Source organism: Sorghum bicolor, chromosome 8 (assembly GCF_000003195.3).
Source record: "Sorghum bicolor cultivar BTx623 chromosome 8, Sorghum_bicolor_NCBIv3, whole genome shotgun sequence".
NCBI lineage: Eukaryota > Viridiplantae > Streptophyta > Magnoliopsida > Poales > Poaceae > Sorghum > Sorghum bicolor.
Genome location: NC_012877.2, coordinates 46,239,446 through 46,304,770, shown reverse-complemented (window position 1 = coordinate 46,304,770; position 65,325 = coordinate 46,239,446). Strand labels below are relative to the sequence as shown.

Sequence of the window (65,325 nt, the reverse complement as noted above, 5' to 3'; positions counted from 1 at the left end):
ATATATATACATATGCGTGCGTGTGAGCGACTCAAAATAACAGTGTGTGTTTGAGCTAAAAATGATGGGAACATCACAAGCAAAAAAACAACATGAAAAAGACAAGAAAGGCTGAAGTTAGTCACCTCCAAGCACGAAGAGACGATGACGGAGTCGAAGAAGATCAACGATGAGCATCGGAGATGAAGAACAAATGAAGAACAAACAAGAAGAAGCTCTAAGAACAACAATGATGCTCTCGGTTTCAAATGGGCAGAGGGGAGGAGGTAACCAGCCTATAAACCGGACGTTTAGCACCGGTTCAGAACACAAACCGGTGCTAAAGGGCCTCTTTAGCACCGGTTTGTGTTAAAAACCGCTGCTAAAGGCTTTGCCTCGGCCCGTGGCACTGGTCGGTGCTAAAGGGGACCCTTTAGCACGGTTGGTAACACGAACCGGTGCTAAAGGGTCTCTGCCCCGACAGCACCTGTCAGTAGCCGTTGGGCAGGACCCTTTAACACCGGTTCGTGTTACGAACTGGTGTTAAAGGGGCCTTTAGCCTCGGGCCGCAAAAAGGCCGAGGTTTTTGGCGATTTTGGGCATCGACCAATGCCTCATTCTGTAGTAGTGTGGAATCTCTCGGCTCCAGAGACGAGGGAAAAGAATTTTGGTTTTTGCTATTCTTAGTGTCTGGTTGGGGCTGTTCTATTTCACTTTTTTCAGTTCTACTTCACCAATTTTAATATGCGGCATCTTGGTCTGGAACAAATGGACCTGTTCGGCGTACAATCTAGCTCCAACTCTAGCTCCTAGAAATGGTATATTTTTCCTAGGAAGCTCTATCACACCCTTATTACATAATGTTTGGTGCATGTTTTGATGTTTATAGCATACATGAGTGACTGCTTTTTTTTTCTAATTGAAATATGATGTAAAATAGTATAATTCCAAGGAATGGAGGTTTTGTGGTAGGCTAGGGATGCTTGGTTGATCATTAGTTGGATGTTGGGCCTTTCATACATGTCGAGTCAAAAATACATTATTCCGTGGGTTTTTGGTCTTAATTTTGGACCATTATGACTATTTGGGAAGTCATCATGCAAGTATTTAGTTAGTACTCTCTCTATTTTTAATTGTTAGTCATTTTGGCTTTTCTAAAAGATTGTATAATTAGATATAACGATGCATAACAAAAGCTATATGTACTACAAAAAAACTTATAATTACAAATTTTGGTATTCTTAAACACAAGGGAAAGAATGCACAACTTTGTACCCCATGGTATGAATAAGCAAAGCAGTTATTTACTTCATTTTTGATGGCTATATAATGTTAAGCTATTGTAACAATGGGAGGACGACTGATCCCCTTGGCTAAGCTACAAGGAATGAAACCAGATATTTGTTCCTTTATATAAAAAAGCCAATAGGCAAAATATTATCTATAATCACCAAGGATATGCTTCTGGTACATTACCGATTTTCCCCACCAAGCAAAAGATGAGCCACTATGCATTTAGGCTATGTTTCACTACTATAAAAGTGAACTTTAGATACAATAGAAAAATAATTTTAGAGGCAACAACAGTGTTCCACCACTCTTCAAAGGTCTATGAAAATCATGAAACCACACATCGATCTGTCACGACTTGTAAATGTAAGCTATTTTCAGGTGCGGTCAGTAACAACCACCCTCCCTAGAAACTAACTTGTAGGGGCCTTTTGTGTTACCACCCTCATCTACAGTAACTTAAAACAAAGAATAAAAGCCCCTCTCTCTTCAAGAAAACTGCAGGCGCCAAAGAGAAAAAAAGGGGAGCTTCTATAGCAAACCCTGAAATAGCATATCTAAAAGGGAATGTTTTACTTTTGAATTTTTGGAGGAGTTTGACTATAGATGGTAAGATATGCCAATCCAATGTTTTTTTAAGTTCACTAGTACACAGAACTACTATACATGCGGTTCCTAACCCCTTTCCACAGGCGGATTAGAGAACCGCCTGCGCTGGGTGCCTGTGGAAATCAAGAGTTTCCACAGGTGGGTAACCTAAAACCGCCTGTAGAAATCCATTTCTACAAGCGGTTCAATTATGCCACCCGTCTGTAGAAATGTATTTTCTACAGGCGGTTCAGTAATGCCACCCGCCTATAGAAATGTATTTTCTACAGGCGGTTCTCATTACATAACCGCCTGTGTTAAAATTTTTAAATCTCCCACCAATTTTCAAAATTTTCCACCAGACCCTATTTTTCATTTTATATTTTAATATGTACATACAACTATAACACCCTAAAATTTGCTCATTTTGAAATAGATGTAAATTGATTTAATTATGAATTTTGTGCTAAAAAACACATGAAAATAATATTTTTCATAAAATTAAAATTTATCAAAGGAATTTAGCAACATGATTGTGCATTCATGCTGGGGCATTTGTTTCTTTGTATTGAGTGATTTTGGATCAAAATTGAAACCAACCTAGATTTACTTTTGAAATCGGCTTTAAAAAACAGAATTAAGAGAAAAGTTCGTTTCATTTAAACCTTGTACTCGGCCTTTGAGCAGGTCTCATCGTCCTAACTTTGGCTGATTCCGTGCCATACTCACGAGTCTTGGGGTCAACGCCTGTTAAGGCCTTGTTATGGAAAAAGTTTTTAGATTTTGACACTTTAGTATTTTCGTTTTTATTTGACAAATATTATTTAATTATAGAGTAAATAGGCTTAAAAGATTCGTCTCATGATTTACAGGTAAACTGTGCAATTAGTTATTCTTTTTATCTATATTTAATACTTCATGCATGTGCCACAAGATTTGATGTGATGGAGAATCTTGTAAAGTTTTAGGTTTTTGGGTGTATCTAAACAAGACCTAACTCGTCCAGACCGAACTTAACCGTCTACCTCGGGACTCAAACATCCAACCAGGTCACCACGGATCGTTTACATGGATTTAGGCCTTGTTTAGATACATCCAAAAACCCAAAACTTTACAAGATTCCCCATCACATCGAATCTTGTGGCACATATATGGAACATTAAATATAGATAAAAAAGATAACTAATTGCACAGTTTATCTATAAATCACGAGACGAATCTTTTAAGCCTAGTTACTCTATAATTGGACAATGTTTGTCAAGTAAAAACGAAAGTGCTACAGTGTCAAAATCCAAAAAAATTTTGGATCTAAACAAGGCCTTAGCACGTTGGAGCCTAAAGAAATTCATTTGTTGATATTATTAGTAATAATATTATTATTTCCATATAAAATACGTACTGCAACGTCGATCCCTCCATATATATTTATACGCTCATGTTGATCGATGCCTAGGGCAGTGCCTTGCCGCCGCCGTCGCACTTCATCGTTGGAGGCAGTGCGGTACCTTGACTCCGCACGTCATCAAGCCACAGGTTATCCTAACGTGGTTGACATCTTCATCTTCTGATCTCCCACCTTACGGTAGAACATATCTGCTATGCCTTGTCCATTGAGTCAACATGCTAATAAATCTAATTACGTACTGAACAAGGGCGCTTTCCCACAATTCATCTCCACGCAGTTCAGAAGGCCATGGCAGTTCAACCACCGCTGCGGACGCTTTATGCTACTTCGCTGTCATGCCGGGACCATTGCTAAGTTCCGCATCTAGGTGAGCTCTCCAGCGCCTCCTCTACTACCGAGTGTTTGTACGAACGAGCTCCTCATTGCCATCCATGGCAACCACCTTACCAGAGAATTTTGTGTCGACGGTGTGGCATACGTGCTCTATGCTATTTTAATTAGCTTGATGACATCATCATGGTGTCGAGCCAGCATTATTGCCGTTTTTCTTTAAATCTAGGAATACAAAAAAAATACACTGGTTTGTTTAGGCCATATCTTCTCTGTTTTAACTCCGTTTTGACCTATTCAAATTGCGTTGGATTCGTATTAATGAGCTCTACATGTTAGTAAAATTGTTTACTTAGTTTGAAACTTTTTAATTTCGTGACTTTAATTAATTAATTACTTTTCTATATAAAATCTTAGAAAATTCATAAATTCTCCGTTTTTGCTCCGATTTTAGTGATATTTACGTCTATGAAATCGTAGCGATGCGTAAAATTATTTTATAAACTTTTTATATGATTGGTGTACTGTTCTAATTGTACCTTTGTTTGCTTCGTGTATGTTTGTTTCCGTTTGTTTGTGTGATCGATGATCGAGTTTAGACGGAAAGCTGTTTTTGGTGATCAAGATCAAAGCTTTCGCATCAAGTAAGACCAGCAGGACTAAAAGGATCAACAAGAGCATTTGGATTAAGGCAAATATAGCATTTGGGGTTTATATTCTGTGACCATGATCCTGTGACTAGATTAATGTTAAGTAATAAATGATAAAAATGACTTTTTAGCAACTTGATGATTTGTCTGTAAGTGATAACCGGGACAACAGTGCAACCATGAGGGCTATAATGGCTCTGGCTTTAGCTCAGTATGAAGACCTTTTCTAGCTTGTTAGAGGTTTCCCGAAAGGGCGCTAGAGGGGCTGAACCGTTTTGGGTATAGTGCGAGCCGCTGTCCTTATGTGTATAGGCTGTGCGTCATTGTGCCATTTGGATGGGAGGCATCTATATCTACGCGTGAAGGAAACCTTGCGGCCCTAACATGTTAGACGAACTTTTGAAAGGTTTCATAGTAATCCCTGCCGACCTTCCTTGGTAGTGGGTTAAGAGGTCGACGGGCCTCGGGCGAAAGGGTAAATCATGACTCATGGGTAAAGATGTACAACCTCTGCAGAGTGTTAAAAACTGGTATACTAGCCGTGCTCACGGTCAAGAGCGGCATTGGGGATTCTTGCATCAACGGTGATGATTCTTGTGTGTTAAATATGCCCATTATTTATTATTTAATGCTCTACATTATTTATGTCACATTGATCGTGAGATTGTGGGAGCTATACAATCTAGTTGTGTTGATGCAAAACTGATCTGCAAACACAAAGGGCTAATACCCGATTCAAACGTTAAGGCGTGCCAGCCGATTTGACCTTACAATCGACAAAGGTGGTAACTCGACCACTTTGGTCCCGACAACAGCGATGCGCCCGGATGTCACGGCCAAGAGGTGATCACGCGGAACTTGAGAACGCGCCGAGTTTGACTCGACGAATTCCTAAGAACTCGTAGTAAAAGGAAAATATGACGAAGTCGTCGAAAAAGTAGATGCTGGAATATGAGTAAAAACTTGTGTTTGATTGATTGATAGATTATCTCATTACATTGCCCTAGGGTTTACATTTATACCCTGTCCGAAGAGCTACAACCAGACACGACTAGGACTCGAATTCCAAACTAAACAGAACCCGTACACAAAACGAATTCTAATAACTAAGGAAAACATAAAACTACCCCCTTGTAGCCGACCCGGGCACCGCCACAGATCAATCGGCAACCTCCACGCTTTTCTTCAGAGCCATCGGCAGACCTCCTATTGTGGCCATCGGCAAACATTGATACTGGTCATCGGCACGAACACGTCACCACCTTTGGACTTAGTCACATTCAGTTGTTTCCTCATCGGCAACCACCTTCATCGGCAACTTCCCTGTAGACTAGTTACCGTTGCTTCATCTGCCGATCTATACTTTACTATCCCCAGGTACGCGTCAAAAGATACGTGTCCAAAAACGGTGTCAACACATGCCCCCCCAATTTTGGAGTATAAAATCATTAATGCTCTGAAATTCTCTACAGTAATGTTGCCTTTCCGCAATTAATTCTCCCAATTTGGTAATCAGCCGTTAAATCCGAGCAACCTTGGCCCGATTCTCCTGCAGATCCCTCGAATTCCTCAACCTTCCGAACCGAATCTCTCCACTTTATGCGCCCATCGGTAATATTACCGTTAGAAGGAACGACCGATGGACCGACCAGGAGATCTTGTACAGTGAAATATCTTCAAAATCATGACCGCTTGCTGTCAAATCACCTGCGCAATCCCTTGATTACCGTGCGAACAGTTACCATATCCACCTGAATACCCTCGGATTTCACGGATGCGGCAAAGAGATAAGTCAGATTTGCCCCTACCCGATTTGTCCTATAAATACTTCCTCCTCCGGTACTCCTTCTCCATCTCATCATTCTACAGCCCAAAATCTACTTTCCTGGCGGCGGCACCACCCGAGGATTCCAATAACTTCAACAAAGGCCTCCTTCACTAATCCCCCAAGTCTTCGATCTTCTTCCTTGCGAGGAAATGGCCATCAACTTCGTCGTTCCTGAGGTCAGTTTACCACCCTTCTTTTTCCGCACTCTTGCTGTACTCCTGTTCATCCGCAATTTCTTTTACTGAATACTCCTTTTTCTTTTTGTTCTTTCTTTTATCCTCAAAAACTTTTAGGATTTGGCCGATAAGATCGTAATTCCTACCGATCAACCTCACCTCCAATGTCTTGGCCCGCTAGGAAATCTAGATCCCACCGATCTAATAAACGCAGAAACAAACAAAATCCCCTTTAGAGCCGAAAACTTCTCCATAGATCTATGGAAAGATGCCTCCCGTTCCTGGCCTAGTCCTACCAAGGGATGGAAGGATTGGTTCCTGAGAGAGTCAGCCATTCAAATGATGTTCAATGGGGCGAGCGGAAGTTAGACCAGTGCATTAGATTGTCTCTTGCCGATATGGAGAGGAATGAGTCACTGCTAATTGCTGCTTCGTACTTTGGTCAGACACGCTCAATGCTTTAGTGTTTGGCCATGGGCCTGCTTCTCCTACACTTGCCGATGTACTCATGCTCACCGGCTTAGATATATCCACTGCCGATAATAGCCATCTATTTGACACCAAACCCAGTTCTAAGGTAGAAACTCACGCTATCAGCGGTTGGTCTGGGTACATTCAGAAGTACCGAAAAACAGGACCTGTCAGTGCAAAGGAACAGACCACTTTCCTGAATATGTGGCTGGATAAGTTCGTATTCTGTGGCCGATCAGCAGAACCAACCTCTGTTTACTTATCGGCAGCAGAAAGATTAGCCAATGGTGGCTGATTTCCTCTTGGCTGATACCTGCTCGGCTCTGCTTATCACCTCCTCCACCAGGTAGCCAAGAAACTTCTGCTAGGTCAATCCATCGGCAACTTAGGGGGTCATTGGTGGTTTATCAACATGTGGCTTAGTCTCCACATGCACAAGCGCCTTGAATTCGACCTCTTTGCACAGCGCTTCCCCAAGGACATAGCCGAGGATTATGAATTGGATGAAGAAGAATCGACAAGTTGTTCCCCCTTGAACTTTGGCGAAGCTGCCATAGTCTTACCTGGCACTGGTGGTAATGAAGACCAGGTTAGCCGATTCTTTCAGACTCTCTATGAAGGTCTGGCCAGAGAACAGCGGGCATGGATGCCCTATGAAGATCCAGACACCAGATTTTCCCTGACTTTCCATCCCTTCAATGATGCTCTCAACAAGGACCGTGATGTGATGATGGCAATTATCACTCCAAGGGCCATACCAGTGAACTTCTTTGGTAGTGGGAAAGCCTCCAATCTGACCTATGAGTTTTACAACCCATCAGCACTAGCTCGCCAACTGGCTTTCGGTCAATTGCCGATTGCACTTTGCTACGCCGATGTGGTAAAGCCGAGGGAGACCATCACCAGTAATCTTGAGTGGATCAGAATAGCTCAACTTCCGCCAAACGCCGATACAGATGTTGATCTATCGGCTTGGATCCCAGCTCTCTTCATTACTCAGGCATACAAACAGTGGTGGGAGGAGTGGAAAGAGCATTTGTTCTGCAGATCGGCCCTCACATACCGTGGCATGATCGACCCCAAATACAAAGTCCATGATAATACTGTAAGCATTTTGACTGATGCTTCAATCCTTCACTTTCATTTTCTATCGGCAACTTACTTTCTTTGTTTTATACAGGTCGATGATACGCCACCATCAGTTAGCAGAAGTGGCAGGCCGATCGAACTCCTTCCATCGGGCCCGATCTCTTTGATCGGCAATAACGCTCCGAGCTTGGCGGCTTTAATGCACCAGGGTGTGCATTTCAAGAAAATCACCACCAGGTAAGCGAAAACATCCCCGTCGGTAGCTGCCACTACTTTGGCACAAGCTTTCAAGGTAAATTTTTGAATTCTTCAACTTATACCGATTCCATTCTTACATTTACACAATTTTTCAGGACACATCGGCTAGCATGGGAACTTCATCGGTAACTTTTACTATTTCAACCAGAACCTCATCAATACACTATTACACTTGTACTTATAAAACTTTTATTGTTATATCAGCAAACTGGCAAATCAGCAAAGACCAGAAGTACCAAAACGACTGCCGATGCCCGCCAGTCCAGCCAAGCAAAGAGAAAGGGTCCCAAGAGTACCAAGTCACAAGCGAAGCGTCAGAGAACAGCAACTGAAAGCCCTAGTTTGGTTTTGGATAATTGATGAAACCCTAATACTAACCTCTATGCTAAGTGTGTGTAGACTTAATGAGGTTGGTACATGCCAAGTGATGGAGCAAGTGATGATCATGGTGATGATGGTGATGACCACAAGATGATCAAGTGCTCAACTTGGAAAAGAAGAAAGAGAAAAACAAAACCCTATGGAGATCAAGGCAAAGGTATTGCTTAGGGTTGTGGTTTTGGTGATCAATACACCATAGAGGGTGTGATCACATTTAGGATAGATAGCCATACTATAAAGAGGGGAATTCTTTGGCTAAGCGGTTATCAAGTGCCACTAGGTGTCATTGTTCATGTGCATGCATTTAGAACCTAGTGAGCTAACTTAACTCCTTCGAAGAAAATGATTGTGAAAATGCTAACACACGTGCACATGTTGGTTTACACATTGTGGTGTTGGCACACTTTGAGAAGGAGGTGGAGTTTGAAGGGTAGAGAGAGGATGGGTTCAGAGGCACCGGACGCTGTGTCTGAGCGTCCGGTGTACAGGCTGCCTGGCTCAGTTAGGGTTAGGCACCGGACGATAGGCACCGGACGTAGCTTGGAGCATCCGGTGGTGTGCGTCCGGTGTGAGGAGGCTTTGCAAACCTCTCTGCGCATGAGTCCGGTGAGCACCGGACGCTCAGGGTGCGTCCGGTGGCTCGCGTCCGGTGACCCTGCGAGTTTGCGGAGCTCTCTGCGCATGAGTCCGGTGTGCACCGGACGCGTCCGGTGCCAACCTACTCAGCGTCCGGTGCTCTGCAGGTTACCATTAGATTCTGACACACGGCTGACGTTGGAGCACCGGACGCAGGTGTTGAGCGTCTGGTGCCCCTTTAAGAGCGTCCGGTGACCCCGTTTTTCGCCCAGTGAAAGAGCCAACGGCTCTATTTGCTTGAGGGGCTATAAATACGTGTTTGGCCGGCTTGGGGCTCACACACTTGGCACTCTAACATACTTGACATCCTTGTGAGCCTAAGCAAACACTCCTACTCATCTCCTTCATAGATAAAACATCTTTGTGAGATTGGGAGTGATTCCAAGTGCATTTGCTTGAGTGATTGCATCTAGTGGCACTTGGGGATCGATTTGGCTGCGGTTTTCTTGTTTCTCTTGGTGGTTGCCGCCACCTAGACGGCTTGGAGCAGCGGAGGAGCTTTGGCATGAGTTGGTGATTGTTCGTGGCCATCTCCCGGTGATTGTGAGAGGTCTTGTACCTTCCCCGGCGGAGAGCCGAAAGGTAACTCTAGTGGATTGCTCGTGTCATTGAGTTACCTCACTTGTGGGTAGGTTCTTGTGGTGTCCTAGTGAGGACGAGGTTCGTGCTACACCTCTTAGCCACCGAACCACCAAGTGTTGGTCGACACAACGGGGACGTAGCGTGCCGGCAAGCACGTGAACCTCGGGAGAAAAATTGTGTGTCTCTATTGTGATTGTTCATTGGATTTCTCCCGGTGATTGGACTTCCTATTATTGATTGGTTCATCCCCTCTACGCGGCGGTATAAAGTTCAAACCATCTCTTTTACATTCCCGCAAACTAGAGTAGCTTACTTACTTGTATAGAAACTTTAGGTAGCTTTCTAGTGTAAGTAGTGACATAGCTCTTGTGTGCCTAGTGATTATATCAACTAGAATTGTTGGATAGGTGGCTTGCCAACACCCTATTAGAGCTAAAGCAAAAAGCTTCGCTTAGTTTTTTACTAACCTCTTGCTCTAGTGAGTTTGTAGAATTTTTAAATAGGCTATTCACCCCTCCTCTAGCCATATTAAGACCTTTCAGCAACGCATCCTCCTCCAAGGTCACCGATCCCTGTAGAATCGTTCCCCTCTTCTCCAGAAGCTCAGACACAGCAAGTACCGTCTCCCCCTCAACCACAAGAAGAACCTCAGCCAGAGGGAACATCGGCCGATGTACACGAGCAAACCGCTGACCCAGTGGGCTCAATCATAGCATCGGTAGTTTCCTCAATTCAGACAAGTACTGCACCCCCTCAAGGTAACGTATTCTCTATGAAATTATTGCCGATGAACCTACCTTTCCATCTTATAATTACCCCTGTTAATTTTTTAGCTGACATTGTTCCATCGGCTATTCCAGCCGATCAACCCATAGTACCATCGACCTCAGCTAGCCAGAGGCGAGAAATCGCCCTGAAACAAGTAAGTTACCCGATCTCTATTTCTATCGTCACCAGTACTTGATCATCAAATAACTTATTTTATCTTCTTTTTCAGGAACAGGACTCTCCCGACAGCTTGTTCTCCTTTGTCATCGAAATTTTTGAGGATGAAGGCGAGGAAGCAAGCTCTTCTTGAGCAGTTGGAATTTCTTCGGCAGAGATTAGAGCAAAGCTGGAAGATCTGTCGGCCCACCTTCATCAAGACACAGTCCAACTGGTTGACAACTCCGATCCAGCCAAGGCTTTGTTCAAGGCTCTCAGAGGCCAAATCCTTGCCGATGCCGAGGAGATTCTTTTCAAGGCTGCTCACTTGGAGAGTCGACAGCTCCAGTACCAAAAGGCCACCCAGCGCCTTGCCGATAGAGCTGCTCGCGCCCAACTCTTAGAGGAGGTGATGAAAGTAAAGCACCTTTCCGATGAAAAACATAAGAGCATCGGCACTCTGAAATCCTCAGGAGATACGCTAAAGCAAAAGATCTCCGATCTATCAGCAAAGAGGGAAGCCCTGCTGGCAGAGCTTAAACAAGTAGAAGAGGCCCTATCCCAAGCTCAACATGAAGAAAGTCAGCTGCCGGAGATGATCAAGACCCTTGAACAAGAGCGGAACGCCCAAGCTCGCAAGGCACTGCAGATGAAGAAGAAGCTGAAACCGGTGGAAGGCTCTGCCGATGAAGATATCAAAGAGATAGAAGAAGCCGATCAAATTCGCCTGCACGCTATATCGGCCATCCAAGCCTTGCTGAATGCATGAACTCTTCATCAACGACGTGCTTTGCTCTGAGAACTCCTGAACATTTTGGTCTAGCCGATAGGACTGTTATCGGCACCCTTTTAAAACATTGAGTCCGGCCCCACATACACTTTGATCCAGCCGATAGGAATGTTATCGGCACTTAAACTTTCACGCATCAATCCATATGCTAGGATAATATTTCTTTAAATATTTGTCATTCAATGCCCTAGGAAATTCAACTCCTTCGAGAGTTTCTAAAATATAGGCATTGCCAGGAGCAGATCGATTTATCCGATAAGGACCTTCCCAATTAGGAGACCACTTCCCAAATTTTGAACTTTTAGTCCCGATCGGTAAGATTAGTTTCCATACTAAGTCTCCATAATACCTTAGAACTTTGCAAGGAGTGTGCTTCTTTGCTCCACCACTTTTGCTAGGCTCGCCAAACTCATCAGAATTTGTGTCATCTTTCTTCCACCTACTCTCACCACATGTTGGACACATGTCCATATCAGCCAATGGCCCACGAAATAACACACAGTCATTCACACAAGCATCAATCTTAATGTATGTTAGGCCAAGATCACGAATAATCTTCTGTGCTTTCTTGATTGTGTCTGGGATACAATGTCCGGGGGGGAGCGTATCTCTCCATAGGCTAAGTGTTTGCTCTGTGTTCTCCTTACTCCATCCACCCATGCACTTAAGCTGAAAGAGCTTGACCAAGAATGATACCTTGGTAAGCTGTGAGCCTGGCCACAACTCTTGTTGTGCATCTTTCAACAAGTCAAAGAATTTCTTTGCACTCTCACAAGGCTCTTCATTGGTATTACCACTGGTCACACCCCTAATTAATGCAGACAACATATTGTTGGCAGAGGATGCATCATCTAGTGGGCCTACATTCAGATCCCTATCATCACTCAAAAATATACCAGTGTTGCTTTTCTGTTTAGCAAAGTTCCGATCAAACCCTTTAGTTAGCAAGTCCATTTGAACCTCAGTTTTTCTTTTGTACACGACTCCACAACACCTTGAACATGGACATGGTGCAGTCTCTGATGCATAAGTGCCTTCAAGTATTAATAATTTTGTCTAGACCTGCTTGCCACTCAACTGATGATCGAGGCAACAACCTCCAACTCCTATCATCATCATGTGCCATTAATTATAGCTTCAAAATATTACAAGGATTTCCTGTAGCACGTCAAATTAAAGGGATCATGACATTATTAGAAACTTTATATATCAAAGATAAAGAAAATAAAAATCTATCAATTTTCTGAGCAAAGCTTAAAAAGGGTCCTTTAACTATAATTTAATAAACTTTAATGCATCCAAATGGAATTTTTATCAAACTTTATATACTAGTATATGTAGAGCAATATTAAGAAGCTCAACACTGACCAATGTGACAACAGGTGCCCAGCGTGTTTTGTGTTTTTTTCCATCCATGCTCAGAACAGTAGTTAATGAGAACAAATTATTATCTCGTTAAAGTAAATGTCATGAACTGAAACTCAGATTGGAGTATTACACATTAAGTCATAATAAATAATCAACACTGCTAGACCAAGCCAAAAACAAAACAACTAGACCTTAGCATAAATAGAGTACCAATGGCTAATATGGAATGTTTTTGCACTGAACCAGACAAATAAAAAAATTTATAGATGAGCCAATTGCATCTGAATAACAATCTTGAAATAATTTGTCTGTATTATCAACAATAGTGAGTAATTTGATCCAATCAAGTACCAAACTTAACAATAATATGTAGAGAAAAAAATTGAACAATAATGCAAGCATACGTGATTCTCTTTTTCACGTCGATGATCGCTGGCTGGCCGCTGATCGTCACTCTTGTGTATGATGAAGGGGGCGAGGTGAAACTGGTTCAACGCTTTGTCCCCTCTTGCACGCCGAGGAAGGACTGGCCGTGCTTTGTCCTCTTATCTCGTCGATGATCAGGAAGGAACTAGGGCACCAATATGTCGTAGTTGCTGCAGGGAGTTCAAAGGCTGTGATGACTACGACCGTAGGAAAGGGGCGCAGTGACGACAAAGGCTTTAGGGAGGTCGTGACCACGCTAGCTGGTGGTGCTAGCTGTAGGGGATCAGGGGGTCCTCCACCACGTTCTTTGCAAGGAGATAGTGCGTGGGGGGAGAAGAGAGGCCGCCGGAGAGGAGTCGTCGCGAACAGAGGTACAGGCTATGACCTCTGCGTTGATCAAAAAAATTAGATTAGATCCTTCTCTAATATAACTCGTCAAGGATCGTTTATATAGGATACTTTCGCAGTTTCTACCCAAATACAAGCCTAGTCTAGTGGTGCGAGTCTGCTCTCAAGACCGAGAGGTCAAGAGTTCAAATCCCAAGTTGTTACCTTTTTTTAATTTTATTGTGCAAGACCCAAATTTTTATTTTTTTCGTTGCTATATTATAGGGAAATTTCCTAAGTTATTGTGCAGCTCATCAATTTATATAAAGAAGAGGTAAATTTATTTATTTTAAATTATTTTTGACATATTATAATTATATGCATTGAAATATTTGTGTATAATAGTTTTTAAAGTTAGGTATATTAATAATCACTCTCATGTCAACTCATCAATTTATATAGTTATTTTATATATTTCAAATTATTTTGACAAATAATTATATGAATTGAAATATTTGTGTATAATATTTTTTAAAGTTAGGTATATTAATAATCACTCTCATGTCAAGATATACATAGACCTATCATGTGGTTAGATGTCAAGTTATATATACCCGTGATGTAAGGGTACTCCACTACTCCTATATAAAAATTAGCATGTTCGTTGTGTGTATACACTAAAATACACACTAAGAGTATTTTCTAAATTAAAACACGTTGCATGTTAGTTACGGATGTTGAAAATGAAGAACGCTATAGCGTGTGTAGCTGTCACGTATTGGATAACGTATATGCTAATCAAATGGGTCTATGTACATTAGATGTCAATTACACTAATTAAATTATCTAATACAAAGTTGCAAATAAAAAGGCTTACCATATCAAAGACATCACACATGTATCTATTGGATCAAAAAGATTTTTTATATTTAAAACTTTTCTTATTTATCTATTTTTACCAAATTAATCAGTAAATAGAACTATATTTCACATATTACCTTAGAAGTAACGAATGATCTTAGCCATCGGATCTCACTAAATGAACGGCTCATGGTTATTTGGATGCGCCATAGTGAAGCTGATATTATAACCTTTTTGCAACGAACGAAACTGCTACATACAATGAAACCATAATCGTTGCAATCTTAGTGATTGCAACAAACTTTTTTTCGTTGCTATATGTACAAATTTTTTGCAACGCAAGCGGCTATTATGTACAACAGAATATATTCGTGGCGATATAGATGGGCTATTGCAACAATCAAATAAAGAGTTGCAATATCACCTTAGTATTGCAATGAAAATAAACTTACCAACAACGCAAATCAAATCATGGCAACATTAATCACCTATTACAACCGTTCAAAATTTGTTGCATATACACTTACTTTTTGCAACGAACTCCACACTTATGGCCATGAAACAACCTTCATGGCAAAAAACCAATCTATCACAACCAAAAGTGAAAATCGTTGCGATAACAACCCTTGGTGCAATGAAACCTTGCCGTTGTAATAAAAAAGCGTAGTATAAGGGTCAAAAGTTAGTAGTGTTTACTATCCCCAGGTACGCGTCAAAAGATACGTGTCCAAAAACGGTGTCAACAAGTTGCTATACTTGTGGAGTTCGATATGGACTCACTCTTGCAATTTTCCCCCACACCTCAGGAGAAGTCTTGGGCTTGTGATCAACCAGTCAGTTGGACTCTGTGGAGAGAAGTTAATACCCAAAGTTTAGAGTTGTCTATCCACTGTCTGATACTAAAGGTTATCTCTTTTATACTAAGTACGTTATATATTTGTGCATTGTCTTTTGATATTGTCCCTTATTTGTAGCTATATGTGAGATCTGACTTCTAAAACTCACATATGGTGCATATCTGGTTTTGTCCTTAAAATCGGGTATTACAAATACATATATATATATATATATATACATATAATATTGAAACTACTAAAGCCTAGAGATCATGTTAACCATTGCAACATGCAACTCATTTATATATATATATACTGTTACAGGTTACATTAATTACAAACATGAAATAAAGATCAAAACCTCCCCCTTGTATTTTGGAAAAACTGGACCTCCAAGATGTGTTCCAATGGAATGTGGCTGCGAGCTATAGTTCTGCCCGAGGAGAAAGAAGGGGGCTGTGGGGTATTTATAGAACTAATAGCACAGGCGGTTCACATAAGAAAAACGCCTGTGTTAATGCTCCATTTACACAAGCGGTTCAATTATGTGAACTGCCTGTGTTAATGGATTTACACAGGCGATTCACATAACCGAAGCGCCTGTGTAAATGGAGCATTAACACAGGCGGTTTTCTTATGTGAACCGTTTGTACAGACCTATTTACACAAGCGGTTTTTAAATCTTGCCGTACAAATTTACAACACAGGCGTATTACAACTAAAACCGCCTGTGAAAATTTTTGCCCCCGCCAGCTTAGAGCATCTGTGTACTTACTGGTTTCGTGCTAGATTATTTGTTTAATTATGTTTTTTTTCCGAGATTCTCTTCACGCATAGTGGTGTACCCATTAGACATGAAATGAGCTCAGGTCTTTGAAGGCGCTTTGGTAAACTGAGTAGGTGCACAAGAATCTCCCATATTATTTTTGTGAGTTCTAATAAATATGAATTATTGCCATATTATTTTCTTTCAAATTGTTTGTCTAATTTTAGATATGCTAATGTTTTGTTAACTACAAATTTGGCTTAATTAGGATTTAATTTTTATCTAGCTAGCTAGAGAGAAGTTAGGAGTCAGGTGGTTCAAATTTAGTAGACGAAGAGCTTTAGCCCAACTTTATATTTCTAATGGCCCCTGGGTAGATATGGTTACCAAAACCGACTGTATAAATTTATTAACTGTGGCTAAATTATTTTATGTAGTATTAGATAAAAAAATAGTTTTTATATGAGCATTCTTCATTATTGACGGTCAATAACGTCAATATTTATTAGAACTTTAGACACAAGAAAATACATGAAAACACATTAGTCTAGGGTTTAATCTGACAATTTTCACGAGTTTTGCATATTCTGTATTTTCTAGGTTTTATTTCACAGAGAGCTGAAAAAAGGGATTCAAGTGCAAAATAAACACAAAACTTAACCGCGACGCAACAACACCGCCAACGGGGTCAGGAAGGCTCTATAAGACACCCGAAGGAACGAGAACCGCAGGGGAGGCAAGGTGGGGGGGGGGGGCTCGTCTGGTCCGGCCGTTCGGACAGAAACGCGTCGTCCGGCAGACTCCCGCGCCCCAAATTCCCGCCTCGCACGTTTAATGGACCACGACGATTCTTTTTCTTCCGTGTAGGATATCGACGGGCACCGTGGACTATATATTTAGGCCTTGTTTAGTTCTAAATTTTTTTACAAAATAAGAAATAGTAGCAATTTCGTTTGTATTTGATAATAAATATTGTCCAATCATAAACTAACTAGGCTTAAAAGATTCGTCTCATCAATTCCGACCAAACTGTGTAATTAGTTTTTATTTTCGTCTATATTTAATACTCCATGCATGTGTTTAAAGATTTGATGTGATGGGGCTGAAAAAATTTACAAATTTTTTTGGAACTAAATAAAGCCTTAATGAACCTTATTGACTGTTTGTTGGCTGGACTATTTTGACTGTTTTTTTATCTGTTTCTTTTGAGAGCCAGCTATACATTTTCTAAATGACTGCTATTGAATGAATTAGTTGATAATGGTTTTAGTGCCAAAAATTACATTTACCTCTGCAGCGCACGTCGTTCTCAGACTGTTTCCAAATTAGACCTTTAATGTACTTTTTCTATGGCTGGTGCTGGTACGTATTTATTCTCACCCATACTAATTAATTTTGGCTCGTGGCTTTACCATGCGCAGCTGATGCGAGGAGATAGTGCAGCAACATATCCATGTTAGTTACGACGCATGCACATAATGGTTTTTAATGAAAAAAGTCATAACTCCTAAACAAAATATCCAAATTAAATTTCGATTACACCATTTGATTTCTTGTAATAAATCCTTCAAAACAAGATCCCACATGGATATATTTAGATAAAATTTTAATAACGAATAATTATCATATAAAGATAGAACATTTTTGTATTGAGCATGTTTAAGGTTTAAAAAATAATGTTCCATCTTCATAATAAAATATTCTAAGAACCGTATTGGTATTATAAACATGGCGACGATGTTCCATCTTCATTAAAAAATAATGTTCTATCTTCATAAGAGACGATGTTCCATCTTCGTTATAGTTAGCAAATCAAGTATCCAAATTAAATTCAGATTGCGCTATTGGATTCCTTATACTAAATGCTTCAAAATAAGATCTCAACATGAATATATTCAGATAAAGTTTTATTAACGAATATGTATTTCATAAAGATAGAATATTTTCTTTTATTATTGAATAAAGGTGGTGTTCTAGATTCATAAAACAATATTCCGCCTTCACAGAAAAATATTTTAAATTTAGAAAAAACAATATTCCATATGAAAACACACTTAAATGATTGGTATTATAATACCGATAAATAAATAAAATAAACATATAGAATTATATAATAAATAACATTACACAAGGGAAACATCATGCGTATAATATAACAAATGGAACATGGAAAAATACTACATAACATGTTGTATAAATACTACATAACATGTTGTATGAATACTACATAATATGTTGTGAAAATACTTAAAGATAATCATACAGTATCTCATTCATCATGTGTATACCATATACAATGGAATATGGAAAAAATAAAAAGCAAACATCACATGTATGTTAAGTGAACATAACTAAATACATTACGGAACATCACTAAATATATTATAGAACATCACAAATACATTACGAACATCACTCAGTACATCATAGAACACCGCATGTATACTAAGTGAACATCACTAAATACACCATAGAACATTACTAAATACATTATAGAACATCATATATATATTACCTGAACATCACTAAATATATCAAAAAAAACATCACATGTATACTAAATGAACGTCACTAAATTCACTATCGAACATTAACATGAACATCGCTAAATACATCATAAAACATCACTAAATACAATATAGAACACCATTAAATACACTATAGAACATCACATATATATTACGAGAATATCACTATGTACATCATCATATATACTAAGTGAACATCACTAAATGAACCATCGAACATCACCAAATGCAATATAGAACATCGCCAAATACAATATAGAATATTGCATTATCAGATATATATTACACGAACATCACAAAAAAAAACGTAGAACATCACAAAAATACCACACGAACATCACAAAAAAATATCATAGAACATTACATATATAACACATGAGCATCATAAAAAATCATAGAACATTACATATACTACATAAACATCATAAAAAACATCAAAGAACATGGTATTGTATACCACATGAACATTGCAAAAAACATCATTTTACATCACATCTCATGAAATATAGAAAAGAAAAAAGTAAATATAAAAAATAATTAAGTAAGATAAAGTAGAAAAATAAAAAATCTATAAAAACATAAAGACAAAAAAGAAATAAAAAAATAAATAAAACTAATTAATGATAGTAAATAAAAAATAAAATAAAAAATAATATGGAAAATTGAATGAAACAGAAATAAAAAATAATATCACTCGCTTCCTATGGTATTAGTCCACTAAAAAATTAAACAACCACCATAGAATCAATATCAAGACGTTTGTAGCGTTTCAATCACATGCATGCATGTATTCCACAAAAAATAATCTAATAAACACCTTTATAACCAGCACTAAATTAATGTGTTGCCAAAAGAAACAAAAAAAATGAATGAAATAAAAAATGAAAAAAAGAAAGGGAAAAAATGAAGCACAAAAAGAAATAAAAAAATAGAGGAAAAAATAAAAGAAAGATAAAAATATAAAATAACATAAAAGAAAAAGAAAAATAAATTGAATCTATAAACATGAATTAGGGAAAAAGAAAAAGAAAAAACAAAATAAAGAAAAGAAAAAATACCAAGAAAAAACAAATAGGAAAACAAAAAAAAATAAAACTATACAACAACGGGCAGGAAGGAAAATGAAAAGATAAAGAAAAATAAAATAAAATAAGAAAAGAAAAAAGAAAAAGAAATAAATAAAAAGAAAAAGAAAAAGAAAAAGAGAAGAAAACTAACAGTAACGATCGGGAGGGAAAAAAATAAAAGAAACATAAAAAGAAAGAAAAGAAGAAGAAAAGAAAAGGAAAGAAAAAACAAAAAAGAAAAAAAAAGAAACGTACGTACCTGATAAGCCGTCGCGCGCGCGGAAGTCATTGGGCGGGAATCGTCGGACGGGGTCTCCGGTCCGAACGTTCGGACCGGAAGATTTCTGAAGGTGGGGCCGTCCGGCCCCACCGTGGCGTCGACCGGTGCCCCCCTAGGGTTTCTGGCTGCCATCTTTCGGAAGCTTCCTCCACCGCCTCTCTTGATGCATCTTGGCCCTTGATTAAGTCGGTTTGATCCTACGGCGCACGTCGATCCCACCAGGCTATAAATAAAGGGGCAGACCCCCCTCCCAAAAGGCATTCTACACCCCGGTGCGTCATATTCTCTACATAATTAGGGTTAGGGTCCCTCTAGTTGATCTAGTTCTAGTTCATCTACTATATGCCAAAACAGCACAAAGGAGACACCTCAATAGTGACTCAGATCTGTAACGCGTCACTAATAAGTATATTAGTGATGCGGCTGAACAAAGCGCGTCGCTGCTAAGTTTTTGCCCATGTCCTAGGAACAAGACGCGTCACTAATGAGAAGATATCAGTGACTTTTCTCAAGAAAACGCGTCACTAGTAATAGAAGTGACACGTTTTAACTAAGCGCGTCACAGATATGTGGCTGTATTAGTGACTCTTCCCAACAAAACGTGTCACTGCTAGCAAAAGTGACGTGTTTTACGTAGACGCGTCACTGATAAAGAGAGATATTAGTAACGGGTCCTAACAAAATGCGTCACTAGTATTAAAAGTGACGCGTAAAGTCCACGCGCGTCACTCATATTCATACATACCCGTGACTCTTCCTGTTGAGCCGCGTCACTGACTACATGGCAAGAAAATTAACAAGACGATTGGTTATCTGGCTAGGGAACTGTTGCCTTCGCATGTCCTTCGGACATAAAAAATGAAAACAATCAAACCCCCCACTATATAGGACTTCGGACCCAAAAAAATAAAATTAGGTGCCTTATTTAGTTGAGGAGGTGAAATTTTTTTGAGTACTGTAGCACTTTCATTTTTATACAGCATTAATTGTCCAACCAAGGACTAACTAGGCTCAAAAGATTCGTCTCGCAAATTACAAACAAACTATGCAATTAGTTATTTTTTATCTATATTTAATGTTCCATACATATACTGCAAGATTTAATTTGACGAGGAGTTTTGAAAAGTTTTTGGATCTTGATGTGAACTCCGAGTCCCGGGTCTCTCTCACTTCCTCTCTCTCGAGAGATCTCGTCTCCTCCGTCGCCGCCCCACGTCCTAGATGTGGCCGGCACCATCTCCCTCCTCTAGGGCCTTGTTTAGTCAAAAAAAAAACTTTGCAAAATGGATATTGTAGTATTTTTGTTTGTATTTGATAAATATTATCCAATCATGGACTAACTAGGTTCAAAAGATTTGTCTCACAAATTACAGGTAAATTGTGTAATTAGTTATTTTTTATCTATATTTAATACTTCATACATGCGCCGCAAGATTTGATGTGACGGGGAATCTAATTTTTTTTGCAAAATTTTTTGGAACTAAGGCCTTGTTTACTTCCAAAATTTTTTGCAAAATAGGAATAGTAGCACTTTCGTTTGTATTTGACAAATATTGTCCAATTATAGACTAACTAGGCTCAAAAGATTTATCTCGTCAATTCTGACCAAACTGTGCAGTTAGTTTTATTTTTATCTATATTTAATATTCCATGTATATGTCTAAAGATTTGATGTGACAAAGAATCTGATAAATTTTGCAAAATTTGTGGGGAAACAAGGCCTAAAAGGCCCAGATCTGGCCGACTGTCTCCCACGTCTAGATCTGACTAGCGCCGTCTCCTTCGTTGTCCGGAACCATCTCTCTCCCGACTATGGGGATCCGCCTGCGGCCACCTCCTTCCCTGTCCACGACGCTCATCACACTCGTGGTTGGCTCCCTATTCGTGATCTCGTCAACCATGCGCGTAGACATCCACCCCCGCAGCTCCTCCCTAGTCCGCAACGGCGCTTCAGATCTATGGCCTCGATCCGGATCTCCTCCCTTTGCTCGACGGCAGCACTGTAGCTGCGGCTCTGAAGGTGGAGCTTCATCTCCTTGGTGAGTGGCCGGTGGACCCTCTCTCCTTCTTCCTATCTCTCCCTCACCCTCACCCTCTTCCTCACAGGTTCATCCCAACGGGGCTGCTTCCATAGAGGCGAGGCGGTGTGTCACGACCCAGGGGTGATGGCGCATTTCGGGAATACGTCAAAGGAGGAGGATAGCGTAAACTGTTCATTAGCATTCATGATGTATTACTCTATGACGAGTGGGGCCTTCGTGCCAGGCAGGGGCGTATCGTTTAAGTACCCCCATTGCGTGTAAGAGAAACAGATTTTGATTTAATTGAAAAAGTGCGAGAGCCAGAGGAGTTCCTCTGCTCGCCGTCGTCCGCGATATTCACCGTGTCTCGCTCACGTCCCGGCGATCGCCGGCGGCCAGGGGTGTAACAGGTGGTATCAGAGACACTCAATCCTCCTCCCTTCCCTACCCACCCAACTCGTTCTCGCTTCGCGTCGGCTGCAGCGGCCGTTGCAATCGAGCGAGACCCACACGAGTTCGGTCCACCAATTCCTGCCGGATCGATTCGATCCTCCAGCTACGAGAAGCGCACGGCGGCGGCGTGACGGGACTCACCCACAGCAATACTGGCGGGTTGGCGCACGGCGGCGGCGCGACGGGATCCAGACGTGGCGCATCTCGGCGCGCATCTGGCGGCGACGCACTCGGCTTCGACTGGGGTTCGGCATCGAGCAGTCACGGTTCGGCGGCGGGAACCACGGTGAGCACCCACATCGCTCCCACTTTCTCTAGCTCCAATCGGTTTCCAGCCCAGGGTTGCGGGGCGTTTGTCTCCGTGTAAAATTCCATAAGCTGCGGTCGGCTGTGTAGCGGTGGTGTTTGGAGGGAAACTGTGCGTGGATTTGGGTTCCAGAGCGTCGTCCGCGTCGTCTCTGTGGTAAAATCCCTCGATCTTGCCTCAGTTCCAGGAGTCGGGTATTGGTGTAGCACACGATAGGGGAGGCCAGGCCAAACCTGTTGTTACACTCTGTTGGTCACTGTTTTCTCGATCATTGTCACCACGGCGCCACCTAAACAACCCAAGCCGTCGGCCCAGACGCAACTCTTGCTCGAACACATGGCGGACAAAGTGCTGGTCGAAGAACAGCGTTGGGGGGATCTGCTGGAGCACTTGGATCTTCTGTCCAAACGCTTGAATGATGTGGGCATTACACAGCAAGAGCTGAAGCAGCAGTTGTCGGACACTAATCAGAAGGTGGATCAGTGTTCTGCTCAGCAGCGTTTGATTGCCAAACAAGTTCAGGCCAATGGGCAAGCAGTGGCGCAGTTGACGGTTCGTCAGTTTGAGAATGATCATAGCTCTGTCAGTGACGATTCAGTCATTGCTCATGAAGAGGATCATCGCTTTGAAAATGTTTTCGCTGACAGGGGTAAAGCTCCAATGCAGACTGGTCCCAGTCACCATCTCAATCAACCCAGGTCCACCCAAAGGTCAGAGAGCATCCCTCGTCATGCCCTTCCTAAGTTACTTTTTCCCACTTCTGATGGTTCCCAGTCCAAGGTGTGGTTAGATAAGTGTGTAAATTACATTCACATCTATCAGTTGCCAGAGAGTTTGTGGGTGGACACTGCTAGCATGCATCTGCAGGAGAATGCTGCCAAATGGTGGCAAACATATAAACTGCAGCATTCAAATGTGACATGGTCTACATTTTCAGCAGCATTGCAGACCACTTTGGCCCAGATGATCATTGGTATGCTCTCAACGAGCTCATGGACTTGAAACAAACTGATACTGTGGAAGACTATACCACTCGCTTCAAGTCATTGCAGTTTGATGTCACCTTGCATGGATGTTCCTATGATGACATGTTCTTTGCTACTCATTATATCAGAGGTCTCAGAGAAGATATCAGAGCTGTGGTTGAGCCTCAGCGACCAACTACGGTGGAAGCTGCCATGGTTATTGCTAAGATCCAACAAAAAGTCATTGAGCGGAGCAAAGTGAAATACGAACAAAGGCATCCCAATTCCAGGACCCAACAACCCAAGCAGGAGGCTAAGCCACCTTCTATCTATGGGAACCTTTGGAGGGATAAATAGCTCAGAGATTATCGAAAGGCTAACAATCTATGTTATGGATGTGGGGAGAAGTATGAGCCTGGCCATGCTGAGGTGTGTACCAAACGCAACAAACCACATTTGAATGCTTTGGTGGTCAATGACTTGGACAGGGAGATACCTGAAGAACTACTCAATGAAATGGCTGTGGATGAGATGTTGACAGAGACCTTTGGGCAATTATCTTTAAATGCTATAGCAGGCACTGAAGGTGCCAATTCACTTCAGCTGAAAGCCACTGTCAAGAACAAGACAATGTTGATTCTAGTGGATACTGGCAGCAGTCACAGTTTTGTGAGTTCTCAATTTGTTCATATGGCTCAGCTATCCACTGTGCCCATGTCCAGACAGCAAATTCGGCTAGCCGATGGGAGTTGCATGTCTGCTACCCATCAAGGCAAGAATCTCCAATGGTACATTCAGGGCAGTACTTTCACTAAGGATATGATTGTTCTGGATACTTTACCATATGATGCCATCCTGGGGTTTGACTGGTTGCAACAATTCAGTCCTATGCAGTGTGATTGGGGTGCTAAAACCTTGCAGTTCCAACATGAGGGTAAATTGGTTACTTTGCATTGGTTGAGCAGGTCTCCAGTGACTCTTACCTCCATGTCTGCCAAGCAAATGTTCAAATCTATCCATGGCAACGATGTTTGGGCTTATGTGTTGGTGGACCGTCCAACATCGGTGACCCCGCCAGCAACATCTCCTGACACTCCTGAAGAAGTCAAAGATCTGCTGTTACAGTATGCTGATATCTTCCAAGAGCCTACCAAGTTGCCACCACATCGAGCATATGATCATGCCATTCCGCTATATCCTGATGCGGTTCCAGTTAATGCCCGACCCTATCATTACTCTCCCCAACATAAAACTGAGATTGAGAATCAAGTTAAACAGTTGTTGGAAGCTGGTCTTATCACTCATAGTCACAGTCCTTTTGCTTCCCCAGTGTTGTTGGTGAAAAAGAAAGATGGCCAGTGGAGGTTTCGTGTGGACTATCGAAGGCTCAATGCTCTGACAATCAAGAACAGATTCCCCATGCCAATTGTGGAAGAGATTTTGGATGAATTAGCTGGTTCCAAATTATTCACCAAATTGGACATGAGATCAGGGTATCACCAAATTAGAATGCTGCCCCAGGATGAAGATAAAACTGCTTTCAAGACCCATCAAGGTCATTACCAGTTTAGAGTGATGCCATTTGGACTTACTAATGCTCCAGCAACATTTCAGTGCATTATGAATCAGATTTTGCAACCTTATTTGAGGAAGTTTGTATTGGTTTTCTTGGATGATATTCTGATTTACAGCAACACCAGGGAGGAACATCTAGAACACATTCAGCAAGTGTTTGAAGTCCTGAGAGCCAATCAATTTTATCTCAAGACTTCCAAGTGTACATTTGCTCAAACTTCTTTGGAGTATCTAGGCCACATTATCTCAGATGCAGGAGTGGCAACCGACCCTGCCAAGACTCAAGATATGTTCCATTGGCCCTCTCCTACTACTATGACTGAGTTAAGAGCTTTCTTGGGTCTCACTGGCTATTACCGCAAGTTTGTTAAGCATTATGGGATTATTGCCAAGCCATTAACAAATATTTTGAGGCTGAAGCAATTTCAGTGGGGACATGAAGCCCAACAGGCTTTCCAACAGCTGAAGGTGGCCATGACAACCACACCAGTGTTGGCTTTGCCCGATTTCCAAAAACAATTTCAAGTGGAAACTGATGCTTGCTCTGAGGGTATTGGTGCTGTCCTGATGCAGCAGGGCCAACCTATTGCTTTTCTCAGCAAAGCTCTGGGTGATAAGCATAAACACATGTCCATCTATGAGAAGGAGTTCTTAGCTCTTATTATGGCTGTGGAGAAATGGAGGCCTTATTTGCAGCGTCAAGAATTCCAGATTTTAACAGATCACAAATCCTTGTCATACCTCAATGAGCAGAACTTGCATTCAGCTATGCAGCGTAAAGCCATGACTCGGCTGATGGGTCTGCAATTTAAGATTATTTATAGACAGGGTAAAGAGAACATAGCTGCTGATGCCCTTTCTAGGATGCCTCATATGCTGGCCTTACAGGCAGTTTCTTGGGTGCATCCTCAGTGGGTTCAGGAAGTCTTGAACTCTTATGCTACAGATGTGGAGGCTCAGACATTACTTTCTCAGTTAGCCATCAGCAGTCCCAATGCTCAGGGACTCACTTTGGAGAAAGGCCTCATCAGGAAAGGCAACCTCATTTGGATTGGCAACAACTCAGCTTTGAAAACTAAGATTATTGCTGCTTTTTACTCTTCAGCAATTGGAGGCCATTCAGGGGTGAATGCTACCTACTACAGACTAAAGAAGTTGTTTGTCTGGAAAGGTTTGAAGACTGATGTGGACAATTATGTGAAGCAATGCTCAGTCTGTCAACACTCTAAACATGCACATACTCACCCAGCTGGGTTACTGCAACCTTTACCCATACCAGCTGGTGTTTGGCAAGACCTATCGATGGATTTTGTGGAAGGTTTGCCCAAATCAGATGGGTACACAGTAATTTTGGTTGTTGTGGACAGGCTAACCAAGTTTGCACATTTTATACCCTTGAAACACCCATATACTGCTGCAACAGTGGCTCAAGTTTTTCTGGATAATATTGTCAAATTGCATGGGATACCACAGAGCATTGTCAATGACAGGGACAAGATCTTTGTGAGTGCCTTTTGGCAACATTTATTCAAGCTCTACAAGGTCAAGCTCAATCTGTCCACTGCATACCATCCTCAGACTGATGGTCAAACAGAACGTATTAATCAGTGTCTGGAGATGTATTTGAGGTGTTCAGTGCAAGATTCACCTAAGTCCTGGAAAGCATGGCTATCTTTGGCACAATTGTTGTATAACTCATCCTATCATACTGCTCTTGGTTGCTCTCCTTTCAAAGCCTTGTTTGGTTGTGAGCCGAATTTAGGCACCAATCCAGAGCCAACGACTGATACACCACAGGATGTGACTGAAGTCGTCAGTAACCGGGAGGCTCACTTGCAAATGCTGAAACAACGCTTGGAGCAAGCTCAGAATTGCATGAAGTTGCAAGCTGACAAGAAGCGTGTGGATCGTCAGTTCTCTGTCGGTGATCAGGTGTTGCTTCGCCTGCAACCTTATACTCAGTCTTCTGTGGCAAGTAGGCCTTATCCAAAACTAGCCTACAAATTCTTTGGACCTTATACAGTCATTGAGCGCATTGGATCAGTGGCTTACAAACTGGAGCTCCCACCTCACAGTGAGATTCACCCCGTCTTTCATATTTCTCAGCTGAAACCCTTTATCCCCGATTACACACCAGTTTATTCAGAGTTGCCAAGTGTAACCGATCTCTAGGCCTCTGATGCCGTGCCAGAGACGATTCTACAGCGTCGGCTGGTACGCAAGGGTAATTCTGCTATTCCATAGGTTTTCGTCAAGTGGTCGGGCCTGTCGCCGGCTTCGGCTACTTGGGAGGATTACAATGTGCTCAAGACCCGCTTTCCAAAAGCTCCTGCTTGGGGACAAGCAGATTCTCCAGCCGGGGGAGATGTCATGACCCAGGGGTGATGGCGCATTTCGGGAATACGTCAAAGGAGGAGGATAGCGTAAACTGTTCATTAGCATTCATGATGTATTACTCTATGATGAGTGGGGCCTTCGTGCCAGGCAGGGGCGTATCGTTTAAGTACCCCCATTGCGTGTAAGAGAAACAGATTTTGATTTAATTGAAAAAGTGCGAGAGCCAGAGGAGTTCCTCTGCTCGCCGTCGTCCGCGATATTCACCGTGTCTCGCTCACGTCCCGGCGATCGTCGGCGGCCAGGGGTGTAACACGGTGGCGGTGAATCATGGCTGTCGCCTCGGCAGCCTCCTCCGTGCCGTCCGGCGATCTGGTGTGGTCCCAGCATGGCCCCTGATGGTGCAGGTGGTGGCTAGCTTGTCCACACAGAACAAGATCTGGAGGGCATCATCCATCACCATGTCGTGCCCACTCAGAAACAAGTACTCCACCTTTTGCTCTACCACCTGGCTTGGCTTGTTAGTTATCTGGGACTCTGGGTTCTATTAGTAGCCTGCTCGTGGATGCTACTTAACTAGTCCTGCGGTGGAAGCTCAGGGGGAGTCATACCGTACGTGTACAGGCAAGTTGATGGTTGGTGATTGGTGAATACTGAGTTACTGACCAACCCCATTGGGGCACTATCCATGCATCTATTTGTCTTAGCTGCATGCGTGCTATATAGATCTTATTAGAGCAATGCTTAATTTAATTTGATATAAGGGTCAATCCCAATAAACTAGTCAAATATTGAACTGTCGAAATATTGGAACCGTTGATTGTGTACGGGTGCAAGCAGCATCTATTTGGGGGTGCCTCAGCACTTCAAAGTGATGAACTAACATCTCAGTAACTCTGCACTTGCGAATTGGCACTCTAGTTTTTAATTTCCTGAAGTATTTTAGGTTGCTCACTTCTAAAAAAAGGTTGCCGAGACCAAATGCTGGGTTCAAACATGATAGACTGCCACTTCACTTTGGTTGATAGTTTGTACACGTGTATCCTGTGTTTTCTTACAACTGTGGGTTCAGCTAGTTGTCAGATTTATGTTTGCTGCAATCCTTGTGGTGTAGGCGGTGACTAATTTTCAGTATTGGGCTATTGGCTCTCTGTTGGGAGTTGTGCAGGTATCTTCAGTCAACTTATATGCTGAAACCTAAGCTTTTCATGTGCTGGGAGCTTTGGTTTTACTGTTTTTTGATGGCTTGTCTCCTAGTGATTCTAGAGGCTATCTTCAGATCCCATGCGCGACTGATGGATTGGAATTTCATTTAGAAGAGATGCCAACGATATTGTTAATTCAGACCTAGATAATAGACTTTGTGGGTGGTTATTAGCTCAACTCTATTTTTAGTTTGTGGGTGGTTATTACCTCAACTCTGTATCTGTTGTCTTAAATTAGTATGCTCATCCAATCTTATTTTGTACAGTTAATATTTCGTGAAGCTGTTGCTTTTGTGTTCTTTGATCGACAAGCATCTACCAGTTGGTGAGGCACCTACCAGTAAGTGAGCTGAACTAAAATCCCTCCGAGTACGAGCTGACTGGTTAGAGTTTGTCTTTTTGCTGTCAGTTAGATAATTTTCTGGTTTAGGAAAACATGGTTTTCAGCTTTTGTTCACTTATGTTCCTGTTGATCATGCAGTTATCATTGCTTTGGGCTAGTGGATATGCCTTTAACTTTTCATGTATTTATTAAATTTTCAACTGTTCTCTTCCTTGTATGGGATACTATTCCTTATGTGTGCATATATTTAGTTTAACTAGATTTTGCCGTTGCTCTATTTTTTAGCCTTTAAAAATCAAATTACTAAAACCATGTGATAGATAAATAGCTGGGGTTGTCATGAATAGTAACTATCATATTATAGTGTTATGTACGACTCTGTAATCAGCTAGTGATTGCTTCCTTCCTTATATGCTCAATATTGCTGCTCTTACTAAGGACCAAAACTTCTAAATCACAATCAATAGTTGCGCTGTCCAAATGATAATACTGTTGAAGGTGCTATTTTCATACTCAGTAGATTTATATACTGTTGAAGTATATTTGCCACCGGAGGTCATCTACTATGTATGCTATGCACCTCTAGACTTAAAAACTATCTACTGTTTTGTAGAAATTGAGTAGAATGGTGTTTCTTACATTTATGTCTTTAATTAATTATGTACTCTTTTGTTGTAGCCTGGGAGCAATTGGCCTACACTGAGCTGAAAGGAAAGGAAGCAGATGTATTTTCATTTATTTTGTAAAGCAAGCGTCACATTTTCATTGTTCTCGTAGATACTATATGTAACACTTACAATTTAATAGATTGTTATGTATTTTGATCGTGAGAACTTACTGTGAAGTGTGAAATCTATGTACTGCTGTGAAATATACTATATTGTGAAACATGGGCTTCAGAACTGTACACTGATCTAGGTATCTTTTTTTTTGCAAATCTTTATCAGAGACACGTCTCAGCTATACGCGTCACTAATGTAGGGTCATCGTGACCAGTTTTCTCCGTACGCGTCGCAGGTATTTTGCATCAGTGACGCGTTTTCTCAATACACGTCGCAGCTATTTCATATCAGTGACGCGTTTTTTAATACGCGTCACAGCTATTTCACATCAGTGACACATTTTTTCAATACGCGTCGCCAGGTATCTCACATCAGTGACGCGTTTTCTCAATACGTGTCGCTGTCTGCTCACATCAGTGACGTGTTTTTATGCGTCAGTAATGTCTTCACATTAGAGATGTAATAAAAGTGACGCGTTTTTCCTGCGTCACTAATGGTTCTCTGGACGCGTCACTAATTAGCATTTCTGGCATAGTGCTAGATGTAGCAATTAGGAGAGACTGGTTCTTCTAGATCTAGTCTTGTTTAGAGATTAGAGAGATTAAGTAGAGGAGTAGAGATTCTGGAGGAGTTCCGGCATGTCGGCGCTTCTTCATGGCTGTATTCTTCTGGATTCAGCTCCCTCGCCCGGAGCTGCGCTCTGAGGTACTTTTGTACTACCCTTCTGATTTAAGTAAGAAACTTGTTCTTATCGTTCTTTGGTTCACAACTCATATTGAGTGCTTTGATCTTGGTCGTAACTTGGTTGAAGTAGTATTATGTAGTGTAGGCATGGTGCCAAGGCTAGGTTTACTTGTGAATGTCCCCTGATCAGCCGGATAGTGGTAGTCGCATAGGTGACTTTATAGCTGCGTTGATTCCTCTATAGTCCACTTCCCATTGATAGGATTGATAGGCTTATAGGTGCCTGGTAGGAGATTACTATGATTATTCTCCTATTCGGGGTTACTTGCCCAATAAGATGATATTATACAAAGTTTACCGGAGTCGGAACCAGAGTGCATTAGCTATTTCCTTTTTCTTGATATGATCTAGCCTAATTGTAGGGTTAAGTTATATACTATGTCATCATCACAACTGTTCCTTGTGGATACGATATTTAAAACCTCCGGGTAAAATGTGACACTGGTATGATATCTGTGCGCTTGCGGATAATCCTACTTAAATCTATTTAAATGAAGTGCAGTTAATTTATACCAACAAGCATTTTTGGCACCGTTGCTGGAGAACGGTTTGCTGATTTTGACTTATTTTAGCTTAATCTTGTATTATACTTTTATCTTTTCCTGTTCTGTCCCATTCTCTTCATTATTTTTGTGTTCATCCTTATGGATGGTTTTAATTCTATTGCTATTTATCTTTTTGGCATGTGCAAAAGCTTAAAGCATAAACCTTATCATAATATCTATAAGCTATGCCCATGTCTACATGATATAATAAACCCTTTTCAAATATATCATGGGATCATTAATCCTGACCTTGGTTTGCTAGGCCCCATGTTTATTAAACATTTGGATCTTACCAAGAGTTACAAGGAATCCCTTGATTTATCTTCTCGAAGGTTCTTTATTATCTTTAAAAGCAAGAGTTTATGCTCAAAAGAGTTGCTCTGGCTATTTATGAACTCCCCAAAAGAAGAAAAGGATTTATTATCTAAACTAAAAATAGAAGTCTTGATAACTAAAATACAACCACATCATTCTTAAGATTTAGCTATCAATCCTATACCTTTAAAATTCCGTATTAATGTAGAGTTCCAATTAGCTAAGATGCTCCTAAATCAATGCATATCAGATCTTCTTAGAAGTATCTTGGAAAAAGCATCATCAACTTCCTTTCCTTCCTAAAAAGACATTGAAAAATTTCAAGGATGGCATGCCAAGTGAAGCCATAGAAGGAGAGCCAAGCCACTTAGAAACAAATTCTATCTTCTCCCCTTCTATGACCATATTAAATGTCTTTGCACCCATCTCTAACCCATCCTTCACCCCAATAAATCTTTTTATGCTTCTTCTACTAAACTTCATAATGACCCTAGAAATCCATCAAGACACCCTAAGAATAGGAGTCATGAAAATTATAGAATAACCTTGAAGAGTAACAACAATAGCAGGAACGCGTAAAACATATTAGAAATACATATGCTATTATCAAAGAATGGATGGAAGAAGATGAAGTTTTAGCACTAGCATCTAAACTTGGGTAAATTCAAATGTTAAGCTTAAATCAATTTCTTTGATAAACAAAACTCACCCAAGTTTAGAAAAAGCTTTAGACGAGACCAACCTTAGGGACATCAATTCATGGAAATCCTAGAAAATAAATATCTAATAAAAGTCATAGGCATGAAATAATAGAGGCAAACTTATTGCCTATAGATAACCATGAAGAGACACCCTTGGAGTTTGAAAAGGGAGATCATATTGTTGAGCATGTGAATTATTTCATTAAACACCCTGTCACACTCATGCTCATATGAGAAATCTCCTGGATCAATTAGTCTCTAATATTATCACACGAGATCCTCAACCCCCCTTATTCTACCAAGAGTAACAAAATTTATTAAGAGGGTGGTTGTAGACACATATGTTTACCATAAATATTGTAGATCTCATTGTGGTGAATAATACACTTAGAGTGGTGTTGGAAGGGAAACCACTTCGCCAAACCACATCTTGAAGGTTTCCCAAAGATAAGCTTAGTATCCTAAAACAAGCATTGTTTAGACCATGACATGAGTGCTCGTCTACTATGCTACCTTTGTTAATTGAGCATAGAATTATAATGATGAAAATATTCCTTCGGGTATTCTTGTCACTAACCCTCCAAGATTAGAGCAATAAGATCGAAGGAGTAACAAATGCAAGGTATGTCCAACCAATCATTATGCAACATTGAATTACCTTCATTCAATCTTGACTTTTGCAAAAGTCAAGCTTGGGGGATATGCTTACATAGATACATCTTTTGCCACACTGCTATACTATCTTGGTTGCCTCTACCTTTAAAGATATGCTCACTGTGCTAAACAATAATAATACTCTTTCATCACTATTTGAATAAATCTCTATAGTGCTTTTATGTTACCTTTGTTTGCTATAGTATATGTTTAGGTTTGGAGTAGTTTCATTCATCTCTTAAAATGAAGTATGGAACTTAATTTAGGAGTGGTGATCTTACTTTCAAAGGATTTTAATTATGCATGATTAAAATGCCCTCCTAAAGCAAATTAGACGTGGTGTCTAGGTTCATTTTTGAGCCGATAGTATGCTGTAGTAGATATTGGAATATTTTTGTTAGACTAACCCCTGCAGGAAAACTTCCATTCAAATTGGGAAAGTCCTGAGATGAACTCACACTAGAAATGAAGAGATACAATAATTTTGCACAAGGAAGATACAACTCACTCTTAGCCAAAAAGGAAGAAGGATTGATAAGAGAAGAGGATGCAACGTTCTGCACTCTCACCTCTGAGGTTGAGAAGGAAGGCCAACTCCCCTAGCTGATCCAACCAAGTCCTTCCTCATCGCTCCACACGCTGGTTTACAATCTCTAAATTCACTATTACTTTATTTATATAAGTTTGTGCTGATTCATAATGCCTATATTTGAGAATCAAAACATAAGAAGGGAAAATAAATTCAAACCTTTAGAAAAAAGTAATGTGAATAATAAATGCGCTATGCTAAGTATGCTCAATCAAATTTCTTTTTGTAGAATAGAAAGTGACCCTTAGCTGTGTTACAATAATGCCCTTGTCATTACTTGTATATTCCTTTGGGTATGTGTTGTCCACTAATCTGTTGTAGGCATAATAATGACTAGAGTGAAAAGAGTCAACAGATTAAAGAAGCAAAATATAGTAAAAGAATGAGTGCAACAGAGAAGACAAGATGTCTATGAACAACTCAAGATGCAAGAGGAAGGACCACCAGTCATTTACCCCTCATCAGTTAGTGCCATCACGCTCTAATAATAAAGGTAATATTCTAAGGTAAGTGGTCACTCTCTTCTCTTGATCTTGGTGTGCACATAAGTGAAGACACAAACATATTAGAGTTACAACTTAAATTGATTAACTCAATATGCTTTGCTCTTTAAAATTATTCATGGCACCATTCTCTTAATCTTAGTCTTAACTAAACAAGTTAAAACATTATATTCAATCTTGGGAAGATGATAGTCGTACTTATTTGAAAATTTATATAGAGATAGACAATCTTTCCATTCGTTAAGCAATTTTATTCTTTTCTATCATGTGAACTTAAATGCAACATTAAGTGCTTAATCTTTTGATCTTACCACTCAAAAATAAATAAATCATGTAACACAACTTTATCTTGTTTAATGTGCCTAAGGATGGAGAAAAATAAATAAAGAAATAGACTTGGTTATGTTGGTGTTTTTCCACCAGCAGAGCCCATGCACCTGATCTCTACCTTAGTTTTGCAAACAGGACAACACATCAAGCAAAGTTTATTAATTCTACAAGTGAAAGTTTTGTGAACATGCACACTGAGCAAGATGCTGCCAGCTACTATTAAAGCTCTACTTTAACCTGCTGACCAAATCAAAGAACAAAAAGTGACATTACCATCACTAGAGGTATGCAACCATTAAGACCTCCATCTCTCAAGATGGAGAGCTACACAAGAGCGGAAGAAGAAGACCTGTCGGTAAACATTAAATTTTACATCATCGCCATAAGGTAATATGATAGTTATCTAATTAATTAGTATTTCTGTTTACATTAATAAATCTACCATAATATTTTCATCTGCATAAATGTAAAAAAATAAAATAAAAGAAAATAAAAATCTTTATTGCTTCATTTACTGCATCATAAAATATTAAAAGCTCCACATGAATAAACTTATGGTAACCCTGTAGGAATATTTGCTGTGGTGACATAAATAACAATAATAATAGCTTCTGTATTTACTTTCTTGCATTATGAAAACCCTAAGCCCCATAAGAATAAATATTCTCTGTGGAGACATAAAAATACAGTTATATATATCATGCACACATATTTAATTTCTACATAATTAAACTAGAAAATCCTAAAAAGAGAGAGAATTCTGCTAGAATCCGTCAATTCAAATCAACTCAAAGAATAATCAATCACTCAATGGCTGACCACTAACCCATTATTAAATTCGAGCCATGAGTTTTTGTTTTCTTTTTTTTAGTGTAATCATGCAGAAACAACATTATGACAAGGAGAGAGTCTATTAGTGGCACCCACCTGGAGCGCTGCCGGTTAGCTCACTCTGAAGATCATCAACACCAATTATTGCAAACATCTAGCTTGGGGGAGGAGCATCCCCTAGTTATGAGGTAACTATACCTAGGCGATTATTGAGTCTATTTTATATAGTCATAAAATACCAAAAATATATGGGCACATGAAGGTCCATACCTCTAGAGTCTTTTGAGTCCAATAGAAATGAATAAAAACCAAACAAAATACTTATCTATATATTAAGGTGTGATCATAGAGTGTGTCTACAGTCAGTCTAGTTTAGAGTCAAATAAAAATTAGAGAATATTAAAGTTTTGTCTTGGAGATGATGAATAGTTGCTCTACAGTAATTCCTTTCAAGTGCCTAGTTTTCAACCATGAATTCTCCCGAGTTTTAGACATGACCACTTTAAGAATTTACTCTCAACCTAAAATTTGTGGAGGCAAATGTTTAAGCTAAGTCTAGGTAATTGATATTATATATGAAGGATCAAGCTGCTATTTATCATACTCCTAGCATTACTAAGTTCTGGAGATTTATTTTCAAAAACCCAAAATCCTACATGATGAGCTCTTGTATGGCAAAGTTTAAATTCCTACCAAAGCCATATATGATACATTTAGAGTTAGGAAAACCTTTGCACATTCATGCTGCTTGCTTTGCATTGAGTTTAGTTAACCTTTGTTGTAGAGCGTTGTCATGCTTTTAAAATCAAAATCATTTATGCACTCCACCCACATATGCATTACTCCTACTCTAGAATGTAAGCACAGTCATTTCCACTTTCATCTAGATCCACCTTAAAAAAATGTTTTCTTCTATACTAGGAGTAAACATCCAAAAATATACCCTATAGTACCGCCCCTATTTAATTGCTCTAAGTTCTTATCATTATCTCTCCAATTATTTACATTCAAAGGATGCATGTGGCTATGCAAAAGTATAAAAAAAGAGAAAAGAAAAAAAGGGAGTAAAAGATGGATAAGTGTCCCAGCAAATAAAACAATGGGTACATCAATGCCCGCCTCCCACAGTAATGAAAAAAAGAAGAAAAAAAGAGAGAATAAAGATAGCCCATGTTTTCCTACGAAAAGTTTTAAGGAGGGAGTAATTTTCAAAGAGCAAAAGTAGAATTAGGATTAGCCACTAAATACTATATATACACCTATCCACCATATTCCATACACACGTACATCTTGATTTGATTGTATGCCTTGATTCTCTGTGGACCCATTGTTTGACTTTACAATATACGAAATGCAAGTGCTCATCCTTGTTATTGCCACTCCTATAAGCTCCACTATATATATCCTTAGTTGTCGGAAGGCGTAACCTCATTAATGCCTCAGTGAGTGTTGGGTATTTTAAACGCAAACAGAAAAATCCACAAGCGCACGGGTACCGATGTAGCCTTCACCCGGGAGTATTCCAGAGTATCGATTTTCCACAGGGAACGTGAGTGTACTAATTAAGAATCAAGATCGCCCAAGGATAACTATATAATTGTTTTTAGTGGGAAGAGAGGAAGTTTCCTGAGAGTTCTCTAGTTGATCTAAGAATCAAGAATTACTTCAAGATTATCTATATCGGGACATCAGAGCACTAACCACAGAAAGAGATGAGAAGGGGGCTAGGAAGGTCTGACTACGGTCCTACAAACACCGATCCGAACGTGGTGGAATACGTCGACCGTTAGGGCTGTCACTACCCTAAGGCTACCACAACAATCCGCAGGATTGGGTGCAATTCCAGGTAATCGCAAGACTAAACACCACGTCTAATCTATTAATTACTACTCTAGCGTTATAAAGACTAGAGCACTTGATGCAAGCGGGAATCCAATAAATAACTTGAATGTAAATAAAAGTAATTAAAGAACTCAGGAATTATAAATTGAAGAACCTGGAGAACGATGAAGAACGAACCAGATGCTGCAAAAGTATAATGTTGAGGAAGATCTGACAGACCCGGCTCCTCCTCCGCTCTCCTCTTCTCTCTCCCTATTTTATAGATTACAACTAGAACTAACTAGAACTATAACTAGAAGAACTAGAACTAGAACTAGATGAACTAGAACTAGATCTAGATGAACTAGAGGTAGAACTAGAAGAACTAGAGGGATCCTCTCTACTTGGATGAAGAATTGAAACCCTAGCTTTGATTCTGTAGAAGAGGTATGATCTCCAGGGGCCAGGGGGTCTGGTTTTATAGTCCCTTGAAGTGAATCTGGGCCGTCGGATCAAACCGACATTAATCGCACGGTTTTCCTTGATCCTTTAGGTCGGTGGAGCATAATCCGCGAAACGTGTCCTGATTGGGCACTGTAGCTGGGCGGGCGCCCAGGAGAGTTGGGCGGGCGCCCTGCCTCCGAGCCCGATTTCCTTCCCGTTCGTTCCCGTGGCTTCTGGAGTCTTCTAGACGATAGAAAATTGCGCGGCACGTTAATATCTCTATGTAAACCCGACGTGTGGGCATTTCCTCCATATTTCCTGATAACCCCCTGCAGAAATAGACAAACACCAAAACTCGTGGAATTCTGTGAGATAAAACCCTAAGTCTAGGTGTTGGTTCCATTTAGATCCTTTTCCATGATTAGTTGATGGTTAAATGTGAGCATTAAGGACCGTCAACAAGCTCCCCCAAGCTTAACCTTTGCTCGTCCCTGAGCAAAGATGAACTCAAGAGTTTCTGCAGTGGTTTCATAACTTAAAGATACACATGCGTTTAAACAAGATCTCATCTCTGGTTAGAGTAAACTGTTAAGACTTAAAACTTACTCATTTACCTTTCACCATGGGACTTGTAACCGTCACTTCTGTCTTGAGTAGTTAAAAGATAGAACAGTCTAGTCAAGCACCATGTCTCTTGTTCTTCGATTAACTATAGCTCTGGAGTTTTTGCAGATTTTTAATTAAAACTCAGAGATTCCTTGTATGACTCTCTCTAGTCTCTCTTTTGTGGTATTTTTGGATCCTTACCAAGGCAGTGATGGTATACGCCTTCTCTCAAAATCTGTAGTATTTATGGTATAAAGCATAATGGCATTGCCTACTCTCTCACCCTACTCTAATAAGGCTTTAATATCTGGAGCTCATAGGTGGGAGATAAAGTATACATACTTACAAGACATGTATTGTATAGTCAAACCATGGATCCAAAGAAACAAGTCAATCAGTCGAATCAAGATGTGCATGTGTGGCGAATGAATGGTGTATGGTGATGATGGTGATAACAATTGTGAAAGTCTAATTCTACTTATGCTCTTTTGAGGGGATACATACCTTTCTTGCATTTGAGGCTTTTTGAGGAGAATGAGATGCTCTGTATTTTCTTTTTCTTTTCTCTCAGGTGGGTATCATGTACCCCTAATTCTACGGTCGGACACTTGTCCATTTTTACCTCTCGTCTCACTTTTTCTTTTCTTTCGAGGTTCCGGGCACTTGCCCCTTTTTATTTCCTCGTATTCTTTCTCTTTTTTTTAGAGCACTCATCTTCTGAAATAATATAGCAAGTGGTAGTAACCAAGATAACTGGAGCATTTATTTCACAGGGGAAAAACAGAAATATTTTTGTCTATTCTCTCCCGGATTAGGAGTAGAATATTTTTGGGTGGTTCTGGAGATGGAAATGGATATATGTGGATGGTACTTCCTGAGTAGAAGTAGCATGTGTGAGTGAACGTGCAAGTGAATCTTGATTTAACCACATGACAAGCTCCTAAGGGTCTACACAGCTTGACCACACTCAATGCTCATAAGCAGTAAAAAGTAAATGTGTGGCTCATAGTCTAGCAAGCATGTATATATGGCTGTGGTAGGAATTTAAACTCTCATCATACAGGAACTCATCATGCAACATTTTAATGATTTTCAAAGATAAAATTCTCCAGAATTCTAGCATCTCTAGGAACAGATAAATAGCAGCTCAACCTTCCCATATCATATCCGTTAACGACTTAGACTTCAGATCAAGTACTCTCCCCACAAGTTCAGGTTTAGAGCAAATCTTAATTCATAACAGTGATGCCTAAACTTGAGAGAGATTTCAATTTTGAGAACTAGTCATGGCAGAGCAACTATTCATCATTTCCATGTGAGAGCTTATCATGAGGGTTCATAGCAAACTTTATTTATTTATTTATTTAGCAAACTAAGCAAAGATATATATAAGCACAGAATCTTTATTTTGGTTTTTATGATTATGCATCTTTTTATTATTTGAGTAAAGTATAAAGATGAGTAGAACACTTAGCTGGATAAATGGGGGTGCTCTCCCCCAAGCTGGATTTTGACGTAGTTTCTTCTAATGTAGCTAGCAAGTGGTAAAGGTGTATTTGAATGTCAGCAGCCCTGACAGCGATTAGGATGTCCTCCGTCTGCTAGTCTTCTTTGATCCTTGAATTCTGTGGAGCTCAAATAGACAACAAAGCTTTGTGGAACTAGTTAAGTGTTAGCATAATTATCTAGCCTTTACCGAGCCTCCTCAATAAATGTTACTCTCCTTAGTAGGATCATAAATTTATTTTTATAAATTTATTTTTATAGGACAAGAATATATTTATTTTATTTTTATGCCACCACAGTGAATGTACTTATGGGTTTTATGTCATAAGCATACTCACATGGGGTTTACTATTTTTAACATTTTTATTTTCTTTTCAAGATGATATAAACCTGATTAACTAAGCAAACTATTTTAAATAATTGAAAGGAAAAAGATAACTATCAAGTTTACCTCTTGGCAAGGCGTTTGGCGTTATCAAGTACTCCGAACGGGACTCTCCATATTCTCAGTCGTCCTGGGATTCGCTGGATGGCGTAGTCGGTGGTTCCGGCAGCGCCTGGTCTTCATGTATAACTATCTTCTCTCTCCACACCTGACTCGGTGCTACGGTCTCCTCAGGACAGTTCTGTTCAAGCTGTATGTCTTCAGACCTTACCACTTCTCCTTCATAGTCCGCCCATTCGTCCTTGATAATTTGCCTCCTCTGGTTCCGGTTGCGTCGTCTTCTTCTTGTCCTGATCTGCTTAGAGTCTTCAACTATATAGTTAGGGTCAGTAAAACAGCGGCGTACCTTCTCAGAGGGGAAGTGCATGTGGACTTCTCTAGTTCCAATGTAGATGATTGCTTTAACAGTGCTGAGGAACGGTCTTCCAAGGATGATGGGTGGATCGTACTTGTGTTCTCCCATGTCAATAACCTTAAAATCATCTGGAGCTGAATGTATGTTGGTTGTAGGGACATGGTTCCATGCAGGAGCTGATAAGTGACTGCGGCCATTATGTTGACGTTAGATCCGGTGTCGTAGAGTGTCTTCTGAAAAGAATATCCGTTGATTGTGCACTCAATGCTTGGAACACCAGGGTCGTCCTTCTTGATCAAGAAAGGTGACTTGAGTTGACGATCTTTACCTCCTTGAGCTGCAGTGACCATCTTTGCTGACTCGGTACACATTTGCTTGTTCCTGTTCCTCCTGTTGGTCCTCTTCCTTGGTTCATGTCGGGATTGCTCTGGGATTTGTGTAGTCTTGTTCTTGAAGGAAAACGTCTCATTTCTCCCTTTGATGCAGAAACTGATCTTGGCAGCACTAGCGTAGATGACAGCTCCCGAGGTGTTCAGGAATGGCCTCCCTAGGATGACGGGTGCCCTCTCATCAGTATCAGTCTCTATCACCACGAAGTCTGCTGGAGCGTATAAGGTACCAACTCGGATGTAGAGGTTCTTCAATATTTTCTTTGGGAAAACTTAGCGTACGATCTGCAAGCCTGAGCATAATGGAGCCAAAGTCGCAGAGTGCTTCTAGGAAGTCCACCATGCTGATGGAGATCGGGATGACGGGGCGTCCTGGATTGTCTCTCTTGACCGACAGAAGGTCAGTAATCACTTCCACAGCGGGGTTACTTCAGTAGTTACATCCTCAAGCATCTCAGGGCTGTGATTGCCTGAGTGTCCAGTATCTCCAGTGTGTTTGTGCTCGTAGATCTAGGTTCTTCACTTGGTGGAGTCTGGGAGTTGTAAAAGTCCTTCATATTTTGCTCAAAGTGTACCTGCTCATAGAGACAAGGCAGAGATCAAGTGCATGGGCCCTGTTGGTGGAAAATACTAACAGAACCAAAAGTGTATTTGTTCTCTCTAACCTTAAGCATAGTGAGCAAGACAAAGTTGATGGATAATAAGATCATGAATATAACATTTAAAACATTTGTCAAATCAAGTGCTCAACCTAATGGAAAGATAATCTATCTATATTTATGTTGTTTTTTTTTATAAAATATATCTTCCAAAGATTGAGTGTGCAATATTTTAGCTCATATGATTAGGAGTGTGGGATCACAAAGGTGGAAGGACTAAACATATTGAATCGATTGGGTTGGTTAATCTAGAGTTGTAAATCATACATGTTTGTCTCTTTTATTCATGTGAACGCTAGAACCAAGGAGAAACTTATAAAAGTGATAGACAAGTACCTTAAGATGTTACCTTACTTGAAGAGTGATGGTACAGTATCTCCTTGTGGAAGCTTTCCTTTCTTAGCGGTTGTGCATCGTGTTTGTAGCACCCTCCATAGATCATCTCTTGTGAGCTATGCCTTCCTTGTGTAAATTATTAAACTTCACGTGCCTCTTTCTTTGTCTCCAATGTGAGTTTGTCTCAAGACTTCCTAGATTGATATTGAAAGTTTTCCTGCAGGGGTTAGTCCAACAAAATATCCAATATCTACTATAGCATACTATCGGCTCAAAAATCAACCTAGACACCATGTCTAATTTGATTCAGGAGGGCATTTTCACCTAAGCATCATGCTTAATTTAAAGTCCCTTGGAAGTAAGATCAACATTCCTAACTAAGCACCATGCTTAATTCAGAGATAAATGAAACTACTCCAAACCTAGACATATACTAAAGCAAATAAAGGTAGCATGAGAGTATTTATAGAGATCTACTCAAGTGGAGATGAAGTAGTGTGATTAGTATTTAACAAATTGAGCATGTCTCAAAGGTAGGGATAACCAACATAGCAACATGGCAAAGGATGTTTTTATGTAAAGTACTCCCCCAAGCTTGAATTTTGCAAAATTCAAGTTTGGATGAATTTAATTCAATGTTGTATGATGATTGGTTGGACATACCTTGTGCTTGTCATTCATCCGATCTTCTTGCTCCAATCCTGGAAAGGTTAGTGACAAGAATACCCGAAGGAATATTTTTACAATTATCCTTATATGCTCAATACACAAGTTAATGTTGCAAATAATTAAAAGCTCATGTTACAATCTGATCTGTGCTTGTTTTAGGACACTAAGCTTGTCCTTGGGAAACCATCCATTTATGTCAGTGAAGTGGTTTCCCCTCCAACGCTGACCTATATCAAGATCAACTCAACGAGATCTGCAATATTTCTTATAGACATATGCATCGACAACCGCTCTTTTAAAGTTTTTATAAATAGAAAGGATGAGGGGGTTGGAGATCTCGAATGTGGTGATGTTGGAGAGACCAATGGATTGGTAAGATGTTGCATATGAGCATGGAGTAAATGAAGTGGCTACGTAATAAATTCCATGCTCATTAATGCTTAGAGTGAAATCCATGTGGTATGGTGAAAATGATAAGGTGAGTGTGGTAAAAAGGGAAAAGAAAAAGGATACACGGATGACTTGGTTCGAAACTAGCACAGCTACCGTTCCCCGGCAACGGCGCCAGAAAGCTTGTTGGGTATTTTAAACGCAAACAGAAAAATCCGCAAGCGCACGGATACTGATGTAGCCTTCACCCGGGAGTATTCCAGAGTATCGATTTTCCACAGGGAACGTGAGTGTACTAATTAAGAATCAAGATCGCCCAAGGATAACTATATAATTGTTTTTAGTGGGAAGAGAGGAAGTTTCCTGAGAGTTCTCTAGTTGATCTAAGAATCAAGAATTACTTCAAGATTATCTATATCGGGACATCAGAGCACTAACCACAGAAAGAGATGAGAAGGGGGCTAGGAAGGTCTGACTACGGTCCTACAAACACCGATCCGAACGTGGTGGAATACGTCGACCGTTAGGGCTATCACTACCCTAAGGCTACCACAACAATCCGCAGGATTGGGTGCAATTCCAGGTAATCGCAAGACTAAACACCACGTCTAATCTATTAATTACTACTCTAGCGTTATAAAGACTAGAGCACTTGATGCAAGCGGGAATCCAATAAATAACTTGAATGTAAATAAAAGCAATTAAAGAACTCAGGAATTATGAATTGAAGAACCTGGAGAACGATGAAGAACGAACCAGATGCTGCAAAAGTATAATGTTGAGGAAGATCTGACAGACCCAGCTCCTCCTCCGCTCTCCTCTTCTCTCTCCCTATTTTATAGATTACAACTAGAACTAACTAGAACTATAACTAGAAGAACTAGAACTAGAACTAGATGAACTAGAACTAGATCTAGATGAACTAGAGGTAGAACTAGAAGAACTAGAGGGATCCTCTCTACTTGGATGAAGAATTGAAACCCTAGCTTTGATTCTGTAGAAGAGGTATGATCTCCAGGGGCCAGGGGGTCTGGTTTTATAGTCCCTTCAAGTGAATCTGGGCCGTCGGATCAAACCGACATTAATCGCACGATTTTCCTTGATCCTTTAGGTCGTTGGAGCATAATCCGCGAAACGTGTCCTGATTGGGCACTGTAGCTGGGCGGGCGCCCTGCCTCCGAGCCCGATTTCCTTCCCGTTCGTTCCTGTGGCTTCTGGAGTCTTCTAGATGATAGAAAATTGTGCGGCACGTTAATATCTCTATGTAAACCCGACGTGTGGGCCTTTCCTCCATATTTCCTGATAACCCCCTGCAGAAATAGACAAACACCAAAACTCGTGGAATTCTGTCAGATAAAACCCTAAGTCTAGGTGTTGGTTCCATTTAGATCCTTTTCCATGATTAGTTGATGGTTAAATGTGAGCATTAAGGACCGTCAACAGTGAGATCCATAAATACTACATAATAAGAGACTTGAGGGTGTCATACAATCATGCTCTGAGCTTTATTTCAAAAACTTACAAAACTCCGGAATATTGGTACTGTGAAGAATTTGAGACATAGTGCTTGACTTCATTGTTCTATCTTTCGATTACTCAAGGCTTATGCAAAAGCTGTAAAGCTCCATGGTTAAAGGTAAAATGGGTAAGTTTTGAAAGTTAGACCGGTGGAAAATTTATGTTTAAAAGCAAGTGTACTTAGGGTAGTGACTCCTGATCTAAGTTTATTAATTGTTTGTCAAGGGACTGGGAAAAGGGAAGCTTGGAGGAATTGTTAACGGTTGATAATGTCAATATTTATTAGAACTTTAGACACAAGGGAACACATGAAAACACATTACTCTAGGGTTTAATCTGACAATTTTCACGAGTTTTGCATATTCTGTATTTTCCAGGTTTTATTTCACAGAGAGGTGAAAAGAGGGATTCAAGTGCAAAATAAACACGAAACTTAACCGCGATGCAACAACACCGCCAACGGGGTCAGGAAGGCTCTAGAACACACCCAAAGGAACGAGAACCATAGGGGAGGCAAGGTGGGGCCGGTGGGCCCCACCCTGGCCTCGACCGGCGCCCCCCTAGGGTTTCTGGTCGCCATCTTCCGGAAGCTTCCTCCACCGCCTCTCTTGATGCATCTTGGTTAAGTTGATCCTACGGCGTATGTCGATCCCACCAGGCTATAAATAAAGGGGTAGACCCCTCTCCTAGAAGGCATTCTACACCCCGGTGCTTCATATTCTCTACATAATTAGGGTTAGGGTCCCTCTAGTTGATCTAGTTCTAGTTCATCTAGATCTAGTTCATCTAGATGTAGCAATTAGGAGAGACTAGTTCTTCTAGATCTAGTCTTGTTTAGAGATTAGAGAGATTAAGTAGAGGAGTAGAGATTCTGGAGGAGTTCTGGCATGTCGGCGCTTCTTCATGGTTGTATTCTTCTAGATTCAGTTCCCTCGTCCGGAGCTGCGTTCTGAGGTACTTTTTTACTTACCCTTCTGATTTAAGTAAGCAACTTGTTCTTATCGTTCTTTGGTTCACAACTCATATTGAGTGCTTTGATCTTGGTCATAACTTAGTTGAAGTAGTATTGCGTAGTGTAGGCGTGGTGCCTAGGCTAGGTTTACTTGTGAATGTCCCCTGATCAGCCGGACAGTGGTAGTTCGCGTAGGTGACTTTATAGCTGCGTCGATTCCTCTGTAGTCTACTTCCCGTTGATAGGACTGATAGGCTTATAGGTGCCTGGTAGGAGATTACTCCAATTCTTCTCCTATTCAGGGTTACTTGCCCGATAAGATGATATTATACAAAGTTTACCGGAGTCGGAACCAGAGTGCATTAGCTATTTCCTTTTTCTTTATATGATCTAGCCTAATTGTAGGGTTAAGTCTATATACTACGTCATGATCACAACTGTTCCCTATGGATACGATATTTAAAACCTCCAGGTAAAATATAACACTGGTATGATATCTGTGCGCTTGCGGATAATCCTACTTAAATCTATTTAAATGGAGTGCAGTTAATTTATACCAACATTCATCCATCTGTTCCTTGAGCCACATAGTGGTTAGACAGCAGGCCTCAAGAACGATAGCCAGTGTGGCAGCTAGTAGTTGCCTAGTTAGCATGCACACGACGAATATATGTTTTTTTTTCATGAACGGGATGTACCCGTTTTTTATTCAGACGAAAACACATGATGAAGATATTATGGTGTCTCCATGCATGCAATTCTTGCAGTAACCACGGTTTTGGCAAAACATTATCACCAAGTTGGGAGAGAAATTCGCTGATCACGCTGGGGATCGAGATGTGATTCGCTGTCGATGTCAAATGTCATCATAATTAGACTCTCATCGATCAAGTCAAGTGATTAAAAGAGTACGTCATTATTGGTTCTGATGTGCAATGCATCGCTGCCAGTGCTGATCGAGAATGGATTAGTATAGTAAATAAAGATCCATGAGGTCTGACCTTCTATATATTTGCTTTCAGTGATAATTAACTAATAAGCCATGGGATCGCTGGAACTGCACGCGCCTCCATGAAAAGGGGAGTGATGGACTGATGGGGCTTGGATTGAGTAGTACTGAGATGCATCTCGGTGGATTTTGACTAGCTAAACGCTGCTACAGTAGCTGTTACAAGCCGTTAGACCGGCTGATTGATTTGATTGATTATTGTTATATATATATAAAAGGATATGTGCGTATCATGCGTGAACTGTGATATGTGCGTACGTGATGCTCCTACATTTTGTAGGTGTATGTTTTATATATACACTTGCATCCATGATTCTTGTTGACTCCATGCATGGTACAACATGCATGCTTACAGCCACGTGGTTTACGGTTGGCGGACCGGTTTTCTAGAGCACCGCAAGACAAAGGGGCCCAAAGTGGGTAGGGGTGTTGCAATTGGTGTCGGACTTGGATGAAGTTATTTGTCTCACTATTCATCCAAGAGTTCATCCAAGAGATATATAAAAAGGAGGCGAGGAGGGGAGGAGGCCGGAGCCAAAGACGAGTGCAGTCGTGGACCCGTAGCATTGGAGAGAGAAAAAAATAATTACAATATTTTTAATTGGAGAGAGTATACTATACAACACCCACTGTTCAAATTTGCAACTAATTAATTATATAGCAAATAATTACAAAAATAAACAAAAAATTAATATTGAACAACACGTAGTATGTGTAGAGAGAAAAAACTTTGGAGCAAATGAAAGAAAAAATAAATAAATTTAATTGGAGAGAGTAAGGAAAAGAGAAACATATGCATACACATGAAATATGGATGGCCTCTTTGCCGAGAGGGGCGCTCGGCAAAGAGTTTTGCCGAGAGCCTTGACGTCGGGGCTCTCGGCAAAGATTTCACGTCGTGAATCCGAGTAACGGCAGTATGACGTTTGCCGAGAACTGCCTTTTGCCGAGAGGTCAGCTCACGGCAAAGACCAAATTTGCCGTGAGCCTTTCTTTGCCGAGAGACCCTCTCGCCGAAATGACCCAGTTCGCCGAGCGTTTTTTTTGGCCGAGTTTCTAGCCCACGGCAAGTAGTTCCTTTGCCGACGGCCGGTCTTTGCCGAGCGTCCCCCTCGGCAAACGTCATGTTTGTCGAGAGCATGTGTTTTTACTCTCGGCAAACACATCGGCTCTAGGCTGGTTTTCCGGTAGTGCTAGCTTGCTGCTGGGCTGCACAACATTAGCATGCATACTAATTATTTGTACCCTAGTTGTCATATGCTAAGGGGCGGCTAGGAGAAACTAAGGACCTGTTGTTCTTATTTTGCATGATTGATTCTAACTATGTATATATACTACTGGACATGTATGTGCGGCAGGCACATGTTCATCTTATTATAGTAGTAAAAAATATTTTATTTTCATCCTAATTCTTAATTTGGCAACAAAATTCCATGACAATATATATGAACAATAAGACAATAAGAAGAAGTAGACAATCATTGAATTGAAAGGTATTTATTTGATTATTTTTCATTTTGTATCTATGTTTTTTGAGTTGTGGAATTAAGGCTCCATCTAGAGTTTAGTTATTTTCACTACTTAGTACTTGTGGTTTATAAGTTGTGACTTTAAGTATTTTTTAATTGATATGGGTTTAAATTGTTGTGTTCAACTGTTTTATTTCTAAATAGTTAACATAATGACAATACAATGTATTAGTGACTGCTTTACTTGTTGGCCAATACACCTTGCTATAGTACTAATAAATGCACTGTAAATACCTACCGCTAAAATTTCTATATACACTATTGCATCCTTGATTTATTATGTTGCACCACACATTTTGTAAAATACACTCACTCCATCAACACATTTTTTAGCACTCAATCTGAAGAAACTTCAATCAAACAAAAGGTCACGTGCACACCCATAAATTGAATGTTATCAACATAATTTACGTATCAACCCTTGCAAATAAAAATATAATTAGAGCATGTATGACGATACCATCAGTTATAAATTGCGAACCCATCTGGTAGTTAAGGCCTGGTTTAGTTACTCTCCAAAACATAATTTTTTTCAAGATTCCCTGTCACATCGAATCTTTGCACACATGCATGGAGCATTAAATATATACGAAAATAAAAACTAATTACACAATTTGCCTATAATTTGCAAGACGAATCTTTTAAGCTTAGTTTGTCTAATTTGGACAATATTTGTCACATACAAACCAAAGTGCTATAGTACCCATTTCTCAAAAAATTTTGGAACTAAACAAGGCCTACTTCAATTTAATCAGATCATTGCTATCTGAAGTGTAATAATTTGTATGGAACCATGAAAAAGGGAAAAGAGCACACACTTTAAATTGGCCAGGACCAGCAATCTAATGTCATCGTTTTCAGCGTTGGAGTTCTACTTGTGCAACTACTTGGTGCAGGATTGGACGAGGAGGGCATGGGCAGCCTGGACATGCACCGGCCATGAGACGCCATCATGTGACACCGTACCAATGGCCTCTGTCATGGCCAGCCGCTTCAGAGCGAGGAGACCGCAGCGAGATTGACAATAGAGACGATCGAGGTGCACACTACATGTATAGACAGGCGGGGCACACGTTCGGGCATTAGCACCGGTCGGGAAGGGCCTGTTGCCCCGGTTCCCGAGCCGGTGCTGCTCTTCCTGGAATAAAGGTCCACCCTTTAGTCCCGGTTCGGGGAACCGAGGCTAAAGCCCCTCCTTTTAACACCGGCTGGTTATACCAACCGATGTTAAAGGGTCCTGTCAGGGCTGCCACGTTGCAGGATCCTTCAAAACACCGGTTGGTATTACCAACCGGTGTTAAAGGGTTTTTTTTGGTTCACTTCTTCGGTTCTGTTTATTGTTTTTATATAATAATAATAGGTTTTTCAATACATGTTTTTGCTGATACAATAATAGGTTCCAGCCACGGACCGGTGCTAAAGGGTCCTAGGCGGGCTCGGGCGGGGTTCTGAAAATTTTCAGGACCCTTTAGCACTGGTTCCCACTATGGGCCGGTGCTAAAGGCCCTGTTTTTTACTTTAGGGTTTTCCAATTGTTTATATATACAGTTTATATTATAAATTGTATAGTAAATTAAATATTTTGCATAATATTTTTTAAACAGTGACATATATTGTAATTTTTTTTAATGTACACATGAAAATTTTTAACCTTAAATATCTTACTATATTTTTATAATTTGCAATGATTTTGTAAGAAATGTTTAGTATTTTGTTAATGCAAAAATATATTATTCCAATAAATTTACAAAAACTATATCCAATCAACTGGAAATATATTTTCACATCATATTGACGTTAAACTTTTTATTTTTGTTATTTATTACTCGGAATGCTAGTAGGGTATTGTTTTCATCAAATAAAAAAATCTATTTATCATATAAAAATATATATCTTGATGAACACACCCTTTGACCGAACCCTAGATTGTCCCAAATAGAAAAGTCATGAATACAAAATTTGTTACACTCATCAAGTTCTACATTTTGTCTAATGGTCAACTTTTCTTTTGAAAAAGTTTGAACCACTGAATTTTAAATTTTCAGAGAATTCATAGCCACACAGCGATTTCGGAACCCTAGATGGTCTCGAATGGAAAAGTCATGAATACCAATATTGTTCCACTCATCAAAATCTACATTTCATATATAGACCATTTTTTCATTTGACAAAGTTTTGGAAAGGTGTAGTTGAAAATCCACAATTGACACATATAGTTTCATATAGTTTGTGTGAGATTCAAGAATTGGAGGGTATTGTGAACTTAAACTTTCTCAAATGGAAAAGTTGTGTATATAAAAAGTTTAGATCTTGATGATATCTAACAACTTGGTGTTCAAAATGTTTTCATTTTAAGTAATTTAGTTTGTCATTTGAGCAAGTTTGACCAAAACCCGTCTTGGATTTTATAGAAATGTGATTAGGATTGGCTCAAAATTATCCAAATGGAAAAATAGACAATATATAAAATGTAGATCTTGATGATCTCTAACAACTTTGTATTCAAAATTTTTTCATTTGAAGTCATCAAATGGGCCATTTGATAAGGTTTGACCAAAGTCAAAGCATCGATTTTTACAAAAACACCCTTTGACGGAACCATAGATTGTCCCAAATGGAGAAGTCATGAATACAAAGTTTGTTACACTCATCAGGTTCTACATTTTGTCTAATGGTCAACTTTTCTTTTGGAAAAGTTTGAACCACTGAATTTTAAATTTTCAGAGAATTCATAGCCACGCAGCGGTTTCGGAATCCTAGATGGTCTCAAATGGAAAAGTCATGAATACCAATATTGTTCCACTCATCAAAATCTACATTTCATATATAGACCATTTTTGTATTTGACAAAGTTTTGGGAATGTGTAGTTGAAAATCCACAATTGACACATATAGTTTCATATAGTTTGTGTGAGATTCAAGAATTGGTGGGTATTGTTAACTTAAACTTTCTCAAATGGAAAAGTTGTGTATATAAAAAGTTTAGATCTTGATGATATCTAACAACTTGGTGTTCAAAATTTTTTCATTTTAAGTAATTTAGTTTGTCATTTGACTAGGTTTTACCAAACCCCGTCTTGGATTTTATAGAAATGTGATTAGGATTGGCTCAAAATTATCTAAATAGAAAAATGGACAATACATAAAATGTAGATCTTGATGATCTCTAACAACATTGTATTCAAAATTTTTTCATTTGAAGTCATCAAATGGGCCATTTGATCAAGTTTGACCAAAGTCAAAGCATTGGTTTTTACAAAAACACCCTTTGACCGAACACTAGATTGTACCAAATGGAAAAGTCATGAATACAAAGTTTGTTACACTCATCAAGTTCTACATTTTGTCTAATGGTCAACTTTTCTTTTGGAAAAGTTTGAACCACAGAATTTTAAATTTTCAGAGAATTCATAGCCATGCAGCGGTTTCGGAACCCTAGATGGTCTCGAATGGAAAAGTCATGAATACCAATATTGTTCCACTCATCAAAATCTACATTTCATATATAGACCATTTTTGCATTTGACAATGTTTTAGGAAGGTGTAGTTGAAAATCCACAATTGACACATATAGTTTCATATAGTTTGTGTGAGATTCAAGAATTGGTGGGTATTGTTAACTTAAACTTTCTCAAATGGAAAAGTAATGAATACAAAGTTTGTTACACTCATCAAATTTCACAATTCTCAAATATAGTTTCATACAAAGTCAAGCCGACACAACAGTGAACTTCTTCTTGACGTATGAACCTTGGTTATGATCCTACCGTAACCATGGAGTATCCTCATTGTTTAACAGAATGCTTGGGTCTTTGTTGACTATGAAGGGCGGAATTCGATCATCCCTTTTGTAATCGCCTGACATGTCTGACTTGTCCTCAATTCCGACAATGTTTCTTTTCGTAGAAAGGACAATGTGGCGCTTTGGCTCATTGATGATTGAGTGGTCATCATTTTTTCCTCTCTTTGGTTTCGTAGACATGTCTTTGACATAGAACACCTGACTCACATCTGCAGCAAGGATGAATGGTTCGTCTTTGAACCCACTATTGTTAAGGTCCACGGTTGTCATCCCATACTCCTTGATGACAGTTACCCCACCTCCGGTCATCTTCACCCATTGGCACCGGAACAAAGAACTTTAAAATTAGCTGCATAGACTAGTTCCCATATGTCTTCTATGCGTCCATAATATGTTTGTCTATTCCTATTTGGATCCATGGCATCCACGTGTACACCACTATTTTGGTTGGTGCTCCTTTTATCTTGGCCAACTGTGTAAAATGTGTTACCATTTATCTCGTACCCTTTGTACGTGAGGACATGCCATGATGGTTGCCTGGCCAACAAATAAAGCTGCTCATCAATGTTTTCATCACCTTGACATTTTTTGCGCAACCAATCGCCAAAAGTTTCCATGTGCTGACGCATTATCCAAGCTTCATTCTTCCCGGGCCACTGGGACCGTAGGAAATCTTTGTGTACCTCAACATATGTTTCCACCAATGAGGAGTTCTGGAGAACTGTGTAGCGTGCTTTATTGAAGTAATCGTCTCCCGTACCAATATATGTTTTCTTCCCAAGTGTTCCCTTTCCGCTGAGCCTGCCCTCGTGTCGAGATTCAGGAATGCCAATTGGGTCATGGTCTGGAATAAAGTCAACACAGAACTCTATGACCTCCTCTGTTCCGTAGCCCTTGGCAATGCTTCCTTCTTGCCGGTAACGACTATGGACATATTTCTTTAGGACACCCATGAATCTCTCGAAGGGGAACATGTTGTGTAGGAACACAGGACCGAGAATACGAATCTCTTTGATCATATGAACTAGGAGGTGTGTCATGATATCGAAGAAGGATGGAGGGAACACCAACTCAAAGCTGACGAGACATTGAATGACATCATTCTGCAGAGTAGCTAGTTGCTCTGGATTGATTGCCTTCTAAGAAATTGCATTGAGGAATGCACATAGCTTTACGGTGGCTAGACGTACGTGTGGAGGTAAAATTCCTCTTAAAACCACCGGCAGCAATTGCGTCATTAGAACGTGACAGTCATGGGACTTCAAGTACAGGAATTTCTTCTCTGGCACATTAATTATTCCCTTGATATTGGAGGAGAATCTAGATGGGACCTTGGTGCTGCTAAGACATTCAAATATGCTTTCCTTCTCTTCTTTGCTCAGAGTGTAGCTAGCAGGGCTTAAGTAATGGCGTCCATCGTCTGTCTTTTCTGGATGCAGGTTGTCTCGTTCTTTCATGCGCTGCAAGTCATGTCGTGCCTCAAGTGAATCCTTAGACTTCCTGTAGAGACCCATGAATCCGAGCAATTTCACACAAAGATTCTTTGTCAGATGCATCACGTCGATCACGTTGCGGACCTCTAGGACATTCCAGTAAGGTAGCTCCCAAAATATGGATTTCTTCTTCCACATGGGTACGTGTCCCTTAGCATCCTTGGGAATAGGTTCGCTGCCTCGTCCCTTTCCAAATACCACTTTTATATCCTTGACCATTTCGAGTACATCATCCCCGGTTCGATTGAGAGGTTTGGTCCGGTGGTATGCCTTGGCTTTAAAATGCTTGCCTTTCTTTCGTACTAGGTGGTTCACAGGAAGAAATCGACGGTGGCCAAGGTACACGACCTTTCGACATTTTTTCAAAAATACACAGTCAAGGTCTTCATAACAATGTGTGCATGCATTATATCCCTTGTTTGACTGGCCTGAAAGATTACTCAGAGCTAGCCAATCATTGATTGTTACAAACAGCAATGCTCGCAGGTCAAAGTGCTCTTGTTTGTACTCATCCCACACGCGAACTCCTGGTTTGCTCCATAAAAGTTGAAGTTCCTCAACTAATGGCCTTAGGTAGACATCTATGTCATTGCCAGGTTGCTTCGGTCCTTGGATAAGCACCGGCATCATAATAAACTTCCGCTTCATGCATAACCATGGAGGAAGCTTGTAGATACATAGAGTAACTGGCCAAGTGCTGTGACTACTGCTCTGCTCACCGAAAGGATTCATACCATCTGTACTTAAGGCGAACCGCAAGTTTCTAGCATCATCTGCAAAATCTGGGAATTCTCTGTCTATCGCTCTCCACTGGGATCCATCGGCAGGTTGTCTCAGCATATTGTCTATCTTACAGTCTTCTTTATGCCACCGCAACAACTTTGCAATGTCCCTATTTCTGAACAGACGTTTTAATCGTGGTATTATAGGAGCATACCACATAACATTGAGAGAAAATTTCTTCCTATGACGTTCTTCACCCTCAACATCGCCAGGATCATCTCGTCTAATCTTATACCGTGATGCCTTACATACTGGACATGCATCCAAATTCTCGTATTCCTCCCCACGGTAGAGGATGCAGTCATTAGGACATGCGTGTATCTTCTGGATTTCTAATCCCAAAGGGCAGACAACCTGTTTTGCTTCATACGTAGTGGTGGGCAATTCGTTGCCTTTCGGAAGCATCTTTTTTATGATCTTCAATAACTACCCAAATGCCTTGTCAGATGTACCATTCTTTGCCTTCCATTGTAGCAATTCCAGTGTGGTACCCAGCTTTTTTTGCCCCTCTTCAGCGGTGGGATATAGCGATTTCCTGTGATCCTCTAGCATGCGCTCAAACTTGGCTTTCTCTTTATCACTTTCACATTCTCTTTGTGCATCACGGATGGCATCACCAAAAGCATCATCGCCCCTACCTCTTCTTCATTATCTCCCCCCATTGCAACATCATTGAAGCCACCGTACTGAGCAATAATATTGGCATGGTCCAATTCTTCTTCTTCTTCTTCTTCACCTTCATCCATTATAATCCCGCTTTCTCCATGTTTGGTCCAACAAATATAGTTTGGTATGAAACCAGACTTTAATAAGTGCGAATGAAGAGTTCGAGTTAGAATATTCCGTCAAATTCTTGCACATGGCACATGGACAGCACATGAATCTGTCCCTCTTATTTGTCTCGGCCACACTTAAGAAATAGTGCACGCCATTAATGAACTCTTCAGAGCGCCGATCGGCATTATACATCCAATTGCGTGTTACCATCTACATTAAATATAACATATATATTATGAAAACCATGCACACATATAGTTTCTCATCTTATTGCACAACATGTCTAAGATACATAGTTGATTAATTCAGGAAAGCTTGGCTACAACAAATACAATCGCAACTAGCACTAAAAAAACCAAAACTAAAATGCACTTAAGCAACATAATTAGTTCGCGTCCGATCCCAACTATAATAGATAGATCATTCGCTTGATCAACATCATTGAACTCCTTTCGTCGGCTCACTGCCTCACCACCTTCAGCCTTAACCACATGTGCAAAAGATTTCTTAATGTTTTCAATGTATTCTTCCTCCCAGTACCAACATGTACATCCGCCGGTACCGTCCCACTGAAATTAAAAGAGAGAATCAAAAGTTTAATTAATATCATTTAAAAAATATGAACATATATAAGCAAATGTCTGGAAATAACTCACATTACGATCCGGACACTTGTAGAATATACGACCCTTGTTTACTCCCTCTTTCGACACTTTGTACTCCATCACAATCTTCTGCCCACACTTGCCACAAGTAATGAGAGGGAGTTCCGACGGATATCGCTTTTGAACCCGTTGAGAGACCGAAGACCCGGTCACGGTTGCCATCTACTATCCATACTCAATTTTTAAACAATTATAAATTCCACATTTACTAGTAAACATGTATGATTAAAGAAGAACCTAATAATATCCTTTATTTGTCTAGTTACTTCAACAAATCTTCTAAATTATACAATGGACATTATGTAGTAAAAAAAATAAATCAAGTGATATTAACAAACCAATTAATTTGAACTATCCTACTTTCTAAGATCATAAAAAGATACTATAATTCATTCTTGCAAACTACATTAATACTAGGTCAACCATGATATACGATATATATATATATATATATATATATATATATATATATATATACTAATTCATGTGAATGATTCAAAATAACAAAGTGGATTTGAGCTAAAAATAATGGGAACATCACAATCCAAAAACAACATGAAAAAGACAAGAAAGACAAAAGTTAGTCACCTCCAAACACGAAGAAACGATGACGGAGTCGAAGAAGATCAACGATGGGCGTCGGAGATGAAGAACAAATGAAGAACAAGGAAGAAGAAGCTCCAAGAACAACAATGGTGAATGGTTCTCTCGGTTTCAAATGGGCAGAGAGGAGGAGAGATCCGGCCTATAAACCGGACCTTTAGCACCGGTTCAGGGCAAAAACTGGTGCTAAAGGCTTTGCCTCGGCCCGTGGCGCTGGCCGGTGCTAAAGGGATCCCTTTAGCACCGGTTTGTAACACGAACCGGTGCTAAAGGGTCCCTGCCCCGACAGCATCTGTCAGTAGACGTTGGGCAGGACTCTTTAGCACCGGTTCGTGTTACGAACCGGTGTTAAAGGGGCCTTTAACCCCGGGCCGTAAAAAGGCCGAGGTTTTTGGCCATTTTGGGCATCGACCATTGCCTCATTCTGTAGTAATGGTAGAAAATTTCAGGTTAAAAAATAAGGACAACAATAGCTATTATTAATAACAGAGTTGTTTATTTCTATAACAATCGTATCAACCTGGATCGGTTCTATCCATCAGGTATGGGCAGATGATTCTCAGACATTACATCTTAGGCCCACCGTTTCCTCTGTTAAAGTTTAACTCCAGTGACATCGAATGTTTCGATACATATATAAAAGTATTAAATAAATATAGATTATTTATGAAACTAAAAACACAGCTAAAGAGTAATTTGCAAGAGAAATCTTTTAAAGAGTAATTTGCAAGAGGAATCTTTTAAATCTAGTTAGTCCATAATTGGATACTAATTGCCAAATAAAACGAAAATGCTACCGTGTCTATAAAACATTAACCCTCAACCAAACACCCCCTTATTTTAAACAATATTGATCAGGCAAGACAATAAATGAGTAGGAATTAATTGGGTTAGAGATATTTATCAAATCTTTTCTCTTTAATTTAATAATATATAGATATAGATATACTTTTTAAGTGGATAACATATGGATATGCTTTCATCCATGATTCGGGTTGACTCCACAGAATGTGCTAGCTGGGCCACACAACGTTCACCGGTTGCATGCGTAATATGTTTAGGGTGGCTAGGATCTGTTATTATATATTTTGCATCAACTATTCGAAGTTTATATACAAACTGGTGGACATGTATGTGCGGTATGCATGTGCTCATTTATTACAAGCAAAAATTATTTGATTCTCATCTTAACACGCCAACAAAATTATATGATGATATGAACAATAATATTGTAAGAAGAGGTATAGCGGAACTCAAAAAAAAAAACAAGAGGTATTGCGAACCATTGAATTGAAAGGTATTCATATGATTATTTTCGGTCTTGTATGTACTTTGTTTGTGAACCGTGGAATTAAGGCTCTGTTGACAATTAAATTGGGCTCTATAGTTTTGGCCTAGTCTATGGACAACTTCATAAAGCGATATAGTAATAGTACCATATTGGTTTCCTATGGGATAAGACCACCTACCCCTTATAAAATAAGGGATATATGGCCGATTGGGTTCGCATTTATCCGATCGACAAAACACAAACAAATCTACTCTTTTTACCCCTTTTCTCTGCTCCTCCAATGTTGTTCATCTGTTGATCTGACGACCAAAGATGGCACTCTAGGCTTGCCGGCCGACCTAGGGCAACCTGTCGATGTCCTTGCCCTGACGGGGTCCCTCCCGGGCGAGAGCTTTGACTGTTTCTTTGCTAGTTTGCCTAAAAACGAGCCAGTTCTTTGTCACGCAAGTACGTTGGTTATTCTTTGGTGGTTTGCTTGTAAACCTCTCCGTTCTTCTCTGCGTAAGTGTGAGATTCTCACTGCATTCTTCGGTCTGTGGCGACCTAGGCATCCAATGTCCTATTCGAACCACATCCTATGTCAACACACTTTTTGGCGACTCCGCTAGGGAAGAAGTTGCTCCGGCTCTACTTTGTAGCCGATTCTTCTTGCCCTAGCCCTAATTCTCACTTATCTATCTTCTTGAGATCACCATTACCGTTGCATCTGTCCCAAAAGGCCGATCACATCTGGTTTTGATCCCTTGTCATCTTGCTTTACAATTTTGCATTGTGTTGCGCTGCTTATTGAAAAATTCAGCAACGCGATCGAGCTCTAAATCATGGAGTACCAAGAGGTTTCATCATAATATTACTACAATAACCCTAAGGTACAACTTGCAAATACATCTTATGAACCCAATAATTATTTTGCAAGTTTTATAAGCTCTCATGTTGGTATTGCTAGTCATAATAATACTAGATATGTTGCATGGGCTAATACTTATGATAATGTTCCTCATCATACACATAATAATTATGAATATCATAGTCAAGAGTCGATGTCAATTGTAAATTCTTTAGATTTTGATACTACTAGCAACATACAACGCCACTGCCATTACCTCAAGGACGCAACTATGGCTCCGATGCTGTGATCCCTCTGCGTACTAGAGTAGGAACTTAGACTTACCCATATAAAAACCTACCTCCCCTTGAGGATATAAAGGGAAGGCAGGGCACCGTCTAAGGACACGATCAACATTACAAACAACACACAATCCATCACATTCCAGAGAACTCACATGAGCACTCTGCCACCTATAAAGCCAAGACCTGGGACTGCCTCCCTCTCTTGCAACTAGCTTGTACCCCCTACTAAAAGCACTTCACGTGCAAGATAATATAGGATTTGACCCCATCACTGGACGTAGGGCATCGTTGGCCTGAACCAGTATAAATCCCTTGTGTTCTTCTTGCATCACCATCTGGGTTTAGGGGCATAGAGACTCATTACTCGTTAGTGTCTGGATCACGTGTCTAGACTCCAACAGTTGACGCGCCAGGTAGGAGCCTTCTGTGTGTCACACCCTTTCCTCCAGGAAAGCCTAGATAGCGGAACGATTTTCGCCCGCTTCGCCTCGGCACTGTCATTAGGTTTGGGAGTCTAGAGTTCATGTCGCTTGGCTCCGGCTATGACATGGTCCTCCTCCTGCCACGTGATGATTCTGAGCCCCATCCTGAGCCTCTCCCGCCCTAGCCGGTGCATGGGAGACGCTCGAGACACCATGCTGGGGCGACATAGGTCTAGGAACTCTAACCTCGCTGCTGGGGGCGGGGCAAACTAGGCTCTCCCTCTGCATGTCCCCCATCAGATGGCCCTTGCCTCTAGCCCATGATGTGCCAGAAGAAAGTCTCGTGGAGCCGCTGGATCCAGTCCTAGGTTCAGCAGGAGACCGACACGACCTTCCGGTTCATCGTAGCCGTCAGGCAGAGCACCCACCCCGCTGCCACCTAGGAAGGGGACTACAGGGGCCTCGAATTCATGGCACACTGTGCCGCCATCACTCCTAGAGCCTGGGGCAAGGATAGAGGAGTCCGCGACTGCACCCTTTACACTCCCTTATGGGCTGAAGAATGCGGCCGTGGCTTATGCCTCTTCCACGAGCACTTCATTGAGTGCTTATGCAGATCTCTCGGGCTATCACCTGAGGTCTACTTTTGACTTGATCGCCACCCCACCCACGTCTACCTATCTTGAGGAGATCTCCTCGGATGAAGGTGTATGGGCCGCTTCGAACTTCTTCGGCCTCGCCGATCCGAAGACGCTTCTCTATTTCCTCGAGGTGAGTAACTATTGCTTTAGTTACTCAGACTCTGATGGAGACGACTATGATCCGTCCTAGGAGTGCTTCCATGTTGAGGCCAACACCGTGACCCTAGCAAGTCAAGGCGGTGTAGGACTAGTGGAGCACTAGGACGTGACGCCCCCACCTGACATGGTCTCTGCGGGTCATCATGAACCGCGGGGAGCCTCATCCACCCCTCCAAAGCCTCGACGTCCTAACACCTCGAGCAGCTCAAGGAGCTCGAGAACAAACTCAAGGAGGACCGTAGGCACCTGTGCCAGCTACATGAGACCCTAGAGCAGGACCAATCCACACGAGGAGACGGAGGAGCAGCCCGGCGCTGCGCTCACGACGTCGATCGATGCGTCATTAAGGATGCCAGGGTAGAGGACTCCCCTCTCTTTAGCACGGCTAGCCAGAATGTGATGGCTGCTGCACTCTTTCTTAGCGCGATGCCTGAGCCATCGATGCCTGAGGGGAGACGAGTGCGCCAGGGGCTCCAAGGACTCCTAGAGCATGCCGTGGTGTAGAACGCCAAAAGTTCTGCATCATAGCATCACGGTTCACGGGCGGTGCAGGCTGGGAACCAGCCTCCCCTAGAGAAGGCGGCCTCGGTACATGGTCCCGAGCCCGCCAACCCCTAGGGAGGCAACAAGGCCAAATCCGTACTCAAGTGCATTGGCACCAACGAGGACACCTGAGCCACCTTCGATGCTTGGCACCACGACAAGGACGAAGGTGAAATGTCCTTGTTTGGTTTTGGTAATTGAGTGACAACTTAGGTGGACTAATAGTGTTTATGTGAGATACACAAGAGATTAGTCCACAGGTGATTATATGATGATGGAGGAGCTCATTGCATATGAGACATGACATGGAGTCATGTGACCAAGGTGGAGAAGATCAAGATGAGGCTTAGCTCGATGGACCGGTTGCAAGAGTGAAGGGCAAGTCGAAGGCTTTGGAGCGAGGGACCGCGTGTGACGGTGAAGCTTGAGCAAGACTTGGCGCCGATGGACCGAGGCAACGGTGAAGAGCAAGTGAGGTCAAGATCGATGAACCAATAACGGTCACATGATGATATGAAGTGGATCATATCATTTGGTGATTGGTTGGTGCATGTGTTGCATCAACATTGGAGGAGATGGAATGGACAGCGCAAGGCAAAGGTATAACCTAGGGCATTTCCATTTCACCGGTCATAGGTGTGTAGAGAAGTTTATGACCGGATTTAGGATAGATGACCGTACTATCAAGAGGGGCAAACTTGTTTGCATATCGGTCATCTAGTGCCACTTGAGCGATCTAACTTTGCATACATGTTAGGATCGAGTGGCGTGGCAAATTGGGAGGCTAACTCCTTTGGGAGAATGTTTGTGAAAATGCTAACACACTTGCACTTTGGTGGTGGACACTTGGTGGTGTCGGCGCTTTTGAGAAAATTAAGTGTATATTTTCTATTGCGCCGGTGGGAAATTTGGAGAAGTCACGGGAAACACTCACCGGACGCTGGTGTTGGCAGCACCGGACGCTGGTCCAGAGCGTCCGGTGTGGTGTCTGTGGCGCAGGTTTGCATCGGACGCATCGGAGTGAGTCCGGTGCTCAGCGTCCGGTGTGCGGGCGGTTTGGCGACCCTCTCTGCGCATGAGTCCGGTGAGCACCGGACGCTCAGGGTGCGTCCGGTCGCTTGCGTCCGGTGACCATGCAAGTTTGCTGAGCTCTCTACGCATGGGTCCGGTGTGCACCGGACACGTCCGGTGTGACGCAGTAGAGCGTCTGGTGGTGCTGTGCAGGCGCGTGTGTGCAGTAGCCGTTGGCGGCAACGGTCGAGTTCAAACGGCTAGTGACACGTGGCCGACGCCTGAGCACCGGACGCTGAGGGTTGAGCGTCCGGTCGCTCCCTGTGAGCGTCCGGTGCCCATGTGTTTTGCCCAGTGAAGGGGCAACGGCTAGTATAGCCCTTGGGGCTATAAATAGAAGTGGTGGCCGGCCTTGGCTAGTGCTGAGCACCCTTGGGACTTAGTGTCCATGCTTGGGGAGTGCTAGGAAGGCCTCTAACTCACTTGTGCTTGCAAGAGTGCAAATCAATAGCGAGTGAGTGATTCTAGTGCGTTGCACTGAGAGATTGCATCGAGTGGCATTAGGTGTTCGTGTTGCAAGCCGGTGGTGCTTGTTACTCTTGGAGGTTGCCACCTCCTAGACGGCTTGGTGGCTTGTTACTCCGTCAAAGCACGCAAGGAGATTGTGCGGTGCTCCGGAGAAGAGATTGTGAGGGGTACGGTGCTCACCCCACGGGGATCGCGAAGAGCAACTCTATTGGATCGTGTGTGTCGTTGAGCTACCTCACTTGTGGGTAGGTTCTTGCGGTGTCCTAGTGGGGACGAGGTTCGTGTAACACCTCTTAGCCGCCGAACCACCAAGTGTTGGTCGACACAACGGGGACGTAGCTTGGTGGCAACCAAGTGAACCTCGGGAGAAAATCATCGTGTCAACCTTGTTCTTCCCGTTGGTTTGCAAATCCCTAACACAAGCTTGTTCTTACTTTCATATACTTGTGCTTGTGTTGTTGCTCTTGTAATTAGTTAGCTTGTGTAGCTTGCTAGTTACCTTCTTGCTTGTGTAGCTAGAAGTAGTTCCCTTGCATGACTAATTTGGTTTGTGTAACCTTGTTAGTCACATTGCTTAGTTTGTGTAGCTAAGTAACTTACGCCCTCTAATTTGGCATTAGTTGCCTTGTTATTGATCTTGCGAGTGAGCTTAGGAGCTTTGTGCTTTTGCTTACTAGTTTGTGTAGGAGCTCCCCCAGTTTGCAAAGTACTAGTTGCATAGGTTTGTGTGGCCTTGCTCCTAGAATTGTTTAGGTGAGCTCTTGCTAAGGTAGCACCTTGCTTGCTTGTTTAGGATCTTTTCAAGGTGCTAGAGAACTTAGATAGAGGGGTGTAGTCTTGGCTAGACCGATAGTTTTAATTCCGCATTTGTTTCGGTTAGCCGACACAATAAGTTTTAGAAAGGTCTATTCACCCCCCCTCTAGTCCGCCATCTCAACCCTTCAGAAGGTGAGTCTCGAAGATATCGACCGCGGCAAGGCAGGAGGTATGACCCCGAGCACGATCGCAACACCTCGCCCAAGCCTCCTGATCTTGACGTCTTCAGCGAGGCAATCTGTAGAGCCAAGTTTCCTGCCTGGTTCCACCAACCAGCCAAGCTCGCCAAGTACCTCCAAGGAGACAAATCCCGAGCTTTGGCTCGTGGATTTCTGCCTAGCGTGTCAATTAGGCGGCGCAGATGATGATTTGCTCATCATCTGCAACTTGCCATTGCATCTGGCCGACTCGGCTAGGGCTTGGTTGGAGCACCTTCCTAGATGACTGATCCATGACTGGTCCGACGTAGTCAAGTTCTTCATCGGGAACTTCTAGGGCACATATGTGCGCCCCGGCAACTCCTGGGACCTCAGGAGCTACCGCCAGAAGCCCGATGAATCTCTTAGGGACTTCATTTGATGCTTCTCCAAGCAATACATCGAGCTCCCCAGCATCACAGATTCTGATGTCATTAGGGTATTCATCGCCGGCACCACCTGCAAAGAGCTGGTGCACGAGCTCGGACGCAAGACCCCCATGAGCACCAGCTAGTTGTTCAACATCTCGACCAACTTTGCCTCTGGAGAAGAGGCCGTTGGGGCAATCTTCTCCAACGGCAAGGCCAAGGGGAAGCAGATAGATGTGGCCGCCGAGGCCTCAAGCTTCTGAGACCCCAAGAAGAAGGGACCTACCAAGCACACCCTAGAGGAGTGCACCATCCTATGTCGTTTCTACTCTAGTGCCCTTCCCAAGGAGAACACAGAGGAGCTACCCAAGGACGAGGACAACGATGACAAGGGGGACGGTTTCCCCAATGTCAAGAACTGCTTCTTGATCTTTGGAGGACGCGCAGCTCAGCTCACCGCGAGCCAAAGGAAGTGCGAGCTCTGGGAGGTCTACACGGTTAACATGGCTACGCCCGCGCTACCTCAAGTGGTCAAAGAACACCATCACCTTTGACCGTAATGACCACCCACATCAGATCCCATACCCCTGGAGCTATCCACACATCGTTGACCCTGTCATTGCCGAGACCCACCTCACCAAGGTGTTGATGGATGGGGGCAGTGGCCTCAACATCCTCTACACCGAGACCCTGAGCCTCATGGGGATCAATAAGTCTCGGCTATGGGCCGACGCCTTGCCCTTTCACTGCGTGGTCCCTGGGCACCGGGCCCACCCCCTCGAGCAGATTGACCTGCCCATCTACTTCGGGACTCCCAACAACTTTAGTAGGGAGATCCTTAGTTTTAACGTAGTTGGCTTTCCCGGGACCTACCATGCGATTCTTGGGAGGCCATCCTATGCCATGTTCATGGCCGCCCCCAACTACACCTACCTCAAGCTCAAGATGTTGGGCCCCAATGACATCATCACCGTCAGCACGATGAGCCAGCATGCATAGCAGTGCGACATCAAGTGCATCGAGCAGGTCAAGGCCATCGTCGAGACACAGTTCCTGATCGCCAATCTTGACAGGTTCGCTCAGGATGTCCCCAACCCCAAGCGTCACACCGTGAGCATCAAGCCAGTAGAAGAGACCAAGCTCATCATCCTCAACCCCGAGGCCTCTAATGGCAGGGCATTAAGGATTAGCTCGAGCCTCGACCCCAAATAGGAAGCAGTGCTCGTCAACTTTCTCACTATCAACGCTGACGTGTATGCGTGGAGTCCCTTGGACATGCCTAGCATACCGAGGGAAGTCGCTGAGCACTCCTTTGACATTCAAGCCAGCTCCAAGCCCATGAAGCAACGCCTACACAGATTCGATGAGGAGAAGCACCGGGCTGTCGGGGAGGAAATCCAGAAGCTTCTAGCAGCTGGGTTCATCAAGTAGGTATTCCATCCTGAGTGGTTAGCTAATCCTGTACTAGTCAAGAAGAAAAATGGAAAATGGAGGATGTGTGTAGATTATACTAGTTTAAATAAAGCATGTCCTAAGAACCCTTTTCCATTACCACGTATTGACCAAATAGTTGACTCTATTGTAGGATGTGAAACTTTGTCATTTCTTGATGCATACTCTGGTTATCACCAAATTATGATGAAAAAATCTAACCATCTAGCGACCTCCTTCATAACCCACTTTTGCTACATAACCATGCCATTCTGCCTCAAGAACGCGGGGGCTACATACCAGCAATGTATGCTCTAGGTCTTCGGTGACCTTATAGGCCGAACAATAGAAGCATACATAGATGACACAGTAGTCAAATCTAGAAAAGCTAGCGGCCTTGTAGCTAACCTAGATGAAACCTTCCGATGCCTTAGAGCTAAAAGCATCAAGCTGAACTCTAAAAAAATGTGTTTTCGGGGTTCCCCGAGCATGCTCCTCGGCTTCATTATCTCTAAGCGAGGGATTGAGGCCAACCCCGAGAAAGTCTCGGCCATCACTAGCATGGGCTGAATTCATAACCTTAAGGGGGTACAGAGGGTCATGGGGTGTCTTGCATCCCTCAACCACTTCATTTCTCACCTCGGGGAAAAAGGGCTACCTCTGTACAGGTTCCTCAAAAAATCCGAACACTTTTCCTGGACCCCCGAGGCCCAGGAGGCACTTGACAAGCTCAAGGCTCTCCTCACCAACCCCCCATCTTAGTACCCCTTGCTAAGGGGGAGCCGCTACTTCTCTACGTCATAGCCATGGATCAAGTGGCCAGTGCGGCTATCGTGGTCGAAAGGAAGGAAGAAGGGAATGCCCTGCCGGTCTAGAGACTGGTGTACTTTGTCTGTGAAGTACTCTCTGATACCAAGACCCATTACCCGTAGATCCTGAAGCTACTGTATGCACTAGTCCTGGCTTGGCACAAGCTTCACCACTACTTTGAGTCACACCCGGT

At 41.5% G+C, this 65,325-nt stretch overlaps 1 long non-coding RNA gene across 1 annotated transcript; it reads left to right on the top strand.

Moving 5' to 3' along the window:
• On the top strand, window positions 22,166–29,899 carry LOC110429848. Its single transcript, XR_002447035.1, has 3 exons — window positions 22,166–22,596; window positions 28,963–29,036; window positions 29,718–29,899. It is a non-coding gene; the product is annotated as an uncharacterized LOC110429848 (long non-coding RNA).